The 70099-nt window shown below is 54.9% G+C and overlaps 2 protein-coding genes across 2 annotated transcripts; both read right to left on the bottom strand.

Moving 5' to 3' along the window:
* Positions 1-33030: 33030 nt before the first annotated feature.
* On the bottom strand, positions 33031-44597 carry IFITM10 (interferon induced transmembrane protein 10). The gene is made up of 3 exons (XM_059932345.1): positions 44520-44597; positions 43575-44027; positions 33031-33350 (listed from the first exon to the last, which is right to left on the bottom strand). The coding sequence occupies exons 1-3, from the start codon at positions 44595-44597 to the stop codon at positions 33201-33203; spliced, it is 681 nt and encodes a 226-aa protein (XP_059788328.1). The 3' UTR covers positions 33031-33200.
* A 4251-nt stretch (positions 44598-48848) lies between these two features.
* CTSD (cathepsin D) lies at positions 48849-59187 on the bottom strand. The gene is made up of 9 exons (XM_059932343.1): positions 59010-59187; positions 56738-56897; positions 54648-54771; positions 54041-54159; positions 52349-52575; positions 50535-50657; positions 50029-50173; positions 49834-49932; positions 48849-49752 (listed from the first exon to the last, which is right to left on the bottom strand). The coding sequence occupies exons 1-9, from the start codon at positions 59078-59080 to the stop codon at positions 49585-49587; spliced, it is 1236 nt and encodes a 411-aa protein (XP_059788326.1). The 5' UTR covers positions 59081-59187; the 3' UTR covers positions 48849-49584.
* Positions 59188-70099: the final 10912 nt, after the last annotated feature.

Below are 70099 nucleotides of genomic sequence, written 5' to 3'. Positions count from 1 at the left end.
CCCCCACCTCCCTCCCCAGCAGCTCTGAGCTTGTCCTAGGTTTTCCCTGTGCTCTCAGCACCCGGCAGCTGTTCAGATGTCACAGGCCTGCAGCACCGGCTGTTCATCCTGACTCTCCCTCCTCCATCATCTGCAGGAACCCTGTCCCCTGGCCTCACAGAGGCCAGCACTGGCCTGTGTCTGAAGCCCTTTCCTCCCACACCTCTGCGTCCCCCCAGGGCCAGTTTTCTCCCTGCGAACCTCCATCCAAGTCCACCTCGGATCATAGACCTTTTTCAAAATCCTCTCTGGGATGCTCCCCAATTATGTTACCATGTGCTGGCATTTGGGGGCAGGTCAAGGGCTCTTAGGCTGTACCTGTAACTCTTCCGTTGATTAGACAGAGACTGAATTTAAGGGTTACTTTATGATGAAAATTAGATAAATGATACAAGCAAAATAACTGCCTTCCAGACTCCAGACAACGGCCACCTGTTGGCCTGGTCCTGTGGACTTTGTTTGGTTCCACACTTTTGTATCTGGGTGGCCCAGGCTGTAATCTCATCAGAACCTCCAGGTGTTTCCGTGGACATGCGGGTTCCTGACCAGCTGGGGACACAGGCCCTTGAGACCTCAGCAGATTCCTGCAGACCCCAGACCCTGGAGGCCAGCTGGTCTCTCCCCCTGCACAGAAGGTGTCCAGGCCAACAGCCTTGCTTCCACTGGCCGGTCCCCCGCCATGTGCATCTTCTGCCACCAGGTGGCGCCCTCTCACTCCCGTCCACACCTGAGGAGGCCCCGTGGAGCATCTTCCCACTTGATTTTCTCATTGGTGGGGATGGCCCCTACTGTTACCATGGCAATTTCAGGGCTGAGAAAAGGAGGCTCAGGAAGCAGAAGCAACTTGGCGACAGTCACAGCGAGGACCAGAGTCTACCCAGGACACAGACAACCCCTGGGTGATGAGGATGGGGCTTGGATGCGGGGACAAGGTCAGGGGTACCCAGCGGCCAGCAAAGGCAGAGCCACGTCCTCGTGGGCCTGCACCAGGTGGACCCAGGGCCCAGGGGGCCGGCCTGCGCCGTGGAGGGACAGGCAAGTGCAGGGGTCTGAGGGCGCAGACCCGCCCGACCGCTGGGGCACAGGGCGAAGAGCCTGTAGGCCTCCTGACCGAGGCGAGGGGCTTGCTTTGGTCACACTCCCCTGCCCAGTCCCTCCCAGCTCTGGGACAGCTCAGTGAGGTACACAAGGAGGGAAGGGGCCAGAGGAGAACGTGGGTCGCCTCCGTGCCAGGGGTCTGCTCCTGGGAGGAAGGGGCCGTGGTACCGGCTGCTCTGAGCTCGCAGCCCAGGGGACCAGCCTGGCCGGATGGCCAGTTCCAGACTGTCCCTGCTCAGAACCCTGGGTCCCTGCCTGACTGCCTGCAGACGCGGAGCTCGCGGCACCAGGGGGCGCCCACGGACTTCGCAGCAGCCTCTGCTCGCCCACCTCGTTCTTTCTGCTCTTCAGAGACGGCTCCCCTCAACCCCGAGGCCCAGGGCCACGACCGGCAGGTGGGGGAGCGGGGGGGGGGGCGGGGGCTGCAGAAGGGCATGGGGAGAGGGGCCGCGCTGAGAGCTCGGGGCCCAGGAGATGACAGGGAACAAGAATGACATGGTCTCTGTGCCCTTGGGGGACCTGCAGAGGGCCGGTGGCTTTTCATCCACTCTCACTGAGCAACCCTAAAGCAGTCACTGCTGACCCCACTTTATAGATGGGTAAACTGAGGGCCAGGGAGGCTGCCTGACTGCCTGAGGTCACAGGACTGGCAGGGAGGAGGGGTGGGGCTTGCACCCAGGCAATGGTTCCAGGGGACTGGACTTGGCAGCCATGTGCCTGTCACCCCCCAGGCTTGTCCTGCAGCCCCGCCCATGCTGAGAGGCTCTGCTCGCGGGCGCTCAGCGTTGCCTGTCGGGGCAGAGCTTGCAGGCCGCCTTCACTGGGGGTGGGGGGTGGGAGGTAGGAGGTGGATGTAATTTACTTAAGATGCGGTTGCAGCACTGGATGAGGATGGTCCCTGATCAGACGGCTGGTGTTCTCAGAAGAGAAGTGAAGACTTGCGGTGCAGACACACAGCACAGGGGAGAGAAGCTGTGTGAAGACAGAGATCCCCGGAAGCTGGAGGAGGCAATGGGGAGCCCCCAGGGCCTTCGGTGGGGCACAGCCCTGCGACACCTTGGTGTGGACTCTGGCCTCCAGAGCTGGTAGAGAGTAAGCCTCCCAGCTATAGCCATTTGCTCCAGTGGCCCCGGAAAACTAATAGAGGCAGCAAAGATGGACAGAGCGTCGGGCCAAGGACCCTGCCCATCATGTTCAGCTGACACAGAAATGGGGACTCTGCTGTTTCTCAGGGAGCGTGTGATAGAAAATCATGAACTAAAGAAAAAGTGCAAAACCACGACACCACTGAGGTTATTTTGAGATTAAACAAGCAAACAAACAAATACAATTACCCCAGAGAAAAGGCACAAACAGGAACCAGGAGGTGACCATGTGCCCAGATCTCACCTGGCCCTGGCAGGTATATAGAGGCTCCTAACACAGGAGGCTCCACACCCGAGCACCTGCCCTCTCTCTCTCCCCACCTGCTCCTTGACCTACTCCACCCTCCACCCGCCAGAACATGGGCTGCTGTGGCTCCAGCTGCGGCGTGCCCATGTGCTGCTGTGTGCCCGTCTGCTGTTCCCAGTGCAAGATCTGAGGCTCAGACCTCAGGAGAGTCTGCTCTCCCCAGGACGTGGCCAGAGCCCCATCTCAGTTCTGGGCTGTCTCCCAGACCCAGGAGTGCTTAGTGTTTCCTGAGTCCCAAGGAATGGAATGACCCTGTCATGTCCTTGGCCTGTCCTGTGACCCCTCTGCCATCACCACAAGGAGTCTCCTTCTCCCCTGACCTGGGTACCCGACAGCTTCGAAGCTCCCAGAGCCCTGAAATCTCCGACAAGCCCGCTGCCAGGTCCAGCCCTAATGGGACCCTCCCTCTTGCCCCTTTCCCTCCACACTTCCTGTCTGAGCCAGCCCTGCAGCTGAGATCAGAACTGGGGGGAAAGAGCGACGGCTGAGACTTCGTGTCCAGCGGGACCTTCGATTCCTTTGAATACACGTGTTCTCCAGCCCCAGCCTTGTCCTCGCTGGTTCCTGGGCTGAGGCTTTTGTTATTAGATGCAGCTCACGCACCAATTTGTCTTCACGTTTACTGAGCACCCACGGCGTCTCGGGCTCCCTGCTTCTCCCCGGGGACACCAGTAAGGAGGATAAAGACCCCTGCCTGGGGGTCGGCCTCTGGGGGGTGGGCTCCTCCAGTCTGGCAGCCGCCCTTGAGCTTGGCCCCGTGGTGTCTGCATTCCCCGGCGGCTGAGCCCCAGGCACGGAGCGGGCACACCTGGGCGAGGCCCCAAGCACGGGTGGAGCAGGTGGGATTGTGACCCCTCTGTCCGCCTGTCTGTCCTGCCTGTGACCACGACAGAACACCCAGCCAGCGCCGAGGGCCTCGGTTTATAAAATATGCCGGGAGGGCAGAAGAGGGACAGGGCCTTGGGGGACATGCATGCCCTCTGCTCTGGGGGTGGGGGGAGGTGACAGCTCACGCACACCCTGGGCATCTCTCCATTTGGGGACCTAGATGGCGGGGAGGTGGCGGCACGGGGCGCCTGCCTGGGGCTCGTGTCCCTCCTGGGCCCACAGGACGTACAGGCTGGGCTCGGCAGGGAGGCTTCCTTCCTGGGCCCCCATGGCCTCCAGGTGTGGGAAAGGTCAGGTCACTGGTGACCATCAGACTTGGGCCTGGAGCCCCCGTGCCTCTCCCGGGCTGGCTGCAGGCTCCCCTTCCTGCCCCTCGCGCCCAGTGAGGTTTCCGAGGCCTTGTGAGGGCCATGTCACAGGAGAGGCTGGCGTCCCCAGGGCGGTGGGGCTCCTCGGCCACTCACCAGGCCAGATGCCAGCGGCTTGCGGGGAGCCCTGGGCTGGACTTCAGGCCTTCCAAAGCCACTGCCCACTTTCAGCCACCCCACGAGGAGCTGGTACCAGAGGGCGCAGAGGACTGAGACTGTCCCCATGTCCCCACTCATCCGCCCCGACTGCCCTCCCCCGTGTTTACCCGGAGCCCCCTCTCCCCTCCCGGGGCCCCGTTCAGCCCCGGGATCACCGAGATAAAGACCTGTGTCATCCCAGACCCCTCCTTGTCACGGCTTCTCCTCCCTGACCCCAGGCCCAGCGAAGGGCAGGCAAGGCTGGGACAGGCCCCCACGGGCCCCAGCGAGGACCTTGGCTGGCCAGTGGCACCTCCTCCCCAGGCTGTCCCTGACCCCCAGGGGTCAGTGGTTCCACATCCCCGAGGACAAGCCCTGGCACCAGGAGGGCCTGGCGTCTTTTGGCCTGCTGTCCTCGGCCAGGAACGCTCCCTGCCAGCTGGAGGTGCCCACTCCACTCAGGGCACTAAATCTAATTTAGTGCTTCCCTTAACATGAAAACATGATTGAAAAATAATAACAATAGCTAACTTTTGCTGAGTGTCATGTGGCACGTTAAATGTTAACTGAGTTAAACATTTTATATACCCTCATGTGCCAGTTTAAATGTTAACCGAGTTAAACGTTTTATATACTCTATCCTAAATGTATAATTAAAAAACAGGGGACCAAGAGGTAAAGGAATTTGCCCCAAGCCACAGAGCCAGTAAATCCAGAACCAGGGTCTAACCAGTGTCACTTTGTTCCCAAGGCCTGATGCTGCCTTGCTCCCGTGGATGCTGTTGACTTACCCAGAGGGCACAGGTTATTTTACAGCAGAAGTTCAGCGAGAATACGACCTCCCAAAGGAAGGAAAGAGTGGAAGCGCAGTGGCATCATTGCATCCAGGTCCGGGGAAATGAGAGCCTGAGAGCCCAGCTTTTGCTGCGAGCGCCCCAGCTCCTTTCAAAAAGGGAAAGAGGGGCCTCACAGGCCTTGTCCCCTGGGGGAGGGAGCAGAGCGGTTTGCAGAAGCACCCCAGTCCTCTGCAGAGGGAAGACTTATGTGGGGTGATGGGCCCCAGAATAGAAGGTGCCCTCCGGGGCAGAGGGTCCCCGCAGCTGCCTCAGTGAGACTCAAGGGACCAGTTCTCAGACCGGATTGGGAGGTCCTGCACACCACGTCTAAAAGCTCAAGTAATTCACACACGGTCAGCAAATTTGAAGTTCATGTTCAGGGAAAGCGTGGCTGGTCCTGTGTGAGGCAAGGGTAGGGCTCATCACATCCCTGTCAGCGTGGCTGGGCCACAGCGCTCGGGTATTTGGGCAAACGTTATTCTGGATGTTTCTGTGAGGGTGTTTATGGATGAGATTTGCATTTAACTTGGTAGATTTTTTAAAAAAATATTAATTAATTTACTTATTTATTTTGGCTCTGTTGGGTCTTCATTTCTGTGCGAGGGCTTTCTCTAGTTGTGGCAAGTGGGGGCCACTCTTCATCGCGGTGCGCGGGCCTCTCACTATCGCGGGCTCTCATGTTGCGGAGCACAGGCTCCAGACGCGCAGGCTCAGTAGTTGTGGCTCACGGGCCTAATTGCTCCGCGGCATGTGGGATCTTCCCAGACCAGGGCTCGAACCCGTGTCCCCTGCATTGACAGGCAGATTCTCAACCACTGCGCCACCAGGGAAGCCCCAACTTGGTAGATTTTGAGTGAAGCAGATGGCGGCCCATGATGTGGGTGGACCTCAGCCAATCAGTTGAAGGCCTGAGCAAAACAAAAGACCGACCTCCCCACGAGCAAGAGGAGATTGTGCTGGCGGATGGGTGGTCTTTGGAGTCTGGCTGCAGCATTGGCTTCTGCTGGTTTGCCAGCAGACTGACTTCAAACTCAAACTGCAACCCTGTCCTGAGCCTCTGCGCCCGCTGCCCCCATTCGATTCTGGACCTGCCAAGCCTCCAGGATGGCCCGAGTCAATGCCTTAAAGTAAGTGTCTTTCTGCAGATGCATATCCTGTGGGTTCTGTCGCTCTGGAGAAGCTGACCAGCTCGCTGACCGCCGGCTGCGGGGACACTGCCCGCAGATGCTCCCCCACACCTGGGAGTTCCAGGCCCGGCCGAGCCTCCTCCGCGTGATGCCACTTAGGACAACAGAGCCCAGAATTCAGAGAAGGCCTCGATTAACCCATCCTGGGAAGACACCTCGCCATCAGAAAGGCTCCAGCATTGAACCCAGGCAAGTCCACACACGTCCTGGCCCCATGCCGGGGTCTGGGCCGGCCAGCCATGCTGCTGTGTGTGTCGGTTTCCTTCTGTGAGGACCAGGCCGCCCAACCTGCGGGGGGGTGGGGTGGGGGGAGTAATAGATGCCATAAAACAGTAGAAAACCCACGTGGGACGCCGCCCGCCACCCGACATGAAAGGGCAGGATGGGGCGGGGTGGGTGGGAGAGGGTGAGGGCCCCCCGCCTTGAGCATCTCGGTTCCTGCACGCGCTGATCTGGCCGGGAGCCAGTCCTGTGAAGTCCGAGGGGGCGGCCCCTGCCGGCTCTCACCTGATGAGATGTGTGGTTTCTGACCTTGAATTCATCCTTGGAGGCCTTCCAGCTCCAGACACGCGAGAAGGTGCATGACCCGGAAAATTCCTCTGGCTGAAAAGAAATGGAATTATCGGGTAAAAGACGGAAAGTCCTTTTCAATCTGTAGCTGACTAACAAACACCAGGCCGGCTGTCACAGGACTAGTGAGGGGGGCCTGGAGACGGCTGTGAAGGGCAGTGCTCAGGGCTGCCCCACTGTTGCCCCCAGACTCCCAGCAGCTGCTTCTCCTTCCCGGGACACGTCGCACTGAAAGAAAACCACAGGAAAGGGGACACACGTGCACACAGACCTCAGTAACGGCACAAGCTGACCACCCTGCTACAACCAGCCCTCAGATCGAGACATAGAACATTCCGGCACCTGAGGAACGCCCACTTCTAAGTTGCTGTCCCTCGCCGCCCCTGAGGCCCCACTCTCCTCAGTTCTCCAACCGAATGAGTCCTGTTACCAAGGGTCACACAAATGCCATCACACACTATGTATCTCTTGTGTCCTTTTGCTCCAGGGTCCTTTCCATCCAGGTGTGTTGGTGGGTTCCACCCACACTGTGCCGGTGACTGGGGTCCACTCACAGCTCTGCCACACCGCATCCCATTGGGTGGATGTACCACTGTGTCCTCGTGCATTCTGGGACTTTGGTTCTACAAGCTAAGTGGGAGGTGGGGCCGCGTGGTGGGTGGTCAGAGCTGAGACTCCTAAAGGCTGCATCCCCTCAGTGAGAGGGGCCCAGGGAAGCCCCCCCCCCCCATCGTCTGAAGGAGGGAGCAAGGAAGCATTCTTCCTGAGTCTGAGCAGTGGGTGATTAGAATGTCTCCCCTGGAATTCCCTGGTGGTCCAGTGGTTAGGACTTTGTGCTTCCACTGCAGAGGGCGCCGGTTCGATCCCTGCTCAGGGAAGTTCCACATGCCACACGGTGAGGCCAGAAAAAAAAAGAGAACATCTCCCCCGAGAAGTGACAATCCAGGCCCCCCCCCCGCCCCTTACAGAGTTTGAAGCTCAAATTGACATTAATTTTATGGTCCAGAAAACCACTGGCTGAGAAAGTCACGTGGAGCGGCCTTGGATGGGGAAGAGCCAGGCAGAGGCAAAGCGAGACTTCAGAGAGGACACTGCCTCTTCCGGGCCTTCGGGGCTCCTGCCAGAGTCTGGTGACCCCAGTCCACGGCAGAAAACCACAGCACACGCGAGGAAGAAGGCACCACGAGTGAGAAGCAGCAGACACACCGGACGGAGACTCCCAGGAGGTCCCAAGAGAAGACACCACTGGAACATCTCACGCACGGGGGCTTTACCCGCAGGCCTTCCTGCCAGGGAGGGCGCTTCCTTCCCTCAGGGTTTCAGGTAAACCCGGCAGCACAGCTGCCTCTCTGCCCACACGTACCTTCAACAGCTAAGATGAAGTGGACCAGTTTCTGGATGGGTGAACCACCAAGCTCACTGGGGAAGAAACAGATCATCTGAATAGTCTTACATTTACCAAAGAAATTGAAATCATAGTGAAAAAAACCCTGCCCTCCCACACGAAAATACTCCACTCCAGATGGCGTCACTGGTGAATGAGACAAAAGCTTTAAGGGAGAAATCGTGCAAATTTCATACACTCGTTTCCAAAAAATATAAGAGGACAGGGCGCTTCCCAACTCTTGTGGGGGACCGGCATTCTACTGATACCAAAACACATTTCAAGAAGAAAACCACAGACCTGTGTTCATCACCTCAAACTCAACCAAGTATTAGCGCATCAAATCCAGCTGTTTTATATATATAAATATATATGTAAGTATATGTATATGTTTTATATAATTATAGACACTATATATAATTATATATATTATAAATATAAATGTATGTAAGTTGTTGTGTGTTTTGTGGTAGAACAGAGAGAGGGAAGTAGAGATTTTCATAGAAACTGAGTTAAAGATTAAATACAAGAATCCCATTCAAATATATATATAAAATATATGTTATGTAAAATATTTAAAATATATAAATACATTTATGTGTAAAACATATACTTTAAGATTAAATACAGGGAATCCCCTTCAAATATATATAAAAAATATGTTATATATAATGTTTAAAATGTAACATATAAATACATTTATGTGTAAAACGTATACTTTAAGATTAAATACAGGGAATCCCCTTCAAATATATCTATAAAATATATAATATTTAAAATATAACATATAAATATATTTATGTGTAAAACATCCACTTTAAGATTAAATACAGGGAATCCCCTTCAAATATATATATAAAATATATGTTGTATACAATATTTAAAATCTAACATATAAATATGTTTATGTGTAAAACATACACTTCATATCTCCCATCCATCTATACCTGTGTACCTGCGTATCTATCCGTCGGTCCGTCCTCCAGCCACACCTGTCTGTCTACCTGTCAGTCATCTACCTCCCGCCGGCCATCCGCGTCCGCCTCCTGGTGCCCCCACTCCAGGGCAGCCCGCCCACCCCGCAGCCCCCCAGCCAGAGCCGCAGTCCCACCACTGCCGACCAGGTGGCGTCTGAGGGCTGGCCACCGTCCCTCTTCCTTAGGGCCACTGTTCTACTTTTTCTTCTGCTATGTGACTCACCTTGTGGAGACTGTGGGGCATTTTGAGGTTTTCTCTAATGCACATTTTGTTTCATGCCCACGCTGGGCACTGGGAACACCAGCCATCGGACTGGAGTGAAGCTTTGGGGGAAAATCCAAGAGGCACCGGGGCTGCCTCGCTTGGTTCCCTGGCTTTCTGGATGGGTGCTCATGTCCCTCGGGACAGGGTGGGGGCGACGCACCCCACCGGTGACTTCCTAAGAGCTCCCCGCATGCTGGGAGGAGGGGACAGGCCCCCGCCCACCCTCAATCTTCCTCCTGGGATGAGAAGCTGGCATGGGGGACAGAACCATCCTTGGGAATGGGCTGCTCCTGGCCCGACCCTCAGAAGCGCCGGGGCTGGTGAAAACCTGGTTCCTTCAACAGGAGAATTTTATCCTGTTTCTTTTGGTCGGTTGTTTGGAGACGTTCTTGGATGTGGTTTTGTCAGTTACAATTAAAAGCTACTCTTTTTGTTTTTTTTCAGAAAACAAAAACAAAAACAAAACACACAACACCAAGAGTGAACCCTAACGTACACTACGGACCTTGGGTCATGACGCCGTGTGGATGAAGGTCCATCAGTTGTAACAAACACACCGTCTGGTCAGGGTGTCAGTAGTGGGAGCCTGTACACGCGGGGGGAGAGGGTCTGTGGGGAACCTCTGCACTTTCCACCCAGTTTTGCTGTGAACCTAAAACTGCTCTAAAAAATAAAGTCTATTTTAAAATAAATAAATAAATCAAGGCTATTTTTTTTTAAGACTGTTGCTTTTTTTTTTTTTAATTTTTTATTTATTTATTTATGGCTGTGTTGGGTCTTCGTTTCTGTGCAAGGGCTTTCTCCAGTTGCGGCAAGCGTGGGCCACTCTTCATCGCGGTGCGCGGGCCTCTCACTATCACGGCCTCTCTTGTTGCGGAGCACAGGCTCCAGACGCCCAGGCTCAGTGGTTGTGGCTCATGGGCCCAGTTGCTCCGCGGCATGTGGGATCTTCCCAGACCCGGGCTCGAACCCGTGTCCCCTGCATTGGCAGGCAGATTCTCAACCACTGCATCACCAGGGAAGCCCCAAGGCTATTTTTTTAAAAATAGCCTCAGAAAATGAAATGTTTAGGAATAAGTTGAACATAACGCATACGGAACCTGTATGCCGAAGCACAGATGAAGGAAACCAAGGCAGACTCAGTAAACGCAGAGAGGGCACTCATGGATTGAAGAGTCAAAATAGCAGAGACATCAACTCTCCCAAAACTCATGTGCAAATTTAATGGGATTCCATAAAAAAATCTTAGCAGGATTTTTTGATAGATAGAGACAAAATGAAATTTTGTCTGTTTGTGAAATTGGAAAGGCAAAAAAATTAAAATTGCTGAAACAAATTTGAAAAAGAGAAATAAAGTTGGAGGCATGGTATTCCCTGACTTGAAGACTTATTGGCATATTATGTGACATTTACTACAATAAAAAAAATTAAAAAAAAAAAAAAAAGACTTACTGGAAGGCTCCTGTCGTCTGGACAGTGTGTTGTCAGCAGAGGGCAGACATGTAGCTCTGTGGAAAAGCACTGCGTCTGGGCATAGGTGAATACAAATAAGACCAACTGATTTCCGTGAAGGTGCAAAGGCAACTAACTAGACAAAGGATGGTCTTTTAAAATCACCAAAAATTCAAAAATCACCAAAATTCAAAGACACTATTTAAACATCCACAGATAAAATATTTTATTTATTTTTCAACAAATGGTGTTGGAACAATTGAATAGCCATAGTTAAAAAAAAAAAAAAAAAAAAGAACCTTGACCTAATCCTCATACTTTGTACAAAATTAACTCTGGATCAGTCATAAATCAAAATGCAAAATATGAAGCTATAAAACATTTAGAATAAAGCATAGGAGAAAGTCTCTGTGACCTTGAGTAATAGAAACAAGTGTATATTAGAGGTAAATAATAATGTATTTATTATAGTTTGGATGCGCAGGGTAAGGTAATAAAATCCTGTTATACTTGCCAAGGAAGAAGGGAAAGCTTGACAGTGGGTAGTGGTCGGTGGAGGAGAAGCAAGTGGAAGGGTCCCTTTGGAAGGGACATTTTTTTTTCTTGCGCCATTTTTCATCAAGTGTTTAGCCTTTTGGGGGGGCTCATGATAATCTTAATTCAAATTTCACTGCATTATAAAGCGACAGGGACATCCTGCTCTCAGCATGACAGCCAAGGGAGCTCTGCAGATCCACTCAAATGTGAAGCTGGAGAAAATGAGTTTTTAAAAACTGCAAATAGCCATTCTCTGGAAATGATTCTGAGCCATTTCACTGAAGAAACATTCATTCCGTAGAATCTACCAGAACTTGGTGAGAGCTATGAGCGTCTGTGGTCTTTGAACAAAGGCGTGTGCCCTCCCTCCCCGCTCTGGCTCAGCAGGGCAGAAGCCTACCCCAGGCTGGGGGAGCCACGCACACAGGGACCCCCGCTCCCGGCATCCAGCTGTCGGGCTATCTTCCCGGGAGGGCAGCGTGTCAGCGTTTCTCATGCTGCCCCCCAGAGGTCTGTGTTTGGGGCTAAATCCTGAGTGAGTGTGGCTGAGAGGTGGGGGCTCCCTTCTCTGGCTCAGAAATACGAACATTAATGTCAATAATGATAATAATGATAATAATATGAACATCGTAATTATCAAATTACATTTGATAATTTAGATAAAATGGACAAAATCTATGAAGTACACAACCTTCCACAGCAGGCTGCACGTTGAGCTTAGAGCACTGAGGATGCTGGTTCCCTGTTACCCTTGCTCTGGCTTGTGGCAGGTGGGGTGGTCCATGCAGAGACCTGGAGCTGCTGTCCCCCAACCCACCAATCATTCATCTTCTAAAGTGGGGGTGAGACACTGCGAGCCCTGGTCCCTGCCCCCAGCATCAGAACGGTGGCTCAGAGAGCTTTCCTGGGGGAGAAGCAGACTGTAGAACCCAGGGCTCCAAATCCTTCTGCAAAGGAACTGACTTCATGTGCAGCAGAGTGAAGTCAAGCCCAAGGGTGCTCTCAGGACCAGTGGCAGCAACTGGGAGGAGACTGATAGATTCTTTAGAGACATAGGATAAGAGAGCCAGAAAGAGAGGCAGCTGTTAGGAGCCTCCCTGGGGTCAGAACAAATCTCAGACACCTGTCTCGGCAGCGGAGAATAATCAGTCCTGCACTAAGCATCTTCCCTCGGTGACTGATAGGACATGGGCAGAAACTAAGCAACGATGTAGAAGACTTAGGGTCCAAGGGCACCCACAGCACCTCCACCCGTGACAGATACACATTCGTTTCAAGTACACATGGACCGTTGACTAACCAAGACCACTTTCTGGGCCAGAAAACAAGTCTCAACCAATTTTTAACGTTTCAAGTCATACAAAGTATGTTATCTGACCAGATGGAATTAAATGAGATATTAATAGTAGAAAGAAATCTTTACAATACCCATGTATTTGGAAACAAAATACCAAACTGCTAAACAATCCACAGATCAAAAGGGAAGTTGGAAGGTAAATTAGAAATTATTTCCAAAGAAAGAAAGTGAAGCATGTCAGTTTTTGAATTTGTGTTTTCACAATTTAGAACAGTAATGTCCATATTAGAAAAACAGTTCTCAGTGAAGGATCTCAGTGTCCACCTTAAGTAAGTAGAGAAAGAAGGAGATAAAAACAGAAGAAAAATGTAAAAGATCAGAGTGGAAATCAATGGAATAGAAAATAGAAAAGCAATAGGGAAAATCAGTGAGAACAAAAGATGGTTCTTTGAGAAGACGAATAAAATTGACAAACTCTTAGCCAGACTGACAAGAAAAAGAGAGAAGACATGGGCTTCCCTGGTGGCGCAGTGGTTGAGAATCTGCCTGCCAATGCAGGGGACACGGGTTCGAGCCCTGGTCTGGGAAGATCCCACATGCCGCGGAGCGACTAGGCCCGTGAGCCACAACTACTGAGCCTGCGCGTCTGGAGCCTGTGCTCCGCAACAAGAGAGGCCGCGACAGTGAGAGGCCCGCGCACCGCGATGAAGAGTGGCCCCCACTTGCCGCAACTAGAGAAAGCCCTCGCACAGAAACGAAGACCCAACACAGCCAAAATAAAATAAATAAATAAATTTAAAACTATTAAAAATAAATAAATAAAATTTAAAAATATAATAATAAATAAATAAATAAGAGAGAAGACAGAAATTACCAGGATCACACATGACAAAACCATAATCACTACATATTCCACAGATATTAAAAGAACTGAAAGGGAATAATATGAACAGCTTTATGTCAATACATTTGATAATTAGATAAAATGGACAAAATCTATGAATTACACAACCTTCCACAGCTCACTCAAGAAGAAATAGAGAATTGAATAACTTTGTATTTATTAAAGAAGTTAAATTTTGGCTTAAAAACAAAACAAAACAAATCAAAACAAAAAACTTCCCACAAAGAAAACTCCAGGCCCAGATGGCTTCATGGGTGAATTCTACCAAACACACAAAAAAGAAATAATATGAATTCTACACAAATACTTCCAGGAAATTGAAGAGGAAGGAAACACTAAAATATACACAGAAATGAAAAAGACCTAGATTAAACAAAACAACTTAGGAAAATAAGAGGACTTACACCACCTGACTTCAAGGCTTATTATAAATCTACAGAAATCACGATAAACCTGTGGTTCTCTGCTGGGCATGATGTGTTCGAGAGGGACATTTGCATTTGGCTGAACTGTGTCCCCAATCCCTGTGTTAGGGTCCTGACCCACAGTACCCCAGAATGTGGCTGCATTTGGAGGCGGGGCCTTTAAAGAGGAGATGAAGGTAAAATGAGGTCACTGGGGTGGGTCCTAATCCCACAGGACTGGTGTCCTTGTAAGAAGAGGAGGTCAAGACGCAGACACACACAGAGGGTTGGTCTACACGCCGAGGAGAGAGGCCTCAGAAGGGATCAGCCCTGCCCACACCTGAATCTTGGATTCCAGCCTCCAGGACTGGACACAGTGACTATCTGCTGTTTAAGACCCCTGGTCTGTGGGCCTTTGTTGTGCCGGCCCTAGAAAATGAAGACAGCAATGTCTCAAGATGTTTTTGGTTGTTACATGGGGGTGTGGGTGGGGATGCGGGTCTTTGGCACCCAGTGGTCTGAAGCAGGGGTGCTGCTAACACTTTACAATGCACAGGGAGCCCCCCTGACAAAGAATTGTCTGGCCCAGAATGATAATGGTGTCAAGGCTGAGAAACCGTGAGATTGACAAATAAATCAGGGAAACCAAGTAGAGAGTCTAGAAATAGACCCACATACAAGTGGACAACCAATCTTATCTTCTCACCAGACGGAACGACTGGATATCCTCACCCAAACAGGGGACCTGATTCGTACTTCACACAGCAATTACCGTGATTCACCACACACAGCAATTACTGCCAAATGAATCTTAGATCTAAATGTAAGATATAAGCGAAAATCTTTGTGACTTTGGGTTGGGCAAAAATGTCTTAGATATGACATCAATAAAAGAGAAAAACTGATAAGTTGGATTTCCTCAAAATTAAGAGATTCTGTATTCAGAAAGTCATTGTTAAGAGAATAAATGAGAAGATAATCCAAGGATGGGAAGAAAATATTTGAACGCACATGCCTGATCAATGACTAGTATCCAGAATGTATCAAGAATTCTCAAAGCTGAGAAAAGAAGTGGCGCAGTGGTTGAGAGTCTGCCTGCCAATGCAGGGGACACGGGGTCGAGCCCTGGTCTGGGAAGATCCCACATGCCACGGAGCAACTAGGCCCGTGAGCCACAACTACTGAGCCTGCGCGTCTGGAGCCTGTGCTCCGCAACAAGAGAGGCCGCGATAGTGAGAGGCCCACGCACCGCGATGAAGAGTGGCCCCCACTCGCCGCAACTAGAGAAAGCCCTCGCACAGAAACGAAGACCCAACACAGCCAAAAAATAAATAAATAAATTAATTAATTAATTAATTTTTTAAAAAATGGACAAAAGATTGAAACAGACACTTCACCAAAGGATATATACAGACAGCAAGTAAGCACATGAAAAGATGCTCCACGCCACACGTCATCAGGGAAATGCAAATTAAAACCTCAGTGAGATGACACTGCGTACTTTTCAGAGTGGCTAGAATAAAAAAAATAACGGACCATCTCAGGTGCTGACAAACATGGTAGCAACGGAAGCTTATACACTACTGGTTGCAATGCACAATGGGGCAGGCCCTTGGGGAGTGAGTTTGGTGATTTCTTTTCTTTTTTTAAATTTATTTAATTAATTTATTTTTGGCTGTGTTGGGTCTTTGTTGCTGCTCGCGGGCTTTCTCTAGTTGCAGCAAGTGGGGGCTACTCTTTCTTGCGGTGCGTGGGCTTCTCATTGTGGTGGCTTTTCTTGTTGTGGAGCATGGGCTCTAGGTGTGCGGGCTTCAGTAGTTGTGGAACGTGGGCTCAGTAGTTGTGGCTTGCGGGATCTAGAGCGCAGGCTCAGTAGTTGTGGCGTACGGGCTTAGTTGCTCCGCGGCATGTGCGATCTTCCTGGACCAGGGCTCAAACCCGTGTTCCTGCATTGGCAGGCGGATTCTTAACCACTGTGCCACCAGGGATGTCCCTGGTGATTTCTTATAAATGAAGCATGAACTTACCATACGACTCAGCAATCCTACTCAAAGTCATCTACTCAAGTGAAATAAAAAATCTGTGTTCACACAGAAACCTGTAGGTAAATGTTTTTGTTTTTTGGTTTACCTGGCCACGCGGCTTGTGGGATCTTAGTTCCCCAACCAGGGATTGAACCTGGGCCCCAGCAATGAAAGTGCCGTGTGCTAACCACTGGACCGCCAGGGAATTCCCTAAATGTTTTTTTGTAATCATGAAAAGCCAGAAACAGCCTAAACGGACCCTCACCTTGGGAATGGGCAAACGGGTATATCTACATATTGGAACACTGCTTAACAATACAAAGAAGCAAACTCCCATACATGGAACAGTGTGAATGAATCTCAGATGCATCATTACCACTGAAAGAAGGTAGACTTGAAAGCATACATGTTATGTGATTCCATTTATGTGGCATTCTGGAAATAGCAATATCATGGGAACAGAAAAAAGATCAGTGGTTGCCGGGGCTCGGGGGGTGAAGAGAGAGTTTGATTGCAAAATCGCATGGAGGAATTTTATTGTGATGGTGGAACTGTTCTACATCTTGATCTTGGTGGAGGTTATATGACTATACATTTGTCAAAATTCAAAAAACTGTCAATTGTACTGCATCTTACTTATACCTCAATTTTTTGTTAATGGGGAAAAAAAAGTCCAATCCCAAGGGCACTCCCCTGGCTCCTGCCAGGACCTGCCAGCTGGTTCTTGCGATTCTGTAGGTGTGCAGTGTCTTTCCTGCCTTGGGCCCCATGTGTCCCAACTGGACTAGGTTGGGCAAGGCCTTGGGGGAACCCTTCTGCTGCCTTCTTCCCTGGGAGGAGAGCCAGGCCTCCCAGGACCTAGCCTGCCTGGGAATTCCAGTCATGGCTGAAGGCAGCCTGCAGCTTCAGGGCAAATGGGGTGTTGGATTTCAGAGCACAGCTACTGGGGCCTTTGATCAATTACAGTCCCCTAAACGAAGCCAACATGTACACACAGGATTTGACATCACAATGAAGAAATTTTACCTACAAGTCATGCAAAGAGCCCGACACCGACACTGTAAAATAAATATTTTTTCAAGGACATATGATACATTAACAAAAGATGGACCATATAGTAAGTATGTAAACACTTCCAAAGACTGAAATCATATACAGAATATTCTCTGCCCACAGTTCAATTATGCTAGAACTCCAAGAAAAAAATTTAATTAGAATATTCACAATAGGATATTGAGAAACGTATTATAAATATACTATGGTGGGTAAAAATAGAATGTTATAGGGGAAGTATTTTTAACTGAAGCTAATAATGTTACTAATCCATTCATAGGCTGCAAGTAGGAGATTGCTAATATTTAGCTGTTTTTACCATGAAAGCAGCAATTTCAAATGGTTCAATGAAATAAAATGAAAACAAGACAAGGAGACTGATCCGTAAAGCACTGAAAGAAAAAAAAGTATGATTTAAATGCAAGAGTACCTGACCCAAGGAATTTTTTCCTGAAAATTCTGCCACTTGTGAAAAATCAGTAGACAAGATATTTCCATTAACTTTAACGTGAAAAACTATGATGTGTTTGGGTGTGGTATCATCAATCACCCAAGATACCAAAACTACTTTAGGAAACTTGGTTTAATTGAGCAATGAAAACAATTGGAAATGAATTCAGTTTGTGCGTGAAATGTGACGAAAGTTCATGTTTTCCCGTATTTTTTCTGCACCGTTTTCTTCACCAATTTTTCAACCAATTTGTCACAGTTATCCTGCACTCAGACTGCTCTTAAAAATAAAATGATAGCCCAGGAAGACAGCTGAAGGGCAAAATAGGAGCTAAACATGAGAGCATCTTTGAACACATATATAATAGATGCGAGAGGTATAGAGCCTGCACCCTACCCTGTGCCCCCCTCCTGCCTGGTGATTTGTGCACAAAACAAAACAAAACATCGTGGGTTCATCCAAATGTGGTGCACGCTTCAAATTGTATGGTAATATTCTCTGATTAACACTGTGTGTGAGAGTTAAAAAAAAAGTGTCTTCATCTGAAACCATAATGACGAAATATCACTTCTTATATTTATTTATTTAACATATTTGGGGAAGAAGAAGTCACTACACTGAATGAAAAGAAAAGGTTGTTCTAAAGGTTGTACAAACTCTCAATAGCCTTTATGGCAAAGCGTCATAAACTGAACAGTGGTTATATCTGTATTTGAAAACAAGAAAAGATAAAATAATAATAATAATAATAAAAAGAAAACGAGAAAAGATAAAAATTAACAAGTTAACACAGTCACAGAAACAAACTTATGGTTACCAAAGGGGAAAGGGGGAGAGGGATTAATTAGGAGTTTGAGATTAACAGATACACATTACTGTATGTAAAATAGATAAAGAGGACCTACTGTATAGCACAGGGAACTATATTCAGTACTTATAATAGCCTATAATGGAAAAGAATTTGAAAAAGAATATATGTATATATGTAACTGAATCATTTTGCTGTGCATCTGAAACTAGCACAACATTGCAAATCAACTATACTTCAATAAAAAAATTTTAAACTAAAATTAACAAGTTAAGCATTTAGTGAGATATTGGAGATAGGAACAAATAAATAAGACAACAAATAAAATAGTAACTATTAAAGGAATTGAAACGAAGCCTTCCTACTTAAAAAACTCTAGGGCCACGTGGCTTCACCAACTGCCTTGCCACAAAGACGACACAAATAAAAAAACCCTTGAAATAATTCAAGACTTACAGAGCTTTGCCACCCAAACCTAACAAGGATGGTGTGAGAAGGAGAACTTGCAAGTCTGTCACCCTCCTGAACATAAAGGCAAAGAAAAAAATCACGACAAGCAAACCAGCGTTTTAAAGTAATAACACAGAATGGACATCTTAGATTTATTCCAGGCAGGCAAGGCTGCTTTACTATTGGGGGAACATCAAATAAAGTAATTTGCAACATTAAGGTATCAAAGGAGGAAAATCACATAATCAAATCAAAGGAGAGGGCTTCCCTGGTGGCGCAGTGGTTAAGAATCCACCTGCCAATGCAGGGGACATGGGTTCGAGCCCTGGTCCAGGAAGATCCCACATGCCGCGGAGCAACTAAGCCCGTGCGCCACAACTACTGAGCTTGCGCGTCTGGAGCCCGTGCTCCACAACAAGAGAAGCCACCGCAATGAGAAACCCACGCACCGCAATCAAGAGTAGCCCCCGCTCGCTGCAACTAGAGAAAGCCCGCGCACAGCAACGAAGACCCAACGCAGCCAAAAAAAAATCAAAGGAGAAACATTACTCAATAACATTCAATATCAATGTAATAAATTTGAGCCATTTCTGTTACAATGTGGGTTCATAAAATGCAAATTAGCTCAATAGCAATTAGTAAATAAAGAAATGTCAGTGTGGCACAAGAATAATGCTTATTTAGACCCATTTTCCCCAGCATAGTAATGATTTTAAATGATTGAGGTGGGCATTTTTGTTACTGACCAAGGTTCTTGGCCTCCTTAATAAATAGAAATTGATCAGAGGCCAGAAAAGAAATTCAGGCAAGGCTTTATTGGGGCCCCTGCTGCAGCAGGGGGGAGAGAAAACAAGTAACAGCTTCCCTTGCTGGCTCACTCCCCTAGGTGGGGCGAACAGGTTCCTCATATGGGGGGCGAGTAGGGGTTTGTCCAGGGGTCGAGCTGGAGGGGTGACTTAGGGGGTTCGTCCAGCCCTTTGGTGGTGTTCTGTGCAGGGGGCATGCGCAGTGCCCTGCTTTTGCTCCGGACCCTTCAGAAGTGGCAGTTGGGGCCTTTGGTCTTTTTGTATCATGTTGTCCAGAATATGCCCCAGCTGTGCATGCACACAGTTATTTTTAGTCTCTTATAGTTTCTTTGTATTTTGTTGCTCAAGGAGACATTTGTTCAGGTGCAAGCACTGCAGCAAATGGTCCCAGGTCCCAGCTCGTCTCATTTTCACAATCATAGAGGAAGTCCTGGGAAATATGAAGGCCTGAAGGAAAAGCTGACAGCCTTGGAGGAGATTCTCCTAACACAGGAGCTGGTTGCCTAGAGCCAGTGCAGCGTCCACGGTGTTAAACTGTCCGGAGAAGCCAAAGCACAAATGAAAAATCTGGGAAGACGCTTTCCCCTGTGTTGAAAAAAGGCTGAAAATGTCTGTGCTTTGGGCCAGGTGTTAGAATTTGGTGAGATCCGGAGTGAATGCCTTTAAGGACCCAGTTGTTGAACTAAAGAATACTGGGCCAGAGCTGACAGCTTCCAGGGGATAAGCAGCTGAGGTGCTGGGTGACAATGACGGTGGGCACTGGGCTTCGTGCTGTTCAGTCTTTGCTCGGGTCACAAGGCCCCATAGGTTTTGAGTTGTCTGCCCCCAGAATCCACTTTCCTGTTGGCTCGGTTCTTCTAAAAATATGTTTTTGCAGAGGGCAAAGTTGTTCATATTTATGGCATTATGGCAAAAATGTCAATATTAGCATATTATGAATCACAGGGAAGTTCCTTAAACTAATAAAAGATTTCTACAAATACTGAGAGCAAATATCATCCAAAATTATACAGCCAGAAAGATTTATCTTTGAGATAAGGATTACAGAAGGAAATCCTGCCCTCAGAACCTCTATTTCACATTGTAATTGAAGTCCCAGAAAAATGTAGTAAGTCAAGAAAAACAAATAAAATGTATGCGGATTAGAAAGGAAGAATTAAAACTGTAATTATTCAAATGATCACATGCTATGATTGTATATGTGGAAAATCCAGAACTTACAAAAATATCATGAAAATAAAAACACTTCTGGTAAGGATGCCCATCAGTCTTTAAAAGTTAATTGCAAAAACAAAAACACAAAAAGCAAAAGTCAACTGCATTTCTTTACATCAGCAATAAACACTTAGAAAAGAAACTATTTCAAACTGTAACATATACAACAAAAATCGATTATCTGGAAATAAATCTAACAAATTCTGTGTAAGAAGTCTACACAGAAAACTGTGGAGTTGGAGGCTTCCCTGGTGGCACAGTGGTTAAGAGTCTGCCTGCCAATGCAGGGGACACAGGTTCGAGCCCTGGTCCGGGAAGATTCCACATGCCTCAGGGCAACTAAGCCTGTCCGCCACAACTACTGAGTCCATCTGCCACAACTACTGAAACTCGCGTGCCTAGAGCCCGTGCTCCACAGCAAGAGAAGCCACCGCAATGAGAAGCCCGCGCACCGCAACAAAGAGTAGCCCCTGCTCGCTGCAACTAGAGAAAGCCCGTGCACAGCAACGAAGACCCAACGCAGTCAAATATAAATAAATAAATAAATTTATTTAAAAAAACAACGAAGAGCAAATGTGCCCCCCAAATCAAGCGATGACAGGCCAGGCACCGAAGCCAGGGCACTGGGAATGAACTAGGTGGGATCACAGACACGTGTTAAAACAACTGCTGTAAACACGTGAGAGAAAACAGAGGAGAAGATGACAAAATGGACGAGAAGACAAAGAATCTCCCCAGAAAACTGGAATCTACAAAAAATCCAATAAACCTTCTTGAACTGAAAATACTATAACTGAAACCAAAAAAATGCATCATATGCGCTGAATCACAGCCTGGACACAACGGAAGACAGAATTCGTGAATTCCAAAAAGGTGAATAGAACATAGAAAAACAAGGCACCGAGAGAAAAATGTAAAAGTCAGAAAAGACAGACTGTAGAATTGGGAAGAAATCTGATGTTTAACATGCATGAGATAGAAGTCCCAGAACAGAGGGGAGTGAGATTGGGGCAGAGGCGAGATGGAGAGGAGGTGGCGGGTCTTTTCCAAAACGGATGAAAGACCTCAAACCACAGTGTCGAGACCCAAGAGGGAACCGGGCACCACGAATTTAGAGCCACAGCGGCAGCACCTCTGACAGCCACAGCCTCAGGGTCAAACTGCTGAAAACCAGAACCTTAAATGTAGCCGGAAAAAAGGACATTCTGTATGGGAAGAAATGCTCCCTTTGCCCCCGATGCAAGGGGGTCAGAGGAGGACCTCCAGGGAGTCCCATGACCCCAGCCTCACACTGTCCACAGAGGTTAATTCAAGATGGATTCTAGACCCACAAGCAAAAGAAGAACAAGAAGCTATTACAGCAAAACAAAGAGGAAAACTTCAGGACTTTGGAGTGAAGAAAAAGTTAAAAATCAGCAGGACATTCATCACAGTGACAAAAACATTAATCCTACAAGAAAAAAATTATAAATGGGACTTGAAAAATAATAACTTAGGTTTATCAAAGATAATGTTCAGAGGTTGACAAGGCAAGCTGCGAAGTGCGAATATTTGTATCTGTTCCTTCGTTCTCCTGGCTCCTGAGTTTGGAACCGTTCCTCAGTCTTCTGTTACTCCCATGACCTTGATACTTCTGAAGGTCACAGGACAGCTACGTTTTTAATGTCCCTCAATCTGGGTCTGCCTGGTGCTTGGTTATGTGTTTCTGGCGGTGTTTCAGTCAGCTCGGGCTGGCCCAGAGCTTCTGAAACCCTTGTGATTTCCTAAGAGATACAAGCCCAGGAGCTTCTTTTGTTCTAATATCTGTTTTTGACCCCATTACTAAGCTTCTAAATCCCTTGGGATTTCCTGGGCGATAGGAGTGTCCTTTGTTGTAACAGGTGACTCTGGGTGGGCTCCTGGGTGGCGCTGGTCACCAAAAGACCAAGCAGTGATTAGAAGCTTGGAGTTTTAAGAGGGGAGCAGTCTGGAGACTGAGTTAATGATTGATCATGCCACGTGGTGAAGCCTGCCTGAAATCCCAGAAGTATGAGGTCTGGAGAGCTGCTGGGTTGGTGAACAGGTGGAGGTGCTCGGAGGGTGGGGCCCCCATAGAGGGCATGGGGGCCCCACGACTCTGCCCCACACCTTGCCTCGCGCAGCCCTCCATGAGGAGTTTCGCCTGTATCCCCCTCTCCTAATAAACTGGTAAGCAGAAAACTGGTTTCTTGTGTTACATGAGCCACTCTAGCAAACTAACCGAACCCAAGGAGGGGGGTCATGGGAACCTCTGATTTGTAGCCAGTCGGTCAGAGGCAGAGATGACAACTGGAGTTTGCCATGGGTGTCTGAAGTGGGACAGTCTTGTGGGACTGAGCCCTTCATCCGTGGGAGCGGTGCTGTCTCTGGGTAGATAGTGTCAGAAGTGAGTTAAAGTGTCGGACCCCCAGCCGGTGCAGCGCAATTGCTTCATGTGGGAAAAATGCCCACACGTCCCATGTCAGGAGGGTTGTGAGTGTGGGAATCGTATGAAAGCAAAGGGGACTCACAGGACAAGTGCAGGTTTTCTTTCCAGGCTGCAGTAGAAGAACACTGCAGACCGGGCAGCTTAAACAGTGAACAATTATTCTCATGGTTCTGGAGGCTGGTGGTCTGGGATCAAGGTGCCACCAGTTTGGTTCCTGATGAGACCCCGTCCCACTGTGTCTTCACATGGAGGAAAGGGGGCCCTGCTCTCTTCATTTTCTCATAAGGGCACTAGTCCCCCATGGGGTCCCACCCTCGGGACCTCATCTGACTCCCATCACGTTGGGGCATTTGAATTTGGGAGGCACAGGCACAGACAGTCCACAGCAGGAGGGATACACACGAGTGAGGCTGAGTTAGGCTGTTCCCGGTGCATCCTCTTGGGTGGTAGACAATTCTGATATATCCCCTTCCCAGTGATGTTCACCGGGTCATTAGATCGAGTAGGACCTGCAGAGTTCTCCACCTGTGACATTACTCAGTTTTCCCTCTGTAATTGTAATTATCCTTCAGGATGATTCTTTGAAACCAAAGATCCCAGTGTCCATTAAACCTCCAGCTGATTTATTTACTAATCTCAGTATGGACTCATGGTTTCCTATTTTATTCAAAGGATTATAATTGTTACTAATATTGTCTACTTTGATCCTCAAATTGTCCTGGATTTGGGAGGGGGTCCTGCACATTTTGGATGCATCCTCCTCGATCCTTTAGCCCTTCTTGCTTCCTGGTGCAAGCTGGTCCAGGTCAGCCCTGGGCATTCCCTGGAATCAGCCATTTCCCAGGGAGCCCTGGGTCTTGTAGGTCAGCGGTCCCCAACCTTTTTGGCACCAGGGACTGGTTTCGTGGAAGACAATTTTTCCACGGACTGGGGATGGGGGTGTTTTGGGGATGATTCAAGCACATTACATTTATTGTGCTCTTTATTTCTATTATTGTCACATTGTAATAAATAATGAAATAATTATACAACTCACCATAATACAGAATCAGTGGGAGCCCTGAGCTTGTTTTCACTTGCCACTCACTGATAGGGTTTTGATGAGTCTGCAAGCACTTGATTCATTATGGTCTCTGTGCAGTCAGACCTCTCTGCTAATGATAATCTGTATTTGCAGCCGCTCCCCAGTGCTAGCGTCACCGCTTCAGCTCCACCTCAGATCATCAGGCATCAGATTCTCACAAGGAGCGTGCAACCTAGATCCCTCGCATGCGCGGTTCACAGTAGGGTTCGCGCTCCTATGAGAATCTAATGCCGCCGCTGATCTGACAGGAGGCGGAGCTCAGGCGGTAATGCGAGCGATGGGGAGCGGCTGTAAATACAGATGGAGCTTCGCTCGCTCGCCTGCCGTGCGGCCTGGTTCCTAACAGGCCACGGACTGGTACCGGTCTGTGGCCCGGGGGTTGGGGACCCCTGTTGTAGGTGGTGAAGTGTCACTGGGTACTGGATGAGCTTTTGCTGTTGGGATGTTGCAGACCCTCTCAGCAGAGAGAGCCAGAGGACACACGTCCTCCTCCAATGCCACCGAGCACCCCGGGTGCACCCCCATTTCATCCCTTTCCACATTTCCCACCCTCCTCACCAACACCTGACTCCGGTCAGCTGTGATATATTTGCTAATTTGACCAGTTCCCTTGTCTGTCACCAACCTCCCGTCATCACTACTGTCCCTCCCCATGAACCCATGAAGATGCCCTTCTCACCCCCCCACGTGGTCCCTTCCTCACCCGCCTTGGAGCTGGCCCCCCTCCTCCCCAACACCCCACACCTGGGTGCCCCTCCCACTTCTCTCTGTGTGTTTTCATTCACAGTAAAAATGAACAATCTCCTGCTCACCTGTTTCCCTTCCCACTATCATTTTCCTTCCAGAGACACTCTATTCTATGCATTGTGGTTATTTATGAATAAATACAAGGATAAACTCCCCAGGGGAATTACTTGAGTCCAAACAAAGCTGTGCACATTTGTCCTTTTTATTTTCATATGTATATGAAAATATATGTTAATAGACATTTACTTCCCACTGATGACATTTATGAATAATACTGCTATAAATATACATTAGTATAAACACATATATACATATAAATATTTATACAGAAAAAATTTATGTATACTTATAAATAAATATATATATCATACAGAAAACTTCATAACACATAGTTGTACAATCTTTTATAAAGCATATACTTGTGTACCCACCACCAGCATCAAGAAATAGAACCTTATCAGCACGCAGATGTCACCCATGTGTGCCTTGACTTGTCAAATGTATCAAAGTGGTTTTTTTTCCAGTTTTATTGACACATAATTGCATACAACACTCTATAATTTTAAGATGGGAAACGTAATGATTTGACTTACATGCATCATGAAATGATGACCACAAAAGTTTAGTCAACATCCATCATCTCATGTAGATACAGCATTAAAGAAAAAGAAAATGTTCCCTTGTGATGAGAACTCTTAGGATTTACTTCTTAACTTTTGTATATAAAGTACAGCAGTGTTCATTATCTTTATCATGCACATTACATGCCTAGGACTTATCTGTTTTATCACTGGAAGTTTGTACCTTTTGACTGCCAGCATCCAATTCCCCTCCCCCTCCCCCTGCCTCTGGTAGCCAATATCTGATCTTTCTATGAGTTTGTTTGTTTTTGAAATATAATTGATTTACAACACTCTATTAGTCCTTTTTTTTTAAACATCTTTATTGGAGTATCATTGCTTTACAATGGTGTGTTAGTTTCTGCTTTATAACAAAGTGAATCAGTTATACATATACATCTGCTTTATAACAAAGTGAATCAGTTATACATATGTCCCCATATCTCTTCCCTCTTGCATCTCCCTCCCTCCCACCCTCCCTATCCCACCCCTCTAGGTGGTCACAAAGCACCGAGCTGATCTCCCTGTGCTATACGGCTGCTTCCTACTAGCTATCTATTTTACGTTTGGTAGTGTATATATGTCCATGCCACTCTCTCACTTTTTCCCAGCTTACCCTTCCCCCTCCCCGTATCCTCAAGTCCATTCTCTAGTAGGTCTGTGTCTTTATTCCCGTCTTGCCCCTAGGTTCTTCAGAACTTTTTTTTTTTATACTCCATATATGTGTGTTAGCATACGGTATTTGTTTTTCTCTTTCTGACTTACTTCACTCTGTATGACAGACTCTAGGTCCATCCACCTCACTACAAATAACTCAATTTCGTTTCTTTTTATGGCTGAGTAATATTCCATTGTATATATGTGCCACATCTTCTTTATCCATTCATCTGTTGATGGACACTTAGGTTGCTTCCATGTCCTGGCTATTGTAAATAGAGCTGCAGTGAACAATTTGGTACATGACTCTTTTTGAATTATGGTTTTCTCAGGGTATATGCCCAGTAGTGGGATTGCTGGGTCGTATGGTAGTTCTATTTTTAGTTTTTTAAGGAACCTCCATACTGTTCTCCATAGTGGCTGTATCAATTTACATTCCCACCAACAGTGCAAGAGGGTTCCCTTTTCTCCACTATATTAGTTCTTGATACACAACATAGTGATTTGATGTTACTGTACACTTCACAATGATCACATGATAAGATACAAAGATATTACATAATTATTGACTATATTCCCCACACTGTACTTTTCGTACACATGACATTTATTTTGTAACTAAAAGTTTGTACCTCTTAAGCTCCCTCACCTATTTGTCTCCTCTCCCCCCTCCCCTCTGGCTACCACCTGTCTGTTCTCTGTATCTATGACTCTGTTTCTGTTTTGTTATGCTTGTTCATTTTTTTTTTTTTTTTTTTTAGGTTCCACATGTAAGTGAAGTCATATGGTATTTGTCTTTCTCTGTCTGACTTATTTCACTTAGCATAATGTCCTCTAGGTCCATCCATGTTGTCACAAATGGCAAGATTTTATTATTTTTTATGGCTGAGTAAAATTCCATTATATATAACGCCATACCGTTTTCCACAATGACTGCACCAGTTTGCATTCCCACCAGTGGTGTATAAAGTTTCCCTTTTCTCCACGTCCTCACCAACACTTGTTATTTGTAGACTTTTTGATGATGGCCATACTGACAGGTGTGAGGTGATGTCTCATTGTGGTTTTAATTTGCATTTCTCTAATAATTAATAATGTTGAGCATTTTTTATGTGCCTGCTGGCCATCTGTATCTTCTTCGGAAAAATGTCTATCAAGTCTTCTGCCCATTTTTTGATTGGATTGTTGTTTTTCTTTTTCTTTTTTTGATATTGAGTTGTGTTGGCTGTTTATATATTTTGGATATTAACCCCTTGTTGGTCACATCATTTGTAAATATTTTTTCCCAGTCTGTAGGCCGTCTTTTTGTTTTGTCAATGGTTTCCTTTATTGTACAAAAGCCCTTACGTTTAATTAGGTTCCATTTGTTTATTTTTGCTTTTGCTTCCCTTGCCTGAGGAGACAGATCCAAAAAAATATTGGTACAATTTATATCAAGGAATGTTCTGGCTATGTTTTCTTCTAGGAGTTTTATGGTTTCTGGTCTTACATTTAGGTCTTTAATCCATTTTGAATGTATTTTTGTATATGGTGTGAGAAAATGTTCTAATTTCATTCTTTTACATGCAGCTGTCCAGTTTTCCCAACACCACTTATTGAAGAGACTATCTTTTCTCCATTGTATATTCTTGCCTCCTTTGTCGTAGATTAATTGACTATGCAAGTGTAGGTTTATTTGGGGGCTCTTTATTCTGTTCCATTGATTTATGTGTCTGTTTTTGTGTCAGTACCACATTGTTTTGATGACTATAGCTTTGTACTATAGTCTGAAGTCAGGGAGTGTGATTCCTCCAGCTCTGTTCTTCCTCAAGATTGTTTTGGCTATTCAGAGTCTTTTGTGTTTCCATACAAATTTTAAAATTATTTGTTCTAGTTCTGTGAAAAATACCATTGTATTGAATCTGTAGATTGCCTTGGGTAGTATGGTCATTTTAACAGTATTAATTCTTACAATTTATGAGCATGGTATATCTTTCCATCTATTTGTGTCATCTTCAATTTCTGTCTTCAGTGTCTTATAGTTTTCTGAGACAGGTCTTTTACCTCCTTAGGTAGGTTTATTCCTAGGTATTTTATTCTTTTTGACATGATAGTAAATTACAAGGCAGAACATTCTTTGACATAAATCATAGCAATATTTTTTTTGGATCTGTCTCCTCAGGCAAGGGAAACAAAAGCAAATTATTTCCTTAATTTCTCTTTCTGGTCTTTCATTGTTAGTGTATAGAAATGCCACAGATTTCTGTATATTAATTTTGTACCCTGCAACTTTACTGAATTCACTGATGAGCTCTAGCAGTTTTCTGGCAGCATCTTTAGGACTTTCTCTGTATAACATCATGTCATCTGCAGACAATGACAGTTTTACTTCTTCCTTTCCAACTTGGACTCCTTTAATTTCTTTTTCTTGTCTGATTGCTGTGTCTAAGACTTCCAATACTATGTTGAATAAAAGTGGTGAGAGTGGGCATCCTTGTCTTGTTCCTGATCTTAGAGGAAAAGCTTTCAGCTTTTCACCACTGAATATGATGTTAGCTATGGCCTTATCATATATGACCTTTATTATGTTGAGGTATGGTCCCTCTATACCTACTCTGTGGAGAGTTTTTATTATAAATGAATGTTGAATTTTGTCAAAAGCCTTTCCTGCATCTACTGAGGTGATCATATGATTTTTATCCTTCATTCTGTTAATATGGTGTATCACATTGATTGATTTGAGGATATTGAAAAATCCTTGCATCCCTGGGATAAATCCCACTTGATTACGGTGTATGATCCTTTTACTTATTGTTGAATTCAGTTTGCTAATATTTTGTTGAGGATTTTTTTGTATCTATGTTAATCAGTGATATTTGCCTGTAATTTTCTCTCTTTTTGTGTGATCTCTTTGTCTGGTTTTGGTATCAGGGTGATGGTGGCCTCATAGAATGAGTTTGGGAATGTTACTTCCTTTGCAATTTTTTGGAGTAGTTTCAGAAGGATAGGTGTTAACTCTTCTCTAAATGTTTGATAGAAGTTCCTTGTGAAGCTATCAGGTCCTGGACTTTTGTTTGTTGGGAGTTTTTAAATCACAGATTCCATTCAGTACTTGTGATTGGTCTGTTCATATTTTCTGTTTCTTCCTGGTTCAGTCTTGGGAGATTGTACCTAAGAATTTGTCCATTTCTTTCAGGTTGTCCATTTTACTGGCATATAGTTCCCCTTAGCTGTCTCATGATGTTTTGTATTTCTGTGGTGTCGGTTATAACTTTTCCTTTTTCATTTCTTACTTTATTGATTTGCTACCCCTACTGTGATGTGTGGGGATTTGTCAGTATTTGGGCTTCAATGGTCTTGAATTTGTGGCCTAATTGATTCCATCTTCTTTTCTCCACGCCCCTCTGGCAGCCCTCTCAGGAGCACGTCTTTCTCTCCGGGAAATCAGCCTTGAGACTCTCCTTAGGGGTCCCAGCCTCATCAGGTGGCATTAGGTGGCAGGGGGTGGGGGAGGGGATGCTGTGCCTCTTCTGACTCAGAAAAGCCCCCCATACCTGTCCCCGCTGTCCTCCCACCCACAGGTCATGTGCAGAGGACCAAGTCTCGTGGGCTTGGGGTTTGTGGCAGTCAGGGACTTGCCCCTCCCCTCGTGCCCCCATCTGAGCCGGTGGTCACTATTCTGTGGGAGGGGGAGCACTTGGGCGACACCCTGAGCTCTGCACCCCTGCGGGGGAGATGAGAGCACACGACTGAGAAAGAATATTCTGTGGGTTTCCAAAGTCTGCAGAGTCAGGCTGGAGCGGGCAGTGGCTTTGCAAGTGGATGGGCCCTGGGGGATTCTGGGGGGCTGTGGTCAAGGCAAGGGGCTGGGCTGGTTGCATGGTGGCACCCCACCCCAACACACACATGCCTGCAGGCAGAGGCACACACACACACTCACACATGCAAACGTGCCCACACGTGCACACTCAAATGCACGCACACACGGCCCGTCTCGCCCTTTAGACCCGCTCCCCATTCAGCTACTTGGTCCCGATCCTTTTAGATTGGACTCTGGGCTGGGGGGTCACAAGGACAGTGGCCAGGCCAGCCAGGGCAGCACGAGGGAGAGGGGAGGGCAGGGAAAGTCACCTGATGCCCCCAAAGATGCAGAAAACTAGGGGGCGTGTCCAGGAGGGACGGGAGGAGAGTGAGCGAGGACGATTCATTCGCACGTATTTATTATTTACTGCAAACTGAAAATCAAATAAAAATGGGGAGGGGGGAGTGCAGGAGGCACAGGGCCGGAAGGAAGGTCAGGGAAGAGACCAGAGAGGCAAAGACACAGGCCTGGAAGCCAGAGACCAAGGCACAGCCCGTGCCGCCTGCTGCCTGTGAGGGCGAGGGGTCCGCCTGACCCACCATGGTCACGGTGCCGCGGATGCTCGCCCCCTCTCCTGAGCCTGACGGTGCGAGGCCGGCACCTCTGGGGTGGCCGTGTGCCCCACGCTGCCCAGGACCGGATACGAGCATCCGTGAGCCGAGGGAGCCTTTGCTGGCTGCAGGGCGACTGTGCCGTTTCTCCAACAGGAGCCCGACGCCTCCGCTGCACGGGCACTGCCAGGGGGAAGCTGGCGGAGGCAGACTTAATGCGGATGCCCTTCCTCCGGGGACCCGTCCCCGGCAGCCAGCCAGCCAGCCGCGGGCATCAGAGGTGGAAGGAGGATGAGCAAAGGAAACGTTTCCCCTCCACTTTCACCACCCCCGCCAGGCACCATAACGCGCTAGGACGCCAGGGTGGCCCAGGCTGACCTCAGGAACAGCGGCGCCCGTGTCCCCCAGGTGCCTGGGGGGCCGGGCGGGGGCGGGGCAGGGACTCTCTCCCACGGCCGGCCGCAGCCCCTCCCCTCACTCCTCGTCCTATTCCCGACTCCTTCAGGGACCCACGGGCTGTGGTGCGCGCCTACCTGGGCCTGACCGCGGAAGTGTTGAGAGCGCCCATGACTGAGATGCAGTGGTCTGTCAAGGTGTCCGGTTGCTCAGCCCCACTGCCAACTGCCCTTCCGGCTCCAGCCCTCCATGGAGGCCACCTGGAAAGCTGGCTGCTCCCCTCCAAGGGGTGGCCGCGATTCAACTCCCTACGACCTTGCAGGGCCCCGACTGCCCGTTCTACCCCAATCCACCACTGCCCAGGGTCAGGGGTCAGCACCACCGTGTCCCTGCCTTCTGCCCCGTCCTGGGCCCCCAGCGCTCCTGCCTCTCCTTTGCAGGTGTCGGCTCAGGCTCACTCACCCCATCTCTGCCCCCATCCACCCAGGCTGCACCCACTTTGCTTGAAGCTTCCAGACCCAGCTCGAGTCTCCACTCCGAGCCCTGGGCCGTATCCACGGGGGTGCAGCCAACACCCAGGTTCTTGATAGTCTCACCTAGGAAACACTTCTCCAGGCCCAGTGGTCATAACACTCAGAACGGCTGCTCCCGTGACCCGCCCCCCGCCTTGAGCCCACATCCCTCCCGGCAGGGGACCCACCAGGATTCTAGCCCCCGAGCCCCTCAGCCGCCTCCTGTCCTCCCCAACCAAACACCAGCCTGTGTCCTGTTCCGACACCCACCTCCTGGACACCCCTCCCAGCCTCCTGCATGGGGGCTCCCTCTCTCTAGTCTGTGCAGCTGGGCGCCGCGTGAGAAGGCCACTGAGCCCACGACTTGGGCCATTAGATGGGCAACCACCCAACCCAGCTGGCCCACACCTCTCCAGAGACCCACGGCCCATCCCGAAGATTCGCTTCCCCAGAGGACTCCACTGGGAGGGCCCCTCTCTCCCAGGAGGTCCGAGGGGAGCCCCCGACTCCTGATCCCACATCCACACGACCACAACCATCGCCCCAGCGATGGAAGAGGTCTGCCTGCACACAACCTCCTCTGCTTCCTAGACCAGCTGCATCCCTCACGGTGAGGCCTCGGCTGGCTCTGGGGTCCCTCCACCTGCTGCGCTCGCTGCAGCTCCTGGGCTGAATCGGGCCTCCTGCCTCACGTCCCACGGGGCCTGCGCTTCTCCTGTCCTAGGGCTCCTCAGACTTGCTCTCAGAGGCTGACGTTCCCTGCTGGGCTGTGAGCAGAGCCCACCTCCGCACGGGCACTGCTGCCCTGGCTCCCGGCGCGTGCCGCCCGCACCGACCTTGATCCTGAAACAGGACCTCCAGCTGATGCCTCGCTTTCCCCCTGGTGATCCTCACGGCACCTCTGAGACATGGGAAAACCACCTCCCCTACTTGGTGGATGAGGAAACGGAGGAAGCTGCCCAGGTCCCAGGTCCCCAAGATGGACTGGGAAGGCCAGGGCAGTGCCATAGCTGCCGGGGGCTCCCTCCTGGCGCCCGCCCCCCTTCCCTCCTCTCCCCATGATCCTCGTGGGGACTCGCGTTAGGGGCACACTCTGCCAAAAGCCCCCTCAGTCCTGTGTTGCACAGTGAGCAGACCGCCTGGATTATGGAGCAAACTTTCCCGGAAAAGTCAGCTGGATGCGGCACTCGGGGCCCTGGACCCCCAGGCAGTGACTGCGTGGGGTTCCCAAAGCCTCCAAATCCCGAGCCCTGCCCAAGCGGGGGACAGGAGGCTGGGCCAGAGCTGGGCAGGTATTTTATTGGAAGTTCACAGATACAAGAGCTCTGAGCGGGGTCACAGCTTGGAGGAGGTGGCGTCAGGGAGGAGAGAGTCAGTCCCCAGATGCTGGCAGCCACCCCATCCTGGGAAGCTCCCACAAAAGCCCTTCTTGCTGGGTGTGAGGTCTGAGGGGCCCCAGGAGCCTGGGTGGGGGCACAGGCAGGTAGGGAGGGCAGCCACTGGAAGCCAGGGTGCAGCAGCACAGGAAGAAACCCACGGGCCCCCCCAGAAACAGGCGGAGGACCAGGAGGCAGAGAGCGTGGGCCGGCACGAAGCTCACCGTGCCCGTGCCTCGCTGCCGGGCTCACAGCTTCAGGGGGGCTCCGGCTCCGCCCCAACCGCAGGACATCCAGCTTTCGTCAGCCACAAAAATGAACCCATCTTAGGGCTTCACCTCCAGGCTGGTGGTGCCTGTTGGGGGCCTCAGTAGTCGGTGAGCGGGTACCGCAGGAAGATGAAGACGAGGATGATGCAGGAGGCCGCCAGGGCAGAGCTGGTGATGTTGAACAGCCGAGCGGTCTTGGCGTCCTCCACTGCTCCGTTCAGGTCGTTGAGAAGTTTCTTGTCCCGAACCTGAAGCCAGAAGGAGGAGGTGAGACCAGCAGCCGGCGCCGAGGGGTGGACACAGGCAGGGGCCAGGCGGGAGGGCGGGAGGGTATGAGGGCAGAGGGCCCTTGAGAGTGTAGCCCCAAGCCAGGGTCAGTTGCCGATTCCTGATTCCTGACAACCGTGCGGGGCTGCTGCACAACGATGCCCTTGCTGGGTGGAAACGTGCCCTGGATTATGGGGCATCAGGTCGGAAACTTACTTTCAAACAGTTTACAACATAAAGAATAGGTATTTAGAGAGAGAGAGAAGAAAAGGTGAATATGGTAAACTGTTAACATTGGGATGTCTGGGTGAAGGGTATATAGGAATTCTTTGTATCTTTTTTTTTTTTTGCAACTTTTCTATAAATCTATAACTATATAAAATAAAATGGCTTGTTAACACTGTATTATATACGTGGAAGTTGCTGAGAGAGTGGACCTTCAGAGTTCTTACCACCAAAAAAAAAAAAAAGATAATTATGTAAGATGATGAGTAGTAACTAACCCCATGGTGGAAATCATTTCGCGGTACACCTTAAGCATATACAATGTTGTAGGTTGATTATACCTCAATAATGCTGGGAAAATAAATAAATAAAACAAAAGAGGAAGCCGGTCTCAGAGAGAGTTATGTGATTGGACGATGGGGCAATACACGTGTGTCCCAATCTGATTGGTCCCACCTCATTTAAAATTAACTGGGATTCCCTGAGAATACACACTGTGCTTGGACGGGAGGCAGCCCTGGGGTCCCTGCAACGGGATATTAAGGTGAAGGGAGCGGTTGGAGCCCAGTAAGTCCTGGGGAGATGGTGGACAGAGGTGGACCCATTTCCAAGATCCTCTGGCTGTGAAGAGGTGTCCCTGGGGAGCGTGTCCCTTCATCCAGGCTAGGTCTGAGGAGTCCCCTCTCCTCCGTCCCCTCTCCTTCCACAGAGTCCAGAGAAGTGTAGGTCTGAGCATGCTGCAAACAGACAGCAAAGCCTGGGAGGAGGAGGAGAAGGAGGAAGCGGAGAGATGAGAGAGGCAGGGAGAGAAAGTATCTGCATCAGCAGACTGGTGGATAAATGGATGTATGGATGGATGTACGGATGGACGTATGGACAAAAGGCAGGGGGCTGGGTTGGGCAGATAGAGGACGTTGAGGTCTGGCTGCCCGGAGGGTGGGTTACGCAGATGGACGGGAGACTAGATGGGAAGTTAACGCCGTGGGGACCAAGATGTGGTGGGAGTGTGGCTGGGTGGATGGATTTCCTGTGGGTGGATGGATGGAGGAGGTGAATGGTGGAAGGAACAGAGGGAGAGGAGAGAAGGAAGAAGACAGAGGTGACTGTCTGGCAGTGGATGGAGGGGGTGAGGAAGGGAAGGAGGAGATGGAGTGGAGTGGAGCTGGGGGACAAGTTGGAGGGACTGGGGAAGGGGTGGAAAATTGGGTGACTTAAGGTGGATTGTATAGAATGGAGAGGTAGAGGGAGGAAAAGAAGCTGGCCTTGAGGAACTAGGGAAGGGAAGGAGAAAAGAATAAAGTCTATGCCCTTGTGGAACTTTTATTCTAGTGATTTTGGAGAGAGCCCACATCTTCACTGAGTTTTATCTTCCGTTGTGAGAACATGATGTATCACCCTCTTGTTTAGGTCTTATTCAACATTGTCATTAAAATAAAATTTTATAATTCTCTCCAGAAGAAAGAGCTATTATATCTTTTGTTAGACTTAGTCTGTTTATTTTGGTTGTCATTATATTGTAAGTGATGTCTAAGATTACATTGCTAACTGATTTTTGCTGGTGTATAGAAGTTCAACTTCTATAGATTGATTTTGTATCCAGCTAAACTATCGTATTAATTATGGTAACAGACCAAGTTTTCTATGTAATGCATCATAACTACTGTAAATAACAGTTCTATTTCTTCCTTCAAGTCTTTATTCTTAGACTCTGTAGCACAGTGGCTAAGAGTACAGATGCCTGGATTTGAATCCCAGTTTTGCCAATCACTGCATAATCTTAGCAAGTATTCTCACCTGTAACAGGAAGATAACAACAGTACCTATGGCATAGGGTTGTTGAAAGGAATTAATGAGTTGGTGGACGCAAAGCATTAGCATAGTGTCTGGTCCAAAGCAAGTTCTTATATAACGGAAGCAAAGACTTCAGAACGATGCTGACTAGCAGTGATGTAACAGGCAGCCTACTCTCAGTCTTAATGGTAAAGCTCACGACTAAGAATGATGTTCATTTTATTATTAGAGGTAGATTGCTGTATTTTTAAAAATCCCCATGAGATAAACATATTTTTTCTCTAATTCATTAACTAGTAAATTATATTCATTGATTTTTTTTCCCTCATGTTGAAACAAGGCTGATTTATTTAAAAATAAACAATTGGTCATGACTTCCTTGTTGGATATTGGAATGAGGAAAGGAATGACAGAGATGGATGCTGAAAGTGGATGGCTGAGTAACCCATCCATTCAGTTGTAAAGGAGATCAGGGAAGAGGAGGACTGGACAGGTGATGTGATGATGGGAAGGCAGGTGGATGATGAGAAGGAGGGAGATATGAACGTCCCATGCTGGATGCGTGGGACACACAGAGAAACGGACATAGGAATGGATGCTGGATGGAAGGGATGGTTGGATGGATACACGGATGTTTGCCAGAAGCGAAGGACTGGTACACAGATGGATACGTGAAACATGCTCAACAGGTAGGACAGGCAAGTAGATCAATATCTGAGAATGGGTGCTGAATGGATGGAACAGGCTAGATGGACACATAAAGGTATGCCAGGTGGGCAGGACAGGTAGACAGATGGATATACGAAATTATGTTGCATGATGGGAACAGGTACCTAGGCGGTTATAGAAAGGTATACTGGATGGGCGGGACAGGCTGGTAGATGAGTTTCTGAATATACGCTGGATAATCTGGACAGGGGGATAGATGGATACATGAGTATATGTTGGATGGGTAGGACAGGTGGCTAGATGGGTTTAGAGATAAATGCTGAATTGTTGGGATAGGCAGATAAGATGGTTGTGTGAATGTGCGCTGAAGTGGTGGGAAAGGTGCATATAAGGACATTTAAAAGTGTGTCAAATGGATGGAATGGAGGATAGATGGATATATGAATGTGTGTTGGGTGAATGGGATGGGTAGATAAATGGAAAGGAGGGAGGGTTGTTGGGTAGATTATAGTACAGACCAATGCAGGGTAGGTGAATAGGTTCATTAACTCAATCAAGCAATATTCAGTTCCTGCTCTGTGTAGCTGCTCTTCTAGGTCCAAGTGTACAGCAGGGAACAAAACAAAGTCCCCTGTCCTCATGGAGCTTACATTTAAGGACACATTTAAGGGAGAGGACATGGAAAGTAAACACAATAAATAAGTAAAATATATAGTGTGTTAAATGTGCTAAAAAGAAAACTGAGGACAGGGAGCGGAGAGCATTGGGGGAGGTATGATTCTAGCTGGGTGCTCAGGAAAGAATACATGGAGTATGGACATTTGAGTAAAGCCCAGAAGAGTGTGACAGACTCGGTCATATGTTTATCTGCAGGGAAAGCACGTCTCAGAGCACGAAGCTCTGAGGTGGGGATGAACCTGTGTTCTGAGGAATAACCAGAGGCCAGTGTGGGGAGAGCAGAACCCAGAGGGGAAGGGGAGTGAGACTTACGGTCAGAGAGGAAATTGTCAAGGAGCAGATTGCGTGGGACTTTGTAGGTGCTTTTTAGCAGAAAAAACAATGGCAGGCTCTGGCGTGTTTTAACCTGGTAATTCTGGATGCTGTGTGGAGAACAGGTGGAAGGGGCAGAGGCTGGACAAAGCAGAGAAGAGGCTAACAGTCCAGGTGAGTAGTCAGGGTGGGTTGCATCAGGGCAGTGGTTGTGAAGGTGGTAAGAACGGACCTTTTTCTGGATCTATTTTGAAGATACAGCTGACAGTATTTACTGGGATCAGATGTGGAGTGTGATTTAAAAAGAAAGGAATTTGAGATGATTTCAAGGCTTTTTGATTTGATCTACTAAAATAAAGGAGCTGTAGGAGACTCCAGGAGGAGTCAGTTTGTGCATGGTTCAGTAGTTTGATTTCTGACATGTTTAGCTAGAAATGTCTTCTAGACATAGAGCTAGACATTTTGAGCAGGTAGGTTTTATATGAGTCTAGAGTTCAGGGATGAGGTCTAGGGCAGAGATACAAATTGGAGAAGCATGAGCATGAAAATGCTACTTAGAGCCATGAGGCTGGGTGAAAGCACCACGGAAGAGAGTGTAGACAAGAGATGAAGAGGACCAGGGACTGAGCCCCAGAGCATCCCAACGTTAAAAGATCTGGGAAGCAAGAGGCATCCAGGAAAGGAGGCCGAGAAGAGCAGTCTAAAAAGCAGAAGGAAGGCAAAGGGAAGGAAAGGATGGTGGGTGGGTGAAATGACGTGAGAGGAGGAGGAATAAACATGGAGGAATGGAATGGATAAATGGATGCAGGGCAGGTGGGTGAAGAGGTGGATGGGCGATGTTGGGTGGAAAAAAAAGAAAAGGAGGAAGGCGGGTGAGTGAACAGACCGATGGTTGGATAGTTGGGTGAGTCAGTCAAAGAAAGGAAAGGAAGAAAAATGGGAGGATGTTCAGATGGATAAATGGATGGACAGTTCTTTTATGAATGTGTATCTTCATGGGATGATAGATTGATAGCGTGTGAAGGAAAGGGAGGATGGGTCGATGGGTGTATAGATGAATTGATACCAGCTCAACAGCTGATTACACGAATGGATGTAATAAATAATTGGAAGAATGGGGTAGAGGAAAGAAAGGGAGGGATAATATATAAATGGATGGACAACTTAATTTGGAGGTGAATGAAGGGGAAGCAAGAATAAATGAAAGGAAAAGATGGAGAGATGGAAATGTATTGATGGCTGACGGATGATTGGCTGGATGGTGGGTGGGTGGATACATGGTTGTGAGAAGGAGAAAGGGAAGAGAGAAGAAGGGCTGATGAATAGAAGTTTTAATGAATGATTGATTAGCTATATTGATAGAAGGAGTTGGTAGATAGAAGAATGGAGAATAGTACAAAGGAAGGCTGTATGGTTGGGTGGATGAATGAATAAACCGAGAGATGGATAGAAAGTGCAGGAAAAGGGACAGAGAGAGGAAGAGATGAGAGGACGAATAGACAGAAGGGTGATGACTACAGGAAGAAGAGTGTAGTGATTCAAAAAGGGTCCGAGAAAGGAACTTGATGGTGACCTCAAGGCAGTTACTTTGTATCACTGTGCCTGTTTCCTCATCTGTAAAACAAGGATATTAATTGCACCTATTCATAGGGTTTTGTTATCATTAAATAAAATGCTACATCTAATTAAATAATTAGAAGTTCTTAAAAAGGTGCCTAGAATATACTCAATAATTAATTAATTAATTAATTAAGAGCTCAATAATTAATTGTTGTTTTATGGTTATTGTTATTTGCTGGCTTGTTGTTACTATCGCTATTACTATGAATGAGTAAGGGGGGAAACAGATGAATCCAGGGAAGAAAAAAAGACTAGATGGAGAGCTGGGTGGATGGATAGATGAACAGAGTAATGGATGAGGTTGGTGGATAAACAGTGGAAGGAAAGGGAGAAAAAAAAGACAGATGATGAAATGAGTAGAAACATGAATTTAGTAAATAAGTGAAAGAGTGAATATAGGAATGGTTGACAGTATGGAAGTGAAATTCCGGAAGGAAAGAAGATGAATAGATAAATTTTTGGAGAGAAAGTGGATGGGCAGGTAGCTGAAAGGGTGGAACCATGAGTGCATGCATTGGTGGGTTGACAAGGTGAGTGAGGGTCTTTTCCTCACAAACCCGCCCCTCCTACAGCCTCCTTCCTCATCTATAAATGGCACCTCCCTTCTTTCAACTGCTCAGATGAGTATCCTTGGAGTAATCTTTGGATCTTCTCTATTTTCCCTCACCTTATGTCCAATCCATCAGGATACTCTTTGTTGACTTTTCTTTCAAAATATAGGACCAGTTTTAAGTCTCCACTCCCACCCTCTGAACCAAGACTTGACTAAGTCAACCGCCTTCGGTTTGGTCTCCCAACTCCCCAACCCCTTGCATCCTTAGAGTCTATTCTTCACTAGTAACAAGAGTAATCTTTTAAAATGTAAGTCACACAGGGACTTCCCTGGCGGTCCAGTGGTTAGGACTCCATGCTTCCACTGCAGGGGGCGTGGGTTCGACCCCCGGTTGGGGAACTAAGATCCCACATGCCACATGGCATGGCCAAAAAAAAAGAAGAAAAAAAGTAAGTCACATAATATTAACTCTTCATTTACCGGACCGTCACTCCTCCCTGCCTCTGGGCTTGTCTCGCCCCCTCCCTCCACCCTGGCTGCAGAGTTCACAGCTCTGATCACCTCTCCCTTCCGCGTCCCCCACACCCTTCCCATGGAATTCCGAGTCGTTCACTGCACAGCCTCAGTCTGCCTTTCCTGGACCATCTTCTGCTCCCCACAGAGGATGGGGCCCTGCTGTTCCCCCCGACTGCCCCACCCTCGTGTCTTAGTTTATGAACTCCTGTCCCCTCACCCACCCTTCAAGGCCCAGGGAAAGTGCTGCCTCCCCCAGAAGTGTCCGGGGCTGACCCCAACCTCACGCCCAAGCTGGGAGTGAAGTGTTCTTCTCCTGAAACGTTTGGTGCGTATGCATCTTCCCACGTGCCCTCTGTCCATCCACCCACTCCTCCAGCATCCTTTGCCCCCCAACTTGGTCAGCCCTGCCTTGGGTCGGGGGTGGGCAGCTGTGGTCAGGTTGGGGGCTCTCTGATGGGGAGGAAGGTTCAGCCAGAGGGAGGCAGCAGAGCCTTTGGGGGTGGGGGCAACCCGGGCCTCACAAAGGTCCCAGGCTGGGGGCAGCCCAGCGCACCCAGGGAGCTCACAGAAGGGCAGGGGCTGGGGCGTTTGGTGAGCTTAGGGAAGGGGTTAAAAGTGGGTCATGCAGGGCCTTGAATGCCAAGATGAGGAGGCTGGACTTCTCCAGACCGAGAAAGGGGAGCCGGGGGTCATCGTGAACAGCTCGTGCAGACTGCACAGATGGAGAACTGGCCTTCTGTGTCTGTGCCATCCCCAGACACCAGGCCGAGCCCACGAGGCCCCGATCTGCACTGAACGTGCCCCTGGGGGTGGGCGGGGACAGACAGGGACAGCTAGGGACACAGCGCTTCTTTCTCACCCACCGAAGGCCAGCCTCTGCCCTGCTCCTGTGCTTATTTGAATGTTGTTTTGTTTTGCTGTGTTTTGTAAACAGATGAGGAAATGGGCTCAGTGAAGCGAGATCACTGCTTTTAAGAGGCCACGCGGGGAATTAGCCAAGGCTTCCTGACCCCAAGGCCATCAGGCGCCCTTGGAAGTGCCCACAACGGGCTGCAAACGATGTAGGGTGCAGCAGCCCAGGAGACGTGCAGCTGGATGGGCAGATGGACAAATTCCCAGGCGTGGGAGCCCATGCCAGCCAGGTCTGTCCTCCCCTCTGCCCGGGACAGAGGCATCTCACCTTGCTCACCCCTCCCAGGGAAGCCCCAAGCCTTTCTGCCCTCGCTAATGCCCAGGAAGGACGTGAGGGAGCAGCTGGGCTGCAGGCACGGTGAATCCCCTTCTGTCTCTAGAAGCACCAACTCCCACCCGCACTGCAGAGCGGATCCTGAACCATTCAGAAATCTGTGACCTACCTACAACCCGCAGCAGATGGGCCTGCCCTGTGCCAGCCAGCTGCCCACGGGCGCACACGCAGCCGGACCCAGGTCCACAGGCTACTGGTGGGGCCGGGCAAGAGGGCCCAGGGAGGCAGAGCTGAGGCTGGCCTGGGGCTTCACCCCCAATTCCCAGGGACCCCTGCACGCACACACAATACACACAGTTACATGCACAATCCCATCCACACACTCATGCACACACATACACAATGCATTCTCACACCTATATGCAGGCATATGCCCGTGCACACACATATGCACACTCATGCATTCATACTCCCACACATACAATTATACACACATGCACACTCACACCCACACACACTCACAGTTACAAGTGCACTCTTATGCCTACACAGTTCATGCACACGCATACACACACAAATGCTCACACCTATATGCAGGCACACACTCATGCACACACGTGCCACACACTCACATGTGCACACCCATGCATTCACACTCCCACACATAGTTACACACACATGCATGCTGACACCTATATGCATGCACACACAATATACGCAATTATACACGTGCAAACTCCCATCCACACACTCATGCACACACATACACAATGCATTCTCACACCTATATGCAGGCATATGCTCGTGCACACACATGCAACACACATATGCACACTCATGCATTCACTCCCACACATACAATTATACACACATGCACACTCACCCACACACTCACACAATTACAAGTGCACTCTTATGCCTACACAGTTCATGCACACATGTACACACTTACACACAAATGCTCACACCTATATGCAGGCACACACTCGTGCACACACATGCCACACACTCACATATGCATACCCATGCATTCACACTCCCACACAATTACACACATATGCATGCTGACACCTATATGCATGCACACACAATATACACAATTATACACATGCACACCCACACCCCTATATGCATGCTCGCACACATAATTACATACACGTGCACACACCCACACACACTCATACAGTTACAAATGCACTCTCACGCCTACACAACTCATGCACACACACATGCATGCTCACACCTATATGCAGGCACACATGCACACACATGCAACACTCACGCCTATATGCACACACACTCACGCACACGTGCACACTCACGCACACTCAATGGACACAGTTCCTGTGTGGTGGAGCCCAGGGCCGCGTACACAGGGCTGGATTTGAAGGCGGTGGGTGATCGTGATGCCAGAGATGTGTCAGGAGGACAAGAAGGCCAGGTGGCCAGAGCGTGTGACGCCGGGGCAGGGGGCTCCGCGCTCAGAGATGCACAGAGGTGGAGCTGTCCCAGCACCTTCCCCCAGGCCAGCCTCTCGGGCCCAGCCCCTCCTCGGCCTCCAGCACCCCCCACCCCCCCTCCCCGTGTTCTGCCCCCGCCCCGCTGGGCAGCTACAATCAGTGAAATGCGCCTGGCCTTGGACACTCAGATCTGGGCTCGGGAAAAGTGATGATCTGGCAAGACGTGAGCCAGGCCCTTCCGGGGTGGCGGGAAGGGAGCGATGCCCTGAGTCTACCCCCCCCCTTCCTGCTGGTTGGGCTCCAGCGGCCCCAGGCTCTTGGGTCCTTACACATCTGCATGGATCTCCCGACCCCAAGTGTGAGTCAATCACAGCTCCCCTCCCACCATCTCAGTCCATTTCTATCCACTTCGCCCCCACCCCAGGGCGGGGATGGGGTCCTGTCTGCCTGGGACACTGCTCTGCTCCCAGCCAGCTCCTCTCACAGCAGCAAGGGGCTTCTGGAAGCTGTATACACTCGGGGCGTGGGGTCAGGGTGTACGGGACACCTTCACGCCTCCCTCCCCCGGGCTCCCGGCTCCCACACAGCACCCCTCGAGACGGACCATCTAGAAACCGTGTGTGATGGGAGGCAGAGCAGCGGCTGGGGGTCAGCACCCCCGTCTGTCTGTCATGGCCTCCCTCTGAGTGCCTGCCTGGCATCAGGTTCCCTGCAAGGGGCTTGGACAAGAAGGTCTCCAGCAGTGACGTCACCCCTCCTCCTGTCAACAGGGGAAGGATTCCAAGGCCTCTTCATCTCCCTGCTGGCTCCATCCCATATGCCTAGGGGCAGCTTCACCCAGGCCTAATTCCCACGTCCCCCGCCCAGGGGACAGGACACCGAGTCCCAGGTCCCCAACCCACAGACCAAACTCGCTGCACAGAGACCTTGGCCCTGAGGACCCCGGGCCCTGACAAGACACCCTGGAAGGTTCCCCAGCTCAGGAGAGGATGGGCTAGCTCTCCCTGCTGGCCCGGAGCTGGCTGACATCCGTGTCTCGCTGGGTCCCCCACCATCCTTCTATCCCTCGGCCCCTCCGCTGCACCTGCTGCACCCATGGGCTTCTCTGCGAGGGAGGGGGCAGAGTGATGCACCAGCACCCGCTTCTCCTGCTCCCCCCCGCCCCCTCCTCCATCCCCCCCCCCGCCCGGCTCACTTTGAGGGAGTAGGCCAGGGCGATGAAGCCCAGGCAGCAGAAGTTGAGGTAGACGAAGTTGAAGATGGACCACAGGTAGTAGTCGTTCACCTCCGTGGTGTCCGGGTAGACCTCGATGACCGTCGTGGGGTTCGTCATGGTCTTCTTCTCTGCTAGGTGCTTGCAGGCCTGGGGGGCGCTGGTGGCCCACACGCTGTCTGTCTTGCTGCTCTTGGACTCCATGGGGAACAGGGTGGGTGCCATGGGGGGTGAGGCTGAGGGCTCAGGGCCGGCGGCCACTGGAGCCTGCAGGGCGGGGGGCTTGGACACGCAGGCGAAGCAGCCCTTGGGCGAAGCTGCGGGGGGCCTCGGGATCCAGAAGGCCCCGTCCAGGGGAACTCGGGCTTCCTGGGTGCCGTCCGTGGTGCTGGCCGGGGCTCCCAGCGGGGCTGGGCACTGGTTGGGGCCCTGGGCCTGCAGGGAGGGGGAGAGGAAGGATGAGCCGGGTCCGGATCACCCTATCGGGCCCACCCCGGCACCCTGCGGCGTCTCCCCTGCGGCCCCATAAACAGCCCCCCAGGACAACCCCCACCCGCCGCAGATGCCGAAGCCCTCACAGCAGCCTTGGCGGCGACGTCGGGGGCTCTTCGCCACTTCGCCATCTGCACACAGTCACCCACTGACACGCAACAGCAGCGCTCCGCCAGCATCCCGACTGGCACGCTCTTGCAGTAAACACAGCAACCGGCACCCGCACACAGCCCGGCACACACAGGGCACGCAGACCCACAATGACACAGTCGCTCTTTGGCGGAAGGAGCAGAGCGCTCCGGGGCACCGGCGCGCTGGATCCCGCTGACACCTCGGACACAAACGCCGGCACCACCGCCCGGCTCCCCAGACCCCGGCACACGCCAGGCGCTCAGAGAGGCCGCCAGGTAAACAACCCCGCACTGTGACACTCACACACACCGCGACACAGGCCCCGACACAAGCCCCCGAGGAGGAACACGGCGGCCGCTGGGGCTCCGAACGCGCGCGCATCGCCCCCTCACACCCCGGCCCCGAGCGGCGCCCGGACCCCAAGAGCGCGCACTCGCCGCGGGCCACTCGCGCCGTGCCGGGAACGGGCGCACAATGACACTCTGCGACACGAACACTCTCCGACGAGGCACCCGTGCCCCGCGCCGCCCCGGGGGTCCGCAGCCGAGGCCCCGCGGCCCCGCAGGCCCCCAGCCCGGCCCGGGTCTGCCGCAGGCGCCCGGACGGCGCGCCCTCACCTACTGGCGACTCCTCGGCGGCCCGGCCCGACCCAGCGCCGCGCCCCGCGCGTCCTTCCGCCGTGCCGCGGGGGTCTGGCTGTCCCGCCGCTCCGCGTCCCAGCGGCCCGACCTCGGCGCGGGAAGCGCGCGGGGTGGCGGCGGGGTGGCGCGCTCCCTCCGCAGCGCCAGGCCGGCCGCCGGCTGCAGCCCAAGCCTGACTCACGGCGGCGGCGGCGGCGGCGGCGGGCGCAGCCACCTCCCCGCCCCCTCCCGCCGGCGGGGTGGGGGCAGCGGGCGCCGGCCGGAAGCGGCGACCCTCGGGGTGGCAGAGCCGACCAGGCATGGGTTCCGCTGCAGCGCCAGACCCCGGTGCCCGCGCGCCACCCGCGTCTCCCCTCCCCACCCCCTGCGCCCTCCCTCTTGCTGAGCCCCCAGCCCCTCGCTGAGTCCTCGCATCTGTCTCCCCAGGGGAGAGCCCCTTCCTCCTTCTGTGCACCCCCTCCGCTCCCCCCGCAGCTCCCAGGACCGTGTCAGAGCCCCTTCCCCTTGCGTGCTGCCCCTTCTCCGCCTGTTGAGTTTCCTGCTCCCCTCGGCTCTGTCCGCATGTCAGTCCTGGCCCTCCACCCACCCCGCAGTCCCAGGCCCGGTGGGTGTCTGAGCCTCCCCAAGCCCCTCCACCCACAGAGCCCAGGTGCCTCCAGCCTGTCCTCACCAAGCGGGTCCTCATGCCTAGCCCCGCCCCTGTCTGCTCTCCTGTCCCCGCACGACCCTAGACCCTATCCAAGCCCCCTCCAGGGCCTCTGTCCTCCTTGAGTCTCTGGCCCCTCCCAGCCCCCAGGCCCCCAACTGCAGTCTCTCCCTGAGCAGGGTGCAGCTCCCCAGGCCCCCACTGGTGTGCCCAGCTCTGCACAATCCCATCCCTGACTGAGGCCCCGCCCCCAGGCCGCCCTCACAGCCCTGTCCTTCCTGAGCCCACCCCCGTTGGAGTTCCTGCCCCCATATTTTCCCCAAATCGGACTCACGGGTGCCCAGCTCAGAGCCCCTGAGCCCCACGCTCGATAACGTGGCTCACTCCCAAAGTCCAGTCTTGAAGACTGTGACCCCTCACCTGTTGGAACCCTTTGCCCCTGGGACCAGGTGTCCCTCTCCAAGCCCCTATGACACTGGTCTCCTTGGAGTCCAGGCCACTCACCTGCCCATGCCTCTCTGCAAGCCCGGCCCGGCCCACCCTGTGGATGCTCTGTCCCCCAAGTCCCTCCCCCACCCCCGGCCTCAGCCTGCCAGCCCCCGTCTACCCCACCTTGCTTTCCTTATCTCTTTGACACTTGCCCCCAAGTGGCTTCCCCTTCCTGCAAAAGTCCCAAGGATACCCTCTGCCGTGGAGAAACCCCAGCCCCTGTGCTGCGCCCTGAGTCCCCACTTCACTGTGCAGTGGCCCTCTCTGAGCTGGGTCCTCTTCACCCATCTGCCGGCCCCCATGGCGCCCAGACCCTCCAACCCTGCCACCCCCTGAAGCTGCCCTTCTGTGTGGCAGCCTGTTGCCTCCCTCGCCTCCCTCGAACCCCTGTTCTCCCCCAGGCTGTGCTCTGAGCCCTTCCTCCCGTGAAGCCCGGCTCTGCTCTGACCCTCTCAACCGGCCTCCCTTCCCTCCACGACCCTCTCTCCTCCCAGCCTGGGTCCTTCTCAGGGACCCCTTCTCCTCGGAGCGCTTGCCTGCCTGTGCCGGGCCCTCTCTGAACACTTCTCTCCCCTGCCTCAGTGCGCTCTGAGCCCGAGCCCTTCTCTGCACCCCGGTCCCTGGACACGTCCCACCCCCGCTCCAGGCCCCTCCCCTGCCCCGCCCCCACCCCCTGGCTGACCCTGGTACAGCCTCTGTCCGGGCTGGTCAGGAACCCCACAGCGCAAGAGCTGGCTTTAAGGATGTTGATAAAACCGTCTTCAAGTGGGAGGGGTTCCCAAGCAAAGCTCGCTCCCGCCCTGACCACGCCCTCAGCAGGGCCCAGGCCCAGGGCCCACAGGTCTCTGAGGGCAGATGGGGACTGCGGGGAACTGGGGTTCAGTCTCCCTCATCCAAACCCCACCGCCCCTTTCCCAAGGGCCTGGCCTGGGGGCACCGGACCCCAGTAGGGCTGAGTCTGACCTAAGGGGCCCTCCCAGGCTTGTGAGTGGCCTGTGAACTAGGCCACCTGGTCTCCCTGGTGTCTGAGCTGGTCTCCCCTGGGCCAGGCGCTGCCCAGGGCTGTACAGGCTGCTGTAAGGGGCCAACGGGCTGGTCTGCCCCTGCGTCCAGCTGGTCCTCGGGCAGCAGGAGAGGGCGCCCGGCCCACAGGAGGCTGCTGCAGGTCGCTGGGAAGGGGCTGGACTCAGGTGGGCTCCTGAGAGCTCAGCCCGAGGTTGGGTGTCCTCCAGGCAGGACACGCCCACCGGGGCCCCCTGGGCTGGTGCTGAGCCGGGCTGAGCCAGCCAGGACGAGAGCCAGTGTTTGGAGCGGCCGAACGCCAGGCCCTGTGCTGGGCTCCTCATCGCGTCCATCGGGCCCACCGCGAGGACTTCCCTGTTGTCACCCACCTTCCCTAGACAGAGACTCCAGGCTCAGGATCGGGTCACAGAAGCTGGGTCTGAGCCCAGAGTCAGACTGCAGGGTCCGGAGAATCCCGGCCAGCTGAACGGGGCCCTCCTGGGGTCAGCGCAGGGCGGCTGCACTGGCCCGACTCTGGGCAGGACGTCAGTGCCCTGATGGTCTGGACTAGGGGCTGGGGGCTCGGCCTGCGCTAACCCACACAGTGTCCAGGGGTCTGGGGCATCCCGCCACACTCGTCCCCGTGTTCCAGAAGAGAGGACCCTCCAGCCGAGGGTCACGGTGAGCAGGGCGAGCAGAGCAGGGGCCCGTGAGTCGGTGAGCCCCTGCTGGCCGGCCTCGGGTGGTGGGAGGCTGAGGGGACAGAGAGTGGACAGCGGGCCCAGGACGGTCAACGGGCAGGGGGTGAGGGGAGGGCTGCGTCCTCCCTGGCAGCCCTGTCCTGCGGGCCTCCCAGGCACCAGCGTTGATGCGTCTCCCCAGAAACCCTGCACCCCGCAGAGCTCTGCCCGCTCCCAGCTCGGATTTCAGGTGCAGAGAACACCGGGCACGTGTTCATGATCCTCGTAATTCTGGAAGGCGCCTGCTAGGGCTCAGCTCTGGGGTGCAGCCCCTGGGCCTCCTGGGGCCAGGTCAGTGACAGCCACAGCCCTGCTGGCTGAGAAGGCACCAGGATGACAACAAATGTCACATCAGCCAGACCCCTACACCTGCAGGGGGTGGGTTCCAAGGAGGAGTCCAGAGTTAACCATCCCTGAAGAATCTGCCCCACCACCAAGTGTTCACAAACTCCTATTCATCCCTCAAAACCTCCTGACTGTGCAGCTGCTTCTGACCACCCCCCCCTACCCCCACCAAACAGGCCAGAGCAGCCAGGAAGTTGCTGTGGCCAGAGGGGATTCCTAAGTTGGATCCCTGCAACCCCAGGACCCCAGGCTGGCCTGCTCCAGCGTCGGCATGGCTCACACACGGAGATACGGCTTCCAGGGGCTGGCGAGGAGGCCCAGATGAGAGGCAGGCTGCCCAGGTGCCACCAGCCCCATCAGGCCTCTTTCCTTGGCCCGAATCATGTGTGCAGGGGGATCAGGGAACACTGGGGGGCCCCATTGCTGGTGGAACATTCTCCAAGGAAACATGGAGGACACTCACCTGGGCCTGAAAATCATGCCTCCATGAAGGCACTCACATAAGAAGACTTGTGCTGGGCCCCACCCTGCTGCTCACTGCTCCAGGCCCCCATACAAGCCAGCCCCCTACCAGCAGCGTCTCGGCCACAAGGCTGGGCAGGGGACAAAAGTCTTGGGGTCTGGGTCTGTGAGCCAGGCCCGGGGTGACCCCAGAGGGGCACCCCAGGGTAGCTGGGTCAGCCCTCCCTGAGATGACAGCAGGGCACCAGCCACACCAGCTCCTTCCCCACCACCCTCCCCACCAAGCACAAAACACGCCAACACACAGTAAGAGGCCTAAACAATTTTATTTTCATGCCAACTTCGGCTCCCGGCAACTCAAGACGGGGGGCAGCTGCAGGGAAGGCCGGCACCAGCCCCCTCCCCTCCTACCCCACCCCCAGGCTACCGAATGCCCTGAATGTCCGCCACAACGGAGTCAAGCCCCAGGATGACCCCACCGCAGGCCTCACAAGACTAGCTCTTGTCCCCTGCCAGCTCGTTCCAGCTCATCCTCAGGCCTCAGCTGGCCCCTTCCTCGCTGGGTCTAGGGCAGACGGGTGGGGGCCGCAGTGCAGAGTGCCGGGCCCCAAGCTGCACGGAGGGGGGACTGAGAGGGCAGCCTGGCGCTGGGCGGTGGTGGGTGGCCAGGCCCCCGAGGCGCAGGCTGGGGAGGGAACTACCCTGGGGGTGGGGGTCCTAGGATGCACAGCTGCCCAGCGGGCTGGGTCTTCCAAGTTAGAGCAAGGACCCTGTGCACCAGAGCCACCCACTGGCTCTGCCCCCGGCCCGCCCCTCCAGCAGACAGACAGACAGACAGACAAGCAGGCAGCTTTTCCGAAACCAGGGAGGGGAAAACCACAGAACGGAACCGCAGGCCCGTCGGGCTGGGTGGCCTCCAGAGAGCTGTGCTGCGAGTGCAAGTGTGAGTGTGTGTGTGTGGCGGGGTGGCCGGGAAGGCAGGGGTGCGGCCTCCTCCTCCTCCTCGACCCTCCTCGGGACTCTGCCAGCGGGCGGGGAGCCAGCTATGGCCTGGCAGCCTCGGCCAAGCCCACCCGGTTCTGGTCGCGGTCGAACACGGCATAGTAGCGGCCGATGAACACGTCGCCCAGGATCCAGAGCGGCCCGCCGGGCGGGGGGATGTCCATGCCCATGAAGCCGCTCAGGCACATGGTCTTCCCAGCCTGCGACACCTGGGACGGCCAACGAAGGTCACCGCCCAAGCCGCACCCTTGGGCATCCTCCGCCCCACGCCCCCGCGATCCCCAACTCACCTTGAGCGTGTAGTCCTCTGGGGACAGCTTGTAGGCTTTACCCCCCAGCTTCACGGTGACCTTGGGCAGGCTGGACACCTTCTCGCAGGGGATCATGTACTAAGGGGGGACGAGAAGACACCGCATGCACGGGGGGAGGGGCACGGCGGCCTGGGGGGCCCGCCCTCCCCCCCCCACCCCCGGCGGCCCGCTCACCTCGCCCTGGATCAGCGGCAAGGCCCCGATGGCTTTCTGCAGCTCCCGCACCTCCTCCACGGGGCCCACGATGAGGGAGGTGCCCGTGTCCACGATGGCCTCACAGCCCCCCTTACACACGGTCAGGCTGCTGCCCACGTCCACCCTGCAGCGGAGGAGGTGTGAGTCCCCTCCCAGGGCCACTGGAGACCCGGCCCCCATGACAGGACCCGGCCGTGAGCAGAGTTGGGTGGGACGGGAGGGGAGGCGGCGGGAGAAGCCAAGAGCAGGGTAACAGACCCCTAGACGGCATGTAGACGAGGGGACACTGGCTGGAACCCGGGTACGAGAGCTCGGCTGGGCACCAGAAAGTGGCCAGAGCACCTAGGGCTGGCGGGACACCGGGTCCAGGCCCACCCCGCCTGGCCCCCCCCCCCACCCCCACAAGGTGCTGCTGAGGCTGGGGGCGGGGCCCCACAAGCCACGCCCCCTGGGGAGCCAAGGGAGGGGCCCCACCCAGTACTCACTGGTCCATGTGGATCTGCCAGTAGGCCATGCGTGTGACATTGTGGTAGATCAGCGAGCCTTTATAGTACTTGGGGTCAGTGCCGCCCAGCATCAGCTCACCCCCGGGCTGCGCATTTGGGTCCCTGCGGGGGGGAAGAAGGAGGGAGTCTGCTGCCCCGCCCACCCCTGCACCAGGCTGGGACCAGGTCAGAAATCAGGGATGGGAGGATGGATCTCAGACGGTGCCCCAGGGCAGGACTCTTCCTGGGCGTGCAGGGGTGGAAGGATCCAGAAGGGGGGAGGGGCTCTGATCCCACACCCAGTGTGGACTGCAGGCCAAGCCCCATCCTGAGCAGAAGAGATCCTGCTTGGGCCTCGGGGCTCGTGGTCTGCCAGCTGAGGACGGCCAGGGTTAGGCCAGCAGGCAGATGGGGACACGAATGCTAACAGCCCCAGGAGCAGGGACCTTACCTGCCTGGAAGAAAAACCAAGGGCTTCCAGGAGGAGGTGACGGCAACCCTGAGAGAAGCTGAGTCAGCTGTTCCTGCCCCAGGCCCTTTGTACCTGCTGCTCCCGAGAATGTCCTCCATCCAGATCCTTCCATGACTCGCTCCCCCTTCGGATCTCAGCTTTTGACTCTCCCCACCTCTTATTTACACTTATATTAATACTCTGAGCTCAGCATCGTCTGCCTGGCCGTCCCCAGCACTCAGGAGCGCCTCGCTGAACTTGTCCTTCCGCCACCACCGTGGCCTCCACCTCCTGTCACCCCCAAAACCCACTGTGTGGAAAGATCACACCTCCAGTGCCCCTCCTCACCCTCAGCCCTGCCCTTGCAAGCCGTCCGCCCCCCACTTCCTGCCTCAGCCCATCACCCGGGAAGTCATAGCGCTGGGCCACCCGTCCCCAGTCCCAGGCCTGGCCGATCTCCCGGGTCCGCTGCACCTCGTCTGCCTCCCCTGGACCCAAGAACTCAGGGGGAACGGCCCCACCTGTTTACCTGCACCCCAGCATCTAGCAGGCAGCTCGGCCCCAAGTAGCTGCTGAGTATTTGCCACTGACCTAACAAGGGACAGAAGGCAGTTTCCACACAGAGGCCAGGCCGAGGGCTCTGGACTGGAATTCCGCCAGAAATGCCCGGGGTCAGACCCCGGGGGGGTGGCACGTAGGGCTCAGTGACCAGGAGCAGCTCAGGGCAGCGGCCGCCCGGCTCACGCCCTGCCCGGAACCTCACCCTCAGCACAGCTGCATCCCCCCTCCTGTCTGGGGCTCCCTCTCAAGGCCCGCAGCACTGTCGTCCTGGGAAGAGGTCGGGAGCTGGAGGAGTGAGACCCCTTCCCAAGGACCCCCTCCCCGGCACGAAAGGCGCCTGGCGTTGCCTCTACAGGGTAGCAGCACCCCTGGGGAGGCCTCCCACGAGACATCGCCCCAAGCCCTCCCCGAGGTCACCCCCGCAGGAAAACCCTGGCCCTCTTGCCTCCAGAACTCCCATCACAGATTGAAGCTCGTGGCCTGGTCCCCCGTGGGCCGAAAATGACCCGGGGGGCTAAGACCACATCTGCCCATCACCAGGCCCGGGAATGGTGGGCAGACTGACGTGGGAGGGAACCCTGCCAAGACCCCGGCGCAGCTCTGGCTCTCCAAGATCCCAGACCCGGGGGCCCAGCACCCCCGACTTGGAGACCCCGGTGAGACACAGCCTTCCGTAGGGGCTGCTTGTCCGTCTGTGAAAGGGCGCCAACCCATCCTGCAGTCAGAGCTCAGGAGCTGTGACCCAGTGCCTGGCAGGGGGACACGGGAAGGGCCGGCGTGACAGGGACTCGCCCTGCCCCACCTGTTCAGGTAGAAGGAGAAGATGTTCTTGTCCACCAGCTTCTGCTGCATCAGGTTGTCAAAGACAGGGACCACGTTGTTCACGGAGATGCGGGGGTAGGCCATGCCCAGGATGCCATCGAACTTGGCTGCGATGAAGGTGATGCCCGGCTGCTTGGTGGCCTCCCCGAAGGTCTGCCTCTCCACCTTGATGCTGCCCCGGCTCGACAACCCTGATCTACAGGGCACCTGAGGGCCACGGTCGGGGGGGGGGGGGAGTCAGTGGGCCACGTGGACCGCCAAGCCCAACGCTGGGCCCTGGGCGGCCCATCACCTCCCGTCCCTGCACGGGCAGCCACGGCTACAAAACCCAGCTCAGTCGATGCCTGTCATGTAGCACACAGGAGACTCAAGAAGGGCAGAGGACCCAGAAGAAAGGGCTGGCAACCCCGGGCCGGACACAGGTGGGGACAACGGGGGTGCGGGGCCCACACTCTGCCAGGAATATTTCAAGGATAGATGCAAACGGAGGGAGTAGGGAGGAGTGGGGTTGTGAGCTCAGGCTTTCCCACCCACAGCTCTCCCTTCCAGCCTGTTCCTGCCCTTGGGGAACCCCTGACCCGACCCTGGACTCAAGACCACACATTCCCCCACCCTTTCCCCCGCCCCCGCCCCCGCCCCTGGCCACCAGGAGCTGCAGATAAAGACAGGGCAGGACGTGGGAAGAAACGGCTGTTTGGGGCTGAAACTAGGAGGGGAACATGCTGGGTGATATCCCATCTCAGGCCCAGAGAGAACCTGGCGGAGGGGCCCCTGCAGATAAACCTGGGCAGGCAGATAAGGAGGGGGAGGGAGAGGGGTGGCCCGCAGGGAACCACAGCGCCCCTGCCCTGCCAGGACGGTCAGAAAGAAACAGGCCCGCTGGAGGAAGGGTCCTCCCCCCACGCCTCTGCCATTCCCCCATCCAAGTCCCGCAGTACGCTCTGCGGCCTTCCTGGGGCTGGGGGCTGGGAGCGGACCATCTTCTGCTTTGTTCCTCTTCCTCTACAACTCCCAACCCGGGCCCCTCCTGCGGCCTGGCCCCAGCAGCTCCACCCCAGAGCTCGTGAGAGGCGCAGGGGCCCGGGCAGAGCCCACAAGGGCCCCCCAGCCCTCCCTGGGGGAGGCGGGCACGTCCTGCAGGCCCCTCCCCAGCCCCCCCGCCCCGGCTGCTGCCCGCTCCCGCCCGGCATCCTCTGCAGGTGCCCCTCTGCCAGCAGCTCCAGCTGCAGGGACCCTGGCCATGCCTGACCCCATCCCCCAACGGCATCTCAAAGCCAACACGTCAGCACGGGACCCCATCTTCCCACTGGCTCTTCCACCCGGCTCCGTGGCCGGGGGCCTCACCACTAATCACCCACAGGGTCCTGGTCCCAGAGCCGTGCCCGGCGCTCTTACACCTGTGCCTCAGTGGCTCTCTGCCCGCTTCCCCTTCCAATCTCCCAGCTGTCGCCCAGCCCGCACGCGGGAGCACGTCCACCCCGTCCCCGTCCCACTACCACTTCCTCAGCACCAAGCACACTGAGCTGCCCCACCTCTGGGCCTTTGCTCAAGCTGAACCCCCAGGCCCCTCGCTCAGCTGACCACTGCTTGCCTCCCCTCTGGGGAGCTGGCACAGACCCCTGGTTAGGAGAGCGAACCCCCTCCACGGGGAGCGGCCCAGAGACAGACTCACCGACACGGTGTCCTGGCTCAGGTACCCGGAGAGGCTGCCTGAGCCGTAGTGGATGTCGAAGGACGTGCCGTTCTTCACGTACGTGCTAGACTTGCCGCTGTTGTACTTGTGGTGGGTCCCTGCACCAGCCGGGAGCCCGTCAGGCTGCCCGCTGGGCCACGACCAGACCCGCTGGGCCCCCACCACCGCCTGCTGCCGCCCGTCCACCGAGCCACCCTCCCGGGGCGGGTGGTCTGGCCCACAACTCGCTCCATCCTTGGCTCCCACGGTCCCAGCCTGGATGCGAGCAAGGGTGGAGACCCCAGGGAGGGACGCCTGTCTGGTGTGGCCGAGAGGTGGGAGCTGCAAGTTACCCAAGAGGTGCCAGGACAGGGCCACCAGAGGTCTGCGCCTGCCCACCGCTACGCCCCGGGACTGGAGAAGGTGGGCTGAGGCTGGACAGCTGACCCCCAGCGCCCACGGGGAGAGCGCATGTGGGAGAAGGATGGAGGACTGCATGCCCCTCCCCAGGGCCCCTACCCTCCCGAGTCCATGGCAGGCAGGGGCTGGGCCTGGCCCTCGGTCTCCCTCTGGCCACCAGGGAGAGGCGTGGGATGGGCTGACTTACAGCAGGCGATGTCCAGCAGTTTGCAGTGGATAGACGGGACCCACAGATTGGAGGAGCCGGTGTCGAAGACCACTGTGAAGCACTGCGGGGGCGTCCCGATGCCAATCTCCCCGTAGTACTGGGCCTGGGTGGGAGGTAGGGTCTGTCAGGGTTAGGGCAAGGGGCACCCTCGCCTCCCCACGGGGCCCAGAGAAGGCCCGGGCCAGGGGAGGGGCCCAGGGTCAGACCTGCTGCCTCGGCTGCCCACCCCCACCTGCCCCTCCCGAGCCCTCGGTCCTGGTACCCATGGGCACTTCAGGTTCCAGGGCCCCTGGGTACCACCCCGCCCCTGCCTGACCATGTGAGCTGGGGGGACGACCACCCCATGTGAAAGACCCAAAACCAGCAGTGGAGTCAGTGTCGCGAGAGGGTTGAAATGCCTGCCCGAAAACCCTCTGTGATTCACGGGTCCAGGGCCCCAGGAGGGAAGACCTCCTCCCAGCATGAGGATCAAGTCAGGGCCTGACTCGGGCCTCAGGTTCCACGGGCTCTTGCCCCACGGGGCCAAGCCTGGAGGGCCCCAGGCAGAGGGATCTAGGTGGCCGAGGGGAGAAGATCCACAGCAGAGGCCGAGGGCGCAGGCCGAGTCCCTCACTGCCAGCCATGCTGCCTTCGCTGCTCTGGGCCTCAGTGTTCCCATCTGTACACAGGGCAGCAGAGGCTGCCCGGGGGAGGCCCAGGTGCTGACCAAGGGCTCAGGTGAGCATGAAGGGGGCACGTGACCCTCGGAGCCTCCAAGGGAAACCCCGTCTTTGGCCCTCTCGCAGGTCAGAGAAAGTGGGCAGTTTTGTCTGGAGTCATCTGGGCCCTGCCTCCCGGGCACTCCCTTCCCCAGGGAGGGAGGCTGGGCCACCAGTTGCTGCAGGATTCTGGCTCCGACCCCTCCAGGCATCTCTTGCCGGCCACTTTGGCAGCCGCTGACTCATGACCCGACAGAAGTGTCCAGACTTGGGGGGGCCGGGGGGGGCATGGGGTCAGAAAATGACTCAGCAAATCTCCGTTTCTCTGGTGTGTGTGTGTGTGCGCGCGCGCGCGCGCGCTGGGGGTGACAGGAACTAGGAACTGGTCCGTCAGGCCCCAGGCAGACGGCCCCTCCAACCAGCCTGGTCACATGCCTGTGAGGCCACAGCTTCCTGGCACAGCTGGGGCTCCAGCCAGGCAGGACAGAGGGCAAGGCCACCCGTCCCAACCCTAAGTGGACCAGAGGCTGGATGGCAGCAAGGAGCTGGCTCCCCAAGACCCCGGGGGCGGGGGGTGCAAAGAGGACGTCACCTGGGCAGCCCCAGAGGTACCAGGCTGGGGCCCAGGACCTGGCCCCACCTTGCTGTGTAGCTTCCAGAATGTTCCACCTCTGAGCCTGTTTCCCCCTCAATGAGCAGTGGACATAAGGGCTGGCCGCTGACCCAAGAGGAAGGTAGGGCCCAGGGACTGGGCCACAGGTTGCCCCAGGCCTTCCAGCAAAACGGGCAAGAGCACAGAAGCTCCAGGGCAGTTAGTGCCGCCTGGGCACACAGGAGACCCAAGCTCAGGGACCCCCAGGCCCCCACCCACAGACTCTCGGGCAGGCCTGGGCCCGATTCTGGGCTCCTCCGTGCTGTGCCCAGCGCCCTCATCTGTAGAGGCTGACGCAGCTCCCCCCAGGCTGGCCACCAGGATGAAGACGCCGGCCCAGCTCTGAGCTGACGGGTGGTGGCACGTGGGGGAGACGTCAGGGAGGTGCCAGGGCCACTCCAGTCAACCCTCTCAGCCCCCGCGGGACGAGGACCAGGATGGGCAGGGGAGCTGGGGAGGACGTGGGAGGTCAGAGCCCTCAGCCCGAAGGGGGTTGTGGGCGGCACCCACGGCGAAGGGCGTGGCTGAGCAGAAGCCCCTCCCCCATACCACGCAGCTAAAGCCCCCAAACCACTGGGGGCCGAGAACACGAGTGTTTCAGCAAAATCCACGCTGGCTCACAGAACCCGTCCTAAGAGCCAGCCCCTGTCTACAACTGCGTTCGTAGTCAACCCGCTCCCCCAGCCCCCGGCCGACCCCCCGCCCCCACCGAAACTCACATCCATGTAGTTCTTGAGAATCTCAGGAATGGGCCCCTGGGTCGCAGTGGGCACCCCCTGGGAGTATTTTGAAATGGGGCCCTTGGCGATCAGGTCTTCCATGGGGCCCCCCATTTCCGACATGGTCCGGCGGATGGATGTGAACTTGTGCAGTGGAATCCTGTCAAGACAGGGGTCCGGGCTCGTCAGGGCCTGCTGGCTGCCACCTCACCTGGAGGCTCCCACACCCACATCCAGGCTGGAGGCCCAACACGCCTGCTCCAACCGCCCCCCCCAAACACCTGCACCCCACTGTCCCTGCTCTGGGCCCGCTCTGGTCTCTTCTGGGGCAGTGACCAGCGCGGGCTATGAGGGTGTCGGTGGTCACCTGTCACGTTTGCCCAAAGCCCTCCGTGGAGTCCCATTTGCCTGGCCCTCTGGCCAAACCTGCCACTCTCCACGCACACCACACGTTGAGATGGTCCCAGTTTACCCATCTGACTTACGGGGTGGCCACCTCCTGCCTGTCAGATGGGACTTCCAGGCCACCCCCTCCGGGAAGCCCTCCTTGCCCACCCCCCAGTCCCCCTCACATGACCCTGCTTCCTTGCAGTCCTCACCCCAGGCCACACTGAGCCCAGCGGCTCTCTCCCCACACAGGCCGAAGGAGGTCAAGGATGGCGCCTGGGCCCTGGAGGCGGGGGCTTCCAGGCCTGCCTTCCTCCACGCAAGCCCCAGTGCCCCCGCCTGGCGCACCCTTCCCTCCCAGCACACGCGCCAGCCTGGGTGGCCCACCCAGCAGGAGGGAGCAGAGTGAGGGGCCCTTCTCCATCCCCAGCTCCCCGGCTCCCCAGGGGTCTGAACCCGCCCCAGGAGGTGGGAGAGGAGAGCCACCACCGGACCAAACAGAGCTACTGGATGAAATGTCTTCCCAGCCCTGGGAATCTTCGAGTTCAAGGTCACAGTTGGCTCTTCCTAGCAGGTCAAGGGTGTGCTCCAGGAAGAGGTGGCTTTCGCTTCTTGCCTAAGAGCGGATAGGCTGGAAGAACCTGAGGTCCTTGCCTGGGGGGAGGGAGGGACACGTCCTCCAGCAACTAAGGAAACAGGTGCCAGCGGTCCCATAGGATTGGGAGATGTGAAGGGCTGGGGTTCAGCTGCCCTGCCCCAAGAGGCCCCAGGCTTCCTTCTCCACTGCTGTCCACCCCCGGGGGAGGGCCTGGGGGTGAGGCCAGGGCAGGCTCAGGCCTGCAGGAGCTCCGCCACAACTGCTCCAGCTGGGACTACTCGCCCCCAGGCCACAGCGCACAGAAGCACCCACTCAAGAGCCCACACAAGCCAGCCCTTCGGCAAGGCTCGGTCCGCCCCAGCCAGCTCCTGCAGCCCTGAGACCTCACCCACCTGCCCACAGGCAAAGGCCCACAGCAGAGGTGGAAGCATGCCTGCCCAGGCCGAACACAAAGGCCCCGGGAGGGCAAGGGGGTGGGCAGGGGCAGGAAGGGGTGGGCCCACCGCACCCCTCCCCTGCTGGGCGAGCAGGGTGCCTTGCAAGGCCGGGAGGGTGGGGGGACCCTCCGCCTAGCTGACACAGCATGGCACAGCCCTGGACCAGGCCTGACAGTCCGTGGAGTCACTGGGCCCAGTGGAACCCCCAGGCCTGAGGAGGGCATGGTCCTTACTGGGGGCAGCTGGTGTTGCTGCGACAGAGCCCCACCCCAGGGTGGGGGGGGAGCCGCCCACAGCCTGGTGCCAGCTGGGCCGTTCTCCCAGGCCCACTCCTTAGGCCGACTCCCTCTGGACTCCGCGATGTGTGGGTCTCCTGGTGTCCAGAGGGTCTCCCCGCTGGCCCAGGACCTGTGGTAAGATCTCATGGGACAAACCAGGTGAGACCACAACCAGTTCACATCTAGTAAAGGGGACCCCAGGCAGGAAAATGACCTGCCCAGGCTCAGCGGGCTCCTGGGCCTACCCCTCGGTCTCCCGACTTCCACCCGAGAGCGGGCCCCGAGTACAGGCTCCCCACCCTACCTGTCCTGGGGACGCCGGGTCGGCTCCCAGTCACAGCCGCCCTCCCTCCTGCTTCCTCCGCTCCCCCCAAGGCCGACCCCACGGTGGTAGAGAGGCAGGGTCGCGGGGCTGCCGGGGGCCCTGGGCGAGCCCCGCACCTGCAGAGCTCCCCCCGCCCCGCCCGAGGGTGGGCCCTGCAGGAGGCCGCGGGGGCGGCAGAGCCGCATCCCGCGCGGGGCGCTCAGGGGGTGCCCGGGAGTCACCGGGTCGCGCGAGCTGCGGGGCTCACCTGACGAGCGCGGCGGCGGGCGCGGCCAGCAGGCCGAGGGCGAGCAGCAGCAGCAGGCAGGGGGTCTGCATGGCGGCGGCGACCCGGTTACAGCGGACAGCCTTGGAGGTCGCGCGCTTATAGCCGGGATGACGGCGCAGTCGGGCCGGGTCAGCTGACCGGCTTGTTTGCACCCGGCTGGTCACGTGGGCCGCCGGCGGCGGCGAGGGGGCGGGGCCGGCGGCGGCGAGGGGGGCGGGGCCGGGGCGGGGCCGGGGCGGGGCGACCCGGGCCTGGAGCAGACAGACTCTCCGGCTCGGGCCCGCGCACGGCGGGCGGGGATGCGCTTGCCGCCCGTCCCACTCGGGCCCCCTCACTGATCCCCTGAGAATTACCGGGACCCGGCCGAGGCAGAAGGGGACGGGGCCTGGGACCCCCTGGACACCTTAGCCGGGCGAGGTCCCCGGAGCCGCGGCTCCTTCCCCGCCCCAGGCGCGCGGTTGTGCAGGGCTCCCTGCTCCATCCTCCCCCTCCACCTGCTCCCTCCCGGGGCGCCCCTGTCCCTCCCACTCTTCCTTCACCCTGGGAATCTCCCAGGTACCCCCTCTGGAGGCTCCAGCCACCCTCATCCTCCCTCTCCAGGTGTCCACAACCCTCCCACCCCCCAGTACCCCGCCCCAGAGCAGCACCTGGCCTGGCCCTGCCCGGGTCATCCTGGGCCCTCCTTCCTGTGTAACCCGGCACCGTCCCCACCAAGCCCCAAATCTCAGAGGATGCTGGCGGGGTGGGGGGTGGGGCGGGAAGGGAAGGAGGTCTCAGCTCCAGGCACTGCTGGTCAGTTTTTAGGAGCCTCAGGGGTAGGAGAGCGAGTCCCTTGTTCTGGCCAGTGCTCAGCCCTGAAGCCACAGTGACCCGGTCAGCCTCCATTCCTTCCTGCCCAGCCTGCTACCCAAGGAGAGGGCCAGATCCATCCGTCCACCCTCAGTCCCAGCCAGAGGAGGGGTGGGCGTTATCGAGGAAAGGAATTTGGACAGGTCATTTCAGAGAAGGTCATGTCAAAAAGGAAATTAAGCAGGAGAATGTGCTAGGCAGTGACCGCTGCGGGGGGCAGGCCTCTCTGAGGAGGTGACATTTGTGCAGGATGTGAAAAGTGAGGAACCTTCACAAGGGGACTCGCCCAGGGCACTTTTTCGTGAGTGGTCCTCTCAGCTTCCCCACTTAAAGGGGGGCAAACTGAGGTTCTGTGGCTCACAGAGACAGGGTTAGAATTCCCGTCTTTTCTGTAACCACTAAATAAACCAGAATCCTGACCTCGGCCACCATCACCGCCTCCACGCTGGTCAGCCTGATGGCTATAGGTGAGTGACCCCCGCCTCGCCCTACCTCCGTATCTAGCCATCACATAAATACTAGGTTCCCTGCTGTGGTTCTAGATATGAGAACTAAAGCCGGGAGCAAAGCAGGCACACATCCTTGCCCTCGGAATCTGGCCCGGCGCCCTCGGGTCCAAGGCTGTCCTCCGTGCAGGCCCAGAAGTAGGGCCCTTGCACCAGGTGTTATCCCCTCCCTCCCGGCAGGCCAGTATCTTGGAGCGGTCAGCCAGGCCCTGGGTGGGCTGGAGTCTGGCATACAGTGGAAGGGGTCCCAGCTGGTGTCCCCTGGGTCACCATGCTGGTCCTGATGTCCGGTGGGGACATGATAGTGTGTACCTGTGGTGCTCAGAGGCAGACGTCTGAGAAGACACGTGTTCAGAGTGTCCTACCTGCTTCCTCCTCAGAGGCATTTCTGAGGCCCCTGGGGGGGTCTGGGCAGGAGGCAGCATGGATGGTCGGAGGGGCCAGAAGCTTGACACGGCAGCCAGTTGTGTGTGGCCCGAGCTGTTGGGAGCCAAGCTGACATCCTTGGTTTTCCCCTGAAGGCGGCAGGGGGCTGCTGAGAAGGGACCCTCTGGTGGCCCAAGGGGTGGAGAGACCCTCACCCCCTGCAGAGGCCGTCTGTCCATTTATTACAGAGCAGAGATGCTCCCTCTGCTGGTTCCCAGCCCAACCCTTGATGCTCCAGGAGGGAGAGCCCAGGCCCAGACGTGTGTGGGGAGGGGGGTCCTGCCCAGGTGAGTCGAGAAGAGTGGGGATGAGCAGCCCCTCCCTTTGACTTCCACTCGGCATCTCGTGGGTCAGCCCCTCTGGGACCCTGTGCATCTGTTTTCCCCTCCCAACATGTGATTGTGGAGCACCAACCGCATGCCAGGCAAGCTCTGGGTGCTGTGGAAATCATGGGAACAAAACAGGATTCCTGCCTTTGTGAAGTTTATACTCCAGGCAGGGGAGACAGACAGAAGGTAAAAAGGCTGCTTACACAGGTCACTGTAAGGAGATGATGAAGGGAAAGTCGGGGCAGGGGAGGGACAGCGAGTGACAGGAAGGGGGTGTTGCAATCGGAGAAGCCTCGTGCAAGCACGTTAAGTCAGCTGAGCACGGGCAGAGCGGGGGGAAGAGATGAGATCAGGGGTCAGAGTGGAGCTTCCCTGCCAGGTCACTCGGACGTCCAGTCACCAAGAGGACCCCGGGTGGGACGAGCTGGAGGGCTCTGAGCCGCACCACTCTGGCTGCCCTGCGGGGCACGGGGAGGGAGGGAGGGCGACAGTAGACCAGCTGGGAGGCTAGCGCCACCATCCACGTGGGGGGCTGAGGTGGCCTGTACCGGGGCGGTGGCCAAGGAGGCTGTGAGAAGCAGCCAGATTCGGGATGCACTTTTGAGGCAGAGCCTGTAGGATATCCTGATGGATGGGAAAAATGGTGTGCGATGGAGGGATTAACACTGACTCAGGTGTGTCCAAAATAGCCAGAAGGATGGCATGTTATCGGCCGAGATGGGAACGGATGCGGGAGGAGGGACCGGGGAGGAAGACGGGAGCTCCGAGGGACCGGGGAGGAAGACGGGAGCTCCGTTTCAGATGTTTATCACATTGGCATGATGCCCGGGGGACATGCAGTGGCACTGCTGAGTGGCTGCAGCTACTGGGGTTGGGAGTTGAGGAGAGAGATCCAAGCTGAGACAGAAACTTGAGCGTCATCAACACTCAGCACTTTCTAAACAGTGAGATCAGATGCTAGGAGAGATGCCTGAGGGCTCCCAGCTTTATGTGGTTAGAGAATTGAGGGGGAACCAGCAAAGGAGACAGCAGGAGCAGCTGGGGACAGGAGGGGTGCCTGGATGCCAAGTAAAAAGTCCAAGGAGGCTTGTGGCCCACCTCTGGGCCGGGCGGAGGATGGGACTCTGCACCGACCACGGGACTTAGTGACTTGGCCTGGAGGAGAGCAGTTTCACTGAAGTGGCAGCAGTGATGTTTAAGAGAGAGCAGCTCTTGTAAAGACCCGGTGATCAAGACAGCGTGGTATTGATGCAAAGACAGGCAAATAGATGGGGGAGCCGAAGGAGAGCCCCGCACTGAAGTGCAGGGGGGGAGGGCTCTCTTCTCAATGGACGTGCAGCGGGATGGGGGGGCCTCGATCCCTCCTTCACACCACACACAGCTGTCAATTCCAGGTGGGTTAGGAAGATGGTAAATTCCTTAGGTCAGTTAGATCAATGGTAAATGCATCAGGGGGAAAATGACATAGGAGGCCGCCTTCATGATCTTGAAACCAACAAAGATTTGGTTTTTAAATAGGAAATGTACAAAACCCACCAAATCTGTAAAAAAGACAGAACGACAGGATTAGGAGAATGAGAAGAGAAGGACTGGCATCCCAAATATGTGAAAACTCTTGAAACCCAACAATCAGCAAGTGCACAAGATCAGACGCCCCACCAAAGGAGAAATCCAGAGGACAGAGAAGCCCGTGGAGACACATTCACGTCAGCAGGGAAATGCACGTTAAAATGGCAACCAGAGGGACTTCCCTGGTGGTCCAGTGGTTAAGAATCCGCCTTCAAATGCAGGGGACAGGTTCAATCCCTGGTCCGGGAACTAAGATCTCACGTGCCGCGACTAAGCCCATGTGCTCTAGAGCCCACGCGCCACAACTAGAGAGAAACCCACGCGCTGCTACTAAGACCCGATGCAGCCAAATAAATCAATTAATTTAAAAAAACCAGACAAAAAACCATCAACCAGATACCTCTACACACCAAAATCATGGAGACAGGAAAAGAATCAGTGGTAAAAGAACCGGGGGTTGGGGGAGGGGAGGAGGATCAATGGGTAGACTTAGTACAGCCATTATTACAGCAGTTAAGGGACTCTGTGTATGACGCTTCAAGTGTAGATACAGGACATCACGGGTTTCTCAAAACCCATAGAATGTACAACACAAGGAGTGAACCTTAATGTCAACTATGGACTTTGGTTAATAATAATGTATCAATATTGGTTCATTGATTTTAGCAAATGTATCACTAATGCAAGATGTTAATAACAGCGGATGTGTGTGTGTGTGTGTGTGTTTGGGGGAGGTGAGTTTATGGGAACTCTGTACTATCTGCCAATTTTTCTGTGTATGTAAAACTGTTCTAAAAAATAAAGTATTAATAGAAAAAAGGGCATCGATCTCTCTCGGGGGAAAAATGATGAATTAGTCTACACCAAGATTGATAACTTCTGTTTCTCAAAATACACCGTGTTAAGAGAGTGAAAAGGCAAGCCACAGAGAGGGAAAAACTGTTTTCATTACACAAATCCGATAAGCAACTAGTATCTGAAATATAAAAAGAGCAGCAAACCCATAAAAAGGCAACCTAACAGAGAAAAGAAAACCAGGAGAATGATTTGCTAGACCCTTTGCACGCAGGCAAAGGGAACCAGGTGCCCAATAGACAGGAAAAGTGCTTATCTTCCTTTGTCATCAGGAAGGTGCCAGTCAGATCCCAGGTGGGGACCTTACACACCCTCCAGAGCGGCTCCAGTGGAAACACCGGCTTAGCCAAGTGTGGCTGGGATGTGGGGCAGACGGATGTGCCAGGGAACGGGGACCGGCCCTTGGAGGGCCATGTAGTCCCGTCCACTGGAGCTGGTCCCCAGCTGTCCTGGTCAGCGGTGCACATCCTGGCTATCGAGGCAGGTGGAGAACGTGACACCATAGCCCCACGAGGAAAGCCCCGCGGCCCGTGGAAACTTTGTCCCCAAGACTGGAGGGGTGGGCGCTCCATGGCACAGCTACACGCCCGGAGGCCCCATAGCCTGCAGGGCGAACGGTAACCACAGGCCACGTGGTGGACCCTGCAGATGCGGGGTGGGGCTGCGGCGGGGCCCCTGGTCCTGCTCTCCTCACCTCCCTCCCATCGGTTTGCAAGGTGAAGGGTTGGGGGGCGCAGACAGGCAGTGGGCTCTCTCTGCCCTGGTCTCCCTGCCCCAGGCTCGGGTCTGGCCCGAGGCTTGGAGCCCCCAGCCCCGTGTGAAGCTCTGAGACTGCGGCTCCCGGGCGCCTGGAGGGAAGGAGGGATGAGGCCCCCGTGAGCCCGGCAGCGGAGAGGGACGGCGAGGGGCAGAGTGGGCAAGGTGCTCCCGGATGCGGCCAGAAGGGGTCTGTCACCAGGTCCTCCCTTAGGTGGGTGGAGGTGCAGCTGGGCTGCTGGGTCACGCCTCTCCCTGTCCTCACTGCCCTGCCCACCTCTAGGGCCTGAGTCACCCTGCCCTCAGGCCCCCAGAGCCGGGCCACCCTGGCCCCAGGAGGAAGGGGAGGGTGCAGCCCCTGGGGCCCCAGCCATAGGCTCCAGGCTAGTAGTGCTGCAGGGGAGGGAATTAGCTTCAGGTCAGCTGATCTTGGACAGGGACCCACTGGTTGGGGAAGGGTGGGAGCTGTGAGTGGTTGGCAAAGTTAGGGCAGAGGAGGGGGTACCCGGGCACAGGTGGAGGATCGGGGGGGTTCCATGCCCGGGCACAGGTGGAGAATCGGGGGGTGGGTCCATGCCTGGGAACGGGTGAAAGATTGGGGGGGGTCCATGCCTGGGCACAGTTGGAGGATCGGGGGGGGGGGGGGTCTGTGCCCGGGCACAGGTGGAGGATGGGTGGGTACATGCTTGGGCACAGGTGCTCACATTTACCCCTGGTCCAGGGCCTAGGGATCCTGGGTGCCCTGCAGGGCAGGGACCTGGCATGGCTGAAGTGCCCTCCTCCACCCTGACCCCCGGACAGGGTCATTCAGTGCCTCCTGCCCTGGCCTCTGCCCCCTGCACCTTAGTCCAGTTCTCCGCACGATGGGGAGAAACAGCTTCCAGGGCCCACAGTGGCTAAACGTCACCCTGTGAGTCCCCTCCCAGCGGGCTCCTGCTACAGCCTGCACCCCATCCGTGAGCATTCCCCAGTTCTGAGCCCAGCACGGGGCCTGGTTCTAGACCAGCAAGGCGCTGTGGGCGGGGCCTGGCTGCATGGGCAGGTGTCTCTGGGGTGTCCAGATGGGCCCGTGCTACCGAGGATTGTGCGTGCGTGAACACTAGTGGGTTCATTGTGCTGAGCTTTGCGAAATCCCAGATTCTGAGATGGAGACAAGACCCAGTGGTCTCTCAGGGCCTCAGTCCAGGCACTGGTGAAAAGGAGACCAGGGTCCCAGTGGCTCACAAGCCCTCTGGAGCAGGCATCCCAGCCCCAAGGGTTGAGCCCTGAGCCATGGCCTTCCTCCATCATGGTTTCTCTGGGGAGGTGGGATGGGACTGGGGCTGGTAGCCACATGGGGCCCTTGGGACCCCAGGAGCCAACATGTCAGCGACCTGCCTGGGCAGAGTGCAGAGCCTGCTGTGGCCGGCGTCTGGAGTGACGGCACGCTGACTCACCTCCCCCGCACCCCCCACCCCACCCCGTTTGGTCAGGGACCCCTCCCCTCGTTCTCTAACAGAACCCACCTCACTCCCAGGTGCCAGCCTCTGAGCTGCACGCTGGGGACAAACAAGACAGAAGCACACCTGCCTTCCTGGGGCAGCTAGACCCAAACCAGGTCCTCAACCAATGCACGACCTGGTCACAGGCTATGGCTTGTACCGAGGGGATGGCTGGGGTAAGGTGAGGACCACCATATACCCTCCTGAACGGTGAGCAGGAGCTGGACCGGAACAATGTGGGCCGGGGTTGGGGGGAGGTAAGAGGGCCTTTGGAGCTTGGGGAGCAGCGTGTGCAAAGAACCTGGGTGGGGGGCTTCCCTGGTGGCTCAGTGGTTAAGAATCCACCTGCCAATGCAGGGGACATGGGCTCGAGCCCTGCTCCGGGAAGATCCCACATGCTGCGGAGCAACTAAGCCCGTGCACCACAACTACTGAGCCTGCGCTCTAGAGCCCGCGAGCCACAACTACTGAGCCTGTGCGCTACAACTACTAAGCCCGTGAGCCACAACTACTGAGCCTGTGAGCCACAACTACTGAGCCCGTGAGCCACAACTACTGAGCCTGTGAGCCACAACTACTGAGCCCGTGAGCCACAACTGCTGAGCCTGTGAGCCACAACTACTGAGCCCGTGAGCCACAACTACTGAGCCTGTGAGCTACAACTACTGAGCCCGTGAGCCACAACTACTGAGCCTGCGTGCTACAACTGCTGAGCCCGTGCGCCACAACTACTGAAGCCCGCACGCCTAGAGCCCGTGCTCCACAACAAGAGAAGCCTCCACAATGAGAAGCCCGCTCACCACAACTAAGAGTAGCCCCCCCTTGCCACAACTAGAGAAAAGCCCACACACAGCAGCAAAGACCCAACATAGCCAAAGAAAAGGAAAAAAAAAAACCTGGGTGGGATGGAGAGCAGTGAGCTCCAGGGAGGCAGAGAGGCCCCCGATGGGAGGCGGGGAGAGTGGGGGGCGGGTGGGCAGAGGGGTGACGGGCTGCCTGGTCAGGCGGTGTTCCCAGTGGGGGCTCGGCCAGACGGTGGGAGGCCCCGGAGCAAGAGCCTTGCCTTCATTCACGGGGCGACGAGCACCCACGGAACGGTGGGAATCTGCCGTGCGGGCCCCATGAGGCCGGCTCCCGGGACAGGCCTGAAGCCGTGAGAGCAGTGGGGACGTGCAAAGAGCGGAGGGCCCAGGGGTGACCTGAGCACCCCCTCCTGCGTGTGACGGTGGCCTGGCGGTTCTCCAGGTGGAGGGGATGGACCTGACTAGGATGGTGGCCTTAGGAATGGGACAAAGGGACTGACAACAGATACCGGGAGCGGTGGACGCAGGCGGGCGCGGAAGAGGGGGCAGGCTGCCTTGACTGGTTCCCTGTCTGCTCCTCCTGGAAATAAGGGCGCCCCTGGCTCCGGCGAGAGGCACCGGGGAAGTGCTCCCTGTGAGTGTCCTGTGGCTGCCGCGAACGGCCCCACAAACAGTACAGAGTCACTCCCTCCCGCTCGCGAGACCTGAAGTCTGAACTCAGCCACGCTGGGCCAAAGTCAGGGTGTCGCCGGGCTGGTTCCTTCTGGAGAATCCAGGGGAGAATCTGTTCCTGCCTCTTCCAGCTTCTGGAGACGCCGCATCCTGGGCTCGTGGTCCTTCCTCCATCCTCAAAGCCACTGGTGCAGCCTCTCCCTTCTCTCTCTTACGAAGACCCCCGTGGTGACATCGGGTCCAGCTGGGGAACCCAGGACCATGTCCCATCTCAAGATCTTCCACTTGCTCGCAACCTGCAGAGTCCCCTGTGCCATGGAAGGTTACACATTCACAGGTTTGGGGGATTGGGACGTGGACGTCTTTGGGAGGGGGCGTTATTCTACCCCCCACACTGTCGTTTGTTGAAAAGGGGAACATTGGACTTCCCTCGTGGTCCAGTGGTTAAGACTCTGCACTCCCAATGCAGGGGGCACGGGTTTGATCCCTGGTCTGGGAACTAAGATCCCACGTGCCACGTGGTGGCCGAAAAAAAAAAAGAAAGAAAGAAAGAGAGGAAGGAAGGAAGGAAGAAAGAAAACGGGAACGTTAAAGTGATGACGAGGAGTTCAGTTTGGGGCCCAGAGGGTGTGTGGTGCTGGTGGGCTGGTCCTGCTAGGACAGGTGTCCCCAAGGCACGTGGACACGTGGGGCAAGTTCAGAGCAAGGCCGGGAGAGGCACGGAGCTGTGGCAGTCAGCTGGCAGGGGGGCTGGTGGGGCAGGACAGTGAGAGTAAGTGGGCAGGTGAGGGGGGTGCGGGACGGATGCCCCGGAGAGGCTAAGTGGGATGGGTGGGTGGGTGGGTGGCTGGACCTGGGAGGCTCGCAGGGCTGTGGGGCGGGTTGGTGCAGCTGGGATGGTGGTTGCACTGCTCTGCCCGCCTCTGCTGGGCCGGGCTGGGCCGGCCGGGTTGCTTGTTTTTCGGTGCCGGCTTTGTGAGTGTCGGGAAGAATTGAGCAGCGCCTGCGGCTTCCCCGGAGTACCCTCGGGCCCTCCACGTGGCCCGCAGAACAAAGGTGTGACTTGTGCCTCGGCAGCTGGAGGCCGATGCAGCAGAGGCGCACCACCCAAAACGCTGCATTCACATCCACCCCCAGCTGTGGCCAGGGACCCGCCGCGCCTCCATCTACAGCCACACGCTGGGCCAGCTGCTCCCAGGGAAGGCGTACCTCCCGACAAGAAGGGGGCCCAGGCCGTCTTGCCTCGATGCGCCCCAATCCACCCCGAGATGTCCTTAGAGCAGAGCAAGGGGGTGCCCACATGGCAGTCCCCCTGAGGGCAGGGCCACGGTGACCCCATCGTGACCTCCCAGGCGTGGGTGCGCAGGTGGGTGGGAGCCCAGGCATCGGCTCACCCTGCAGTCCCAGGGCTGGTCCTTCTTCTGGAACAGACCTAATGGCTCTTCCCGCAGCTCCCACCCACCCTCCGCCCGCAGCCGGCGGTGCAGGGCCGGTTCCTGGGGGTGGGCAGGTGGCTGGCGGTCAATGCCCGCCTGCTCTCGGGACACCAGCTTCTCTGCAGTGCCCGGCCCCTCCCAGGCAGCTTGACAGACGGGTCTGGGGCTGCAACACCCACTGTCTTTGGAGCAGTGACTCAGCAGAGCAGGGAGAGTGGGGGTGGGGGGAGGCCTGTGTCCCGTGAACAATGTCCTGATTCTTTGGAGACCCGGCTTGGATTCTGTCTCAGCCAGTGCACGAGCTGAGGGGCGGGAAGGATGGGCCTCCGCCCACCTGGAGGCGAGTACTGAGGCCTCGACTTTCAATCCTGGAGGGACCGGGAGCCACAGACTCAGACACCGCCCCCCCCCGCTCCCACCCCCACCCTGACTCTGTGAGTGACCCAGGGCTGTCCCCTGCACTTCCCCCATTCACTGCCAGCAGGGAGCACGGCCCTGGAGCAGACTTTTCCCCAGTGGCAAGCCCTCAGCCCGCTGGGATGGGTTCTTCAGCTGCCCCATGCCTCAGTCTCTTGTCTGTAAAATGGGGTCGTGCTGTGGAATCTGTCCTGCAGGGAGAGCACAGGGGCAGGTGTGTGGGGCGGGGCAGCCAGTGCTCAGGTGCAAACCGCCCCCTCTCCGTCCCCTCTGGGCTGCTCAGCTGCCACTGCAGAAGCCCAGGGGCTTTGCCTCCTCTGGTCACAGACTCACAGGCTGAAGGAAGGACCGCAGAGGTGGGGGAGGCGTGGGGCCTGGGCTGGAGTGCTCGGGGCCGCCGAGGCAGGGCTCCAGTGTTGCGGGGACTTTGCAGGGCCGGGAAGCAGAGGGGCCTGGGTGCAGCCCAGGGGGGTCAGGGGGGAGAGCAGGGAGGAGGCTGGCATGGGGCTGGGAGGCAGCGGATGGGCTGGCCGAGGGGGGAGAGAGAAGGGGCCAAGGACACCTTCAAGAAGACGCGGCCGCAAGAGGAGCGCGTCCGGGGGGCAGGCGGAGACGCTGCTAGGGCCCCGCGGGGGCTGAAGGGCGGCAGGATACAGGGTCTGGAAGCCAAGAGAGCAGGCGGCCACCATGCAGCCGGCCGTTGGCCTGAGCAAAGCTCTGATGCCTCCGGAGGGTGAGGCTGGGAGCCTCCACCAGAGGCGGCCCCTGTGGCCCTGGGGACTTGCCGCGGGCAGCTCGAGGGGTCCGGTGGGGAGAGGAGATGCTGAGGGTGTGGTCCATCCCGGGGAGAGTGGCTACAAGGCGGGGGAGGGGGCAATGGCAGAGAAGTGTCCTCTGGGAGAGCCCTTCAGGGACGACGGCCTCAGGAGGGGGGGAGATGCAGAGCAGAGGCAGAGGAGACCCGGGTGCC

The sequence above is a fragment of the Balaenoptera ricei genome, chromosome 8, assembly GCF_028023285.1.
Source record: "Balaenoptera ricei isolate mBalRic1 chromosome 8, mBalRic1.hap2, whole genome shotgun sequence".
NCBI classification, from domain to species: domain Eukaryota; kingdom Metazoa; phylum Chordata; class Mammalia; order Artiodactyla; family Balaenopteridae; genus Balaenoptera; species Balaenoptera ricei.
Note: the sequence above shows the minus strand (reverse complement) of the source record. Positions and strands in the feature narration are given on the sequence as shown.

What these genes read in the sequence shown, in the direction of transcription:
- IFITM10 (XM_059932345.1), bottom strand. Translation starts at nt 44,597, where the DNA reads ATGCGCGCGCGTTCGGAGCCCCAGCGGCCGCCGTGTTCCTCCTCGGGG. An exon ending in GGGCCTGTGTCGCGGTGTGT is followed by an intron (nt 44,028 to 44,519) that starts GTGAGTGTCACA and finishes CCCTCCCTGCAG; the next exon opens with GCCCAGGGCCCCAACCAGTG. An exon ending in CCCTGGCCTACTCCCTCAAA is followed by an intron (nt 33,351 to 43,574) that starts GTGAGCCGGGCG and finishes TTCTGGCTTCAG; the next exon opens with GTTCGGGACAAGAAACTTCT.
- CTSD (XM_059932343.1), bottom strand. Translation starts at nt 59,080, where the DNA reads ATGCAGACCCCCTGCCTGCTGCTGCTGCTCGCCCTCGGCCTGCTGGCC. An exon ending in TTCTCAAGAACTACATGGAT is followed by an intron (nt 54,772 to 56,737) that starts GTGAGTTTCGGT and finishes CCTCCCACCCAG; the next exon opens with GCCCAGTACTACGGGGAGAT. An exon ending in TGAGCCAGGACACCGTGTCG is followed by an intron (nt 52,576 to 54,040) that starts GTGAGTCTGTCT and finishes CGTGGCCCTCAG; the next exon opens with GTGCCCTGTAGATCAGGGTT.